Genomic DNA, 72089 nt, shown 5'->3' with positions numbered 1-72089 from the left:
GATTATAACTTTAATTAAAATATATTTAAAATATTTTTAAGTTCATTGTCATTCATTCACTGAATTAAAACATTATAAAATATTTAATTAAATTTAAGTTAATTTATTAAAATAATAAATAAAATAAAAACTCAAAACTAAATGATATATTATACGTTTATATATATGTCAATATATATAACGTAATATATATATATATATATATATATATATATATATATATAATTTTTAATAATTAAATTTTAATTAATAATATATTTTTTATATAAATATATTTATTTTAAAAATTATATATTTGATATACATATTTTAGCTGTAACGACCCGCTTGACCGTCACACAGCAACAACAAACACAACACCAAATAGACAAGGGTATGCATGTATATATAAGCAGCTAAAATATATACACAAGGTCCAGCCTGGGGCTTAAAAATCAGAGTATACAAAATACATCAAGCAATGCTATATTAAGTAGCTAAAAAAAACAAAAGAATAAACTTCATTTGCCAGCTACAGACCCGCCTCAAGACACCAACCTAACCCTACTCTGCTCCCATACACAGTATGATCATTGCAGTCCAAACCACATAGAAATAACAAAGGATAAGCTAGTGAAAAGAATATCAGCATATATAAATATATAAGTACAACAATTAGGAACAACTACAGCTTATCAGCACATCATCTAGTACAACAATCATTAGCATACAACTCATCATATATATACAGCTCATATCATTCAGCAAAACAGCAGTAAACACACAATGCGTCGTCACGCATATCAGCTTGGATATCTCCTACAACAGCTCAGCCTTACGGCTTACAACAGCTCAGCCTTACGGCTTACAACAGCTCAGCCTTACGGCTTACAACAGCTCAACCTTACGGCCTACAACAGCTCAGCCTTACGGCCTATAATAGCTCAGCCTTACGGCCTACAACAGTTTATATCAACTTGCAGCACAACACAACAATAACAACAATTATAGCATACTACAAAAAATATGCAATTTAGCGACCACCAAAATCGGTCGCTAAACTACAAAAATCGATCGCTATTTACCTTAGCGACCGAATTAGCGACCGAATTTAATCAGTCATTAAAACCCTGGTCGCTAAGCTATTTAGCGACTGAAAAATAAATTTCGGTCGCTAAATGGTTGAAATGATTGAAATTGTATGAGACCAAATTAGTGACCGAATAAATCGGTCGCTAAATATTTATTTTTTATTTTATTAAATTTTATAGACGTCGCAAATTTGATCGCTGTGAACCACTCATATTTGGCCTGTTAAGGATTTTATTTCACAATACTTAAGTTTTTAGCATGTTTTGTCCTTAATTACACAATTTTTGGAAACTTCCCAGAAGGTCACCCATTCCATTACTCCAAGTCAAACACGCTTAACTGTGAAGTTCTTATGAGATAAGCTACCGAAAAGCAAATGCATGTTGTTAGTATAAGTAGTACAAATTAATTCATTTAAGTCATCCTCAACTATCCAATCTCATACTTATATTATTTTTGGATCCTTATCATTTTGGTATATTCGGACCGTTATAAATATATAATAATTATATTACTAATAATAATAATTATATTATATTTAATTAATCTTTATTTATATATATACTTACTTTTATAATTAACAATCTACTTATTTCTATTTAAAATTAATTTTATGATACAATTTAAATTATTTATTATAAATTTAAAAGTTTAAGTAATAATTTATATATTTTAAAATGAGAATGGTTATAATAACACTAGTATAACTTTTATACTAAGTATTACACCGCTCAATAAATTTATATTAAATGCGAATTTTGTAAATCCAACCGATAGATTGAAAGTTCATATCACTTTATATGTTTATATCAATTTTTGTTAAAATTAAACAACAACTTAAAAGTAATCAAAGTGCTCATATTTTATTTGAAATGAATATATTACGTCAATTTTGTTTTACAAGAATGAAGTATCAAATCATCTTGAATTCATATAAGATTTTGTATATATGGTCTAAGAGAAAAACTTTCAATCTAATGGTTGAATTTATAAAATTCACATTTAATATAAAGTTATTGAACGATGTAATACTTAGTAAAAGTTACACCGATGTTATTATAACCCTTCTCTTTTAAAATATCATTTTTATAAATTAAATTTTAACATTTTAAATAAATTATTAATTAACTTAATATATTTATTCATCTTAAATCTAAGATATAAAATTCAAAAAATGTATTTATCCTTGTTTTATTTTCTAATTATCAACCATTAATAAAATACTAATTTAAAATTTAAATATAAAAATTCATTTAAAAATAAAGTTATCATAAGTTAGAAATATATATTATAAATATGGATCAAAATAAATAAGAAATTTTAAAATTCATAATACTCTAATTAAAAAACTGCCTAAAAATTCAATCGTAAAAAAAACCTCTAAATATTTTTTCACATAAATAACTATTGGTATTAATTATGTAGGAGTGCATATAAATATTTTTTTTAATATAAATTAATTTCTTGCTCTTACAAAAAAAAAGAAAATGGGATTGATACTCAACAAAAATATTATAATCACTTTTAAGCAATTTATAAATTTTTTTAAGTTTTACTTAGTGACCGAATAGAATTTCGTGGCTAACTTTAACTAATATTTAGCTACCGAATAAAATTTCGTTGCTAATTTTAACTAATATTTAGCAACTGAATAGAATTACATCGCTAATTGTAACTAATATTTAGCGATTGAATTTAATTATGTCGCTAAAAAAATCAAAATTTCTGATTTAGAGACCGAATTCAATTCCGTCACTAATTTTAACTAATATTTAGCGACTGAATTTAATTCTGTCGCTAAAAAAAATCAAAATTTCTGATTTAGCGACCGAATTAAATTTCGTCGCTAAAAAATCAAAATTTCTAATTGAGCGACCGAATTCAATTCCGTCGCTAAAAAATCAAAATTTCTAATTTAGCGACCGAAATAGCTACCGAATTCAATTCGGTCGCTAATTTTAACTAATACTTAGAGACCGAATTCAATTCTATCGCTAAATTTAACTACTATTTAGCGACCAAATTCAATTCCATCGCTAATTTTAACTATTATTTAGCGACCGAATTCAATTCTGTCGCTTAAAAAAATCAAAATTTATAATTTAGCGACCGAAATAACGACCAAATTTAATTCCATCGCTAAATTTAACTACTTTTTAGCGACCGAATGCAATTCCGTCGCTAATTTTAACTATTATTTAGTAACCAAATTAAATTCCGTCGCTAAAAAAAATCAAAATTTCTAATTTAGCGACCGAAATAGCGACAGAATTAAATTTTGTCGCTAAATTTAACTACTATTTAGCGACCGAATTCAATTCCGTCGCTAATTTTAACTAATATTTAGCGACCGAATTAAATTCCGTCGCCAAAAAAATCAAAATTTATAATTTAGCGACTGAAATAGAGACCGAATTTAATTCTGTCGCTAAAAAAATCAAAATTTATAATTTAGCGACCGAAATAGCGACCGAATTTAATTCCGTCGCTAAAAAATCAAATATTTTTATTTAGCGACCGATTTTCTAGCGACAACTTATTTTGGTCGCTAAATCGGTCGCTATTTTGGTTTTTCATAATCGGTCGCTAAATCAATCGCTAAATAGAGACTGATAAATTTTGGTCGCTATTTTGCAATTTTCTAGTAGTGATACAACACAACTTAACATTATACAACACAGCTTAAACATCATAATTCAGCATTAAGAACTCACAGCACAACAATATTATTATTCAGCTTAACAACATTCATCAAAAGCAGCTCAGCTCAGCATATATCAACATTTATCAGCATTTCGCAACATATAGCAGCATATAAGTGAATGTCACACTCACGCTCGGCGCACTCATGGTCACGCCCGGTGTGGCCCAACCAGAGAGCACCAGGGCACAAACGCGCCCGGCACAATTTCAATTGCGCCCAGCGTGCTAGGAGGCAGAGACTCTAAAGAGTCTCATGCCCCCGACGTGCCAAACCCGCGCTCGGCGCAAGGAAGGCAGAGACCTCCCCAAGGTCTCACGCTCGGCGCAATTACAATTGCGCCCGGCGCCACCTCTGGCAGAGACTCCCAAGGAGTCTCCACGCCCAGCAAGACAAAGTCACGCCTGGCGCAGCACTAGAAACCCAAAAGTTAGGTTACTTCCTGATATCGCGCCCAGCGCTGTCTAACCACGCCCGGTGTGGGCCATCCAGAGGCTCCCATTCTCAAGCTCGCCCGGCGCACACAACTTTACCCCCGGTGGGCTTGCCCTCTGATGGTCACGCGCCGGCGTCAAGAACTGCCCGGCGCGATACCAAACAACAACTCCCCAAGTTCACAAATTTTCTTCAAAACATGCATAATCAAGTCATCCAAACACATGCAATCGGTCCAAAACTCCACATTTTCATCACACAACACGAAATCAGCTCATTTTCAGCATGCCACCACCAATCATCAAAAACCCTAAATTTCATCAAAACCCTGAAACCCCGAAAAATGGATTTTTACCAAAACAACTCATCAATCATCAGAAAATCAACCACACAATGAGTTTATGAACTCATTTCCACCACAATCAGCCAAAGACCTAGCTTCCCTTACCTCGGTGAGACGATTCCGAGCTCCGGGAAGAAAACGAGAGAGGAAGCTTGATTGGAGAAGGAAACAAGCTTGGGGAGATAAGAACGGAGAAGAGAAACCTCAGCTAGCTCTCGACACCTAGGATCACCAAGAAGAATCAGCAAGTGATGGGGGAGAAGAGTGTATCAGAGAGTGAGAAAGGAAAAGTGAGTGAAGACAAGGAGAAAATGAGAGGGAGAGGTTGTGGATCTTACATTAGCATTACATTAATTAAATATAATTTATTATAAAACACTAGTTTATTTAAATATTAATAAAATATTATAGGAAAAATTGTAATTTTGGTCTTGTTATTTTTGTCAATTTATAATTTTAGTCCCTCTATTTTAAATTAAAGACATTTAGTCCCCCTATTTTTAAAATATAAAATTTTGATGCTACCATTAGGGGTGTTCAAATTGCTAAATTGAACTAAACTAGAAGAAAACTAAACTAAACTATAATAAATAGTTCATCAAACTAAATTGAACTAAAATAAATATTGACTAAACTATTATTTACTTTAGTGCACTATAGTTCTAGGAGTTTGAACTAAACTATAATATCAATTAAATAAAACTATTATTAACTATAAACTAAATTGAACTACATTAAAAAAAAATTTAAATTCAACATTTTTAAATTGAGCTACCAAATCATTGATATTAATTATGAATTAACACTACTATAATTTTTTTTATTACATGCGATTTTTCCTGCGAATTTTTCATAAAAATTTGCAGGAAACGTTGTTCCTACAAATTTTTTTTCTGAAATTTTATCTATAGGTAATAACTTCGTGGATAATATGTTTTTGCGAATTTTAAAATTTGTAAGAAATTTTCCAGCGAAATTTCTTGCAAAAAAAATCGCAGGAAGGTTTCCTGCAAAAAAAAATCGCAGAAAAGTTTCCTGCAAAAAAAATTCGCAAGAAAGTTTCGTGCGAATTTTTTTGCAACAAAATTCTGCAAGAATATTTTTTACGAAAAAAATTAAAGAAATCACTAATGATCACAATGAATTTATCTGAAGCATTTGTTTTCACGCCCCAACATGTGATATATAATCTTTTAAATTCTAAGATTGTAGATTATAAGCCTAACACTTAACCATACAAATCAACTTATAAGATAAGTGTTGCCCCAATTTATATATTCTTTAATTGTTTTATTTTCAATTGATGTGAGACTTGAAGTTTTTTTAAAATATTAAACTTATAAATTTAAATTTTTTTTTATTTTTTCTTGCAGATTAAAATTGATAGGAAAATCCGCAGGAAAAGTTATCTGCAAAATTTTTCTACCATTTAGTAAACATTACTTGCAAATTTATTTTTGCAAGAAAATTTGCAAGAAACAAAATAAAATTCTTACAATATTTTCTGTAAATTTTGACCATGGAAAATTTTTTCTATGATCATTAAAATTGTAGCAAAATTTACAAAAATTTCTTATAGATTATTTTTCATAAAAAGATTTATAGGAAATATCTATAAATTATTTTTATTAAAATAATAATATTTTTTAGCATCAAAAATAAAATTATTTGGATAATAAAGAGATAAATTTGTATTATATATATATATATATATAATACATTTTTTAATTTTTATAATATTTATATTAAAAATATTGAAAGAGTAATAATTACAAAAGGTATATAAATTTTTATTCAATTAATAAATAAAAATTATTTTTAATCCTATAAATTAATTATTTATTTAGAACTATAGTGCACTAAACTACTTTTTATAATAGTTTAGTATTTAAAACTAAAACTTAAAATATAGTTTAGTTTTAGTTTTTATAAAAATTAGTTTAGTTTTTTATAGTCTAGTTTAGTTTAGTTTTCCTAATAGTTTAGTTTAATATAGTTCTTTGAACACCCTAGCTACCATCAATTTGATGTTCAATGATTGTAAAATTTTAACATTTTTCGATAACTTATCTCCACTTAAGTAACTTGATATTTAGTGACGTAATATGTAAGAATAAGATTTTAAAAACCAATATACAAAATATCTTCATTTGTATATATTTGAACAAGTGATTGATATATATTTTATTAATTAATAAATTTTATGTGTATATTTTTTTAGTTTTTTTTTATTTCTAAATGTCATGTTATTAAAAGTCATTTTAATTAAGTGTGTAAATTTTAAAACTTAATAATTAATAAATGTCAATTTGAAGGAAAAACCAAAATTTCATATTTTTTAAGAGATTAAATCTCTATTTTAAAATACAGAGACTAAAATATAAATTGATGAAAATATGGAGACCAAAAGTATAATTTAGCCAATTATATTAGTAACATAAATTAAATAATATCCTAATAGTTATATAATACCTTTAATATATATAATTAATACTATATATTGCAAATACTATTTTATTTAAATGTTTATAAAAGTATTACATTAACTACATTGATTAAGTAATATCTTAACATTTGTATTTTATTTTATTATATATATTATTTTTATTTTGAATGTAACTTTTAAAATACTTTGTAAATATAACAATGAAAGTGTTTTCTTTAAGATATAAATAAATAATTTTTGAAAAATTCATATATATTTTAAAATAATAATTAAATATGTAAATTAAGAGATAAATTGTTAAACTGTAATTTGTTTGAATTTTTTTAAAAATAACATTTTTATACTTTAAATTTAATTATTTATAAAAATTAATTTTAATTAAAATATATTTTAAAATAGTTTTGATTCATTGTTATTTATTCATTGGATTAAAAATAGAATATATTTTGTTCTTACCGGGAATTTGTCGTAGAGATGATTCTCCGAGTAAGATTGGTGAGCCTCCTTCGCTGGTACGCTTGATGCTCCAAGATGGAGGTGGTACCTGCAAAAGAGACTCCGATGCCAAAGTTAGTGTTTGTGGGTGTATGAGTCTCGTATAAGTAATGCACGTACCTTTGTGTGTATTAGGGTTTTGTTACGCTTGGGCCCGAGATCAGTTTATGACCTAATTGGATAGCGAGCCAATGTCGCCTAGCGCGTGTCCGAGGTCACTCCGCGCTGTGATTTCGAGCTCGAGCTCGGCATAGCGGTACGGATAGTACACTAGCCCCCCGAGCTCTGAAGACCGTAGGTCGAGGAGTTAAGACCGAGCTCGACAAGGGGTCGTGACTTTTCGCGTACGCCTATTTGTCATGACGCCATGTGTCATAACCGTCACCTCGTTCCCATAATGCGTGGGCGGCGCGGTGACAAGATTGTATTTTCATTTGTTTGATGACGTGGCCTTTTTGGGTCGATGTGGTGTTTCGATGTCCATGTTTCATGGTCGGATTGAGGAGCTCGGCAATAATGAGCTTACTGCTTGGTTAGGCTGGTAAACGTTTGACCGAGTCAGCAGATTGGTTAGGGACAAGTTGGCAACTCGGCTGGCCAGTACACTTGCCCCCCAAGCACTGAGTGATGTAAGAGCAAAGGGGCTTCTGAGGAGTTCCCAAATTTGTTGTTTGAAGGTTCAAATTTGACCTTGTTAAGTAGATGTGATCTCAAGGTTTGGACTCGACCTTGGCATATCAAGGTTCGAACTCGACCTTGGTTAAGAAAATGTGATCTCAAGGTTCGAACTCGACCTTGGCATATCAAGGTTCGAACTCGACCTTGGTTAAGAAAATGTGATCTCAAGGTTCAGACTCGACATTGGCATATCAAGATTCGAACTCGACCTTGGTTAAGAAAATGTGATCTCAAGGTTCGGACTCGACCTTGGCATATCAAGGTTCGAACTCGACCTTGGTTAAGAAAATGTGATCTCAAGGTTCGGACTCGACCTTGACATATCAAGGTTCGAACTCGACCTTGGTTAAGAAAATGTAATCTCAAGGTTCGGACTCGACCTTGGCAAGTCGTCATGGTTAATGTGCCAATACCGAAAATGTATGAGAATGAAGTTGCTTTGTTGATTTATTTCTGAGGTGTGCCTCGTTAAAACCTTCCTTGGCCAAAAACCCTTTTCTTTAGTGTGAAAAAAGGCTGAGGAGGAAAAAGAGTACATCACCTGAATTTACAAGTTAAGAGAAATAAAATTTGAGGTGGGTGGAATTCCAAGTTCCAAATTTTCCTTTGGAGGGGTCTGTTCTTGCTTCTCCCCGTAATCGCCAAACAAGGTCGCCAACTTTAAATGTTCGTGGCCTGACCTTGGTCTTGCTTTCCTTGTGGTTTGTCGCGAATTTCCTTGCGAAACTCGGCATGTTCCTCCATCTGGATGTACCCAGCAGCGCGAGCTCGGAGCTCGTTCATGTCGGGAGGAGGTCGTCGGCAAAGGTTGTCGACGAAAGGTCCTAGCTTCAACGCCATGAGCATGGAGTGCAGTGCGACCTTGGGGTTTAAGTTGCAGATTTTGACGGAGACGCCAGCGAAGCGCTCCATGAATGTCCTTAATGGTTCATCGTCGCCCTGTCTGAGGCTGGCCAAGGCGGTAGATTTGATGTGATGAGGTCGGCTCGTTGTGTATTGCGCCGTGAATCGCCTGACCAGAGTGCTGAAATTGTCGATCGACTCAGCGGGGAGTTGAGTGTACCAATTGAGTGCAGCCCCCTTGAGCGAGGTCGGAAAAACCTACACAGTATAGCATCCTCATTAGTATAGAGGTTTACCTGTGTCGTATACAGGTCGATGTGCTCATCGGGGTCCGTCGTGCCATCATAGCGATCGAGGTGGAGAGGCTTCCACCCCTGGGGGAGTGGTGTCTGCATGATGTCGTCCACAAAGGGATGACGGCGGAAGGTTGCTTGACCCCCTGTGACATGAGTTGGGGCCTTGCTGACTTCATGGGCCGACTTGTTCGTCGGAACATGAGACAATGCGTGGCAGGTCGTGGAGTCGGTGCCTTAGTCGCAGTTCGGGGCTGAGAGATCGAGTGCCCTTCTTCCTCGTGGAGGTTGCTCGCCTCAAGAGGATGATCAGAGGGGCGTCGAGGGAGCTGGGCGCGAATCCGCACGTTCTCAGCGCGTAGCGCCACTAGGTCAGCTTCATTGGCGGTCTGCATCGCCGCTAGGTCAGTTTTGTGCTGGGCACGCATATTTCGCAGATCGACGTCGTGTTGCTGCAGCATCTGTTCGACCTGGTCGATCAGTCTCCTCAATGTGGCTTCGTTGTCCATGGTAGTTGAGTGATCTGCGTCGTTTGTTGCGCGTCTGCTATGGCTTCTGGTGAATACCATAAGCGTGGCCGATAAGAGCTGTCTTGATCAGCCCCATGGTGGGCGCCAAATGTTCTTACTGGGAATTTGTCGTAGAGATGATCCTCCGAGTAAGATTGGTGAGCCTCCTTCACTGGTACGCTTGATGCTCCAAGATGGGGGTGGTACCTGCAAAAGAGACTCAGATGCCAAAGTTAGTGTTTGTGGGTGTATGAGTCTCGTATAAGTAATGCACGTACCTTTGTGTGTATTAGGATTTTGTTGGGCCTTGGACCCGAGATCAGTTTATGACCTAATTAGATAGCGAGCCGATGTCGCCTAGCGCGTGTCCGATGTCACTCTGCGCTGTGATTCCGAGCTCGAGCTCGGCATAGCGGTACGGATAGTACATATTTAATTAAATTTTAATTAATTTTATTAAAGTAATAAATAAAATAAAAATTATAAAATAAATTATATATGTATACTTTGATACATGTAGATATATATAATATCAATTAATATATATATATACATATTAAATTTTATAAAAAATTATATTTTATTTAATAATAGATTTTTAATATAAACATATTTAATATACATATTTTAGTATTATATTAATTGAATATATTAAATAATACTTTATCTTAAAATACTAGTTTATTTAGATATTCTTAAAATATTATATTGATAACATCAATTAAATAATACCTTAATTTAATATATATATATATATATAATAAAATCAAATACAGGTCTTAAAATATCATTTAATCAATATAGTTAATATAATTAAAATTTTAAATAAAATAATATTTTTATTATATAGTAAAAATCTATTATTAAACCCTAAACCTTAGCCATGACGGATGTGAATTGTGTAGCGCCATGGATGAGGTAGAGAGTTCCCTATCTAAATATTGTTGGAAGCAAGGTGTGTAGTGTTGGGCACTAGTTGTTGAAGAAAATATGATATTATAATTGATGAAGTGTTGAATACTTGTTGATTTTAGTTGTTAAGTGAATAAATGATGAATGAGTTAGAGAGATGAAGTAGTATGTGATGATTGTTTTGTGAGTCATCAATTGAGAAGTAGATATGAGTTGTGAGTTGTGTGTTGATAGAATTGTATGTTGACTATGTAGTTGTGTTGAATACATTAAGTGTTGTTGAGATGTATATTGATTTCATTGTTGTGTTGAATATATAAAGAGTTTTCATTGAGTTGTGTTGACAACTTAGGATTAGAGGAGAGGTTTTCAAAAGTTGCATATTTTATTGTGTGGATATTGTCTTATGGTGTCCCGATAGTCCAATTTGTTGAAAAATCCTTTTTGGAAAGTTGACCCTTGAAGTAGATAGCTATATTATTTTTCCTGTAAGACTTTGTTGGTATCGTGTGTAGACAAGGTTAAGACACATGTGTATGAAGCGACCACAGTATAAGGGCTAGATCGAGCTATATTGGTTACAAGTGGTCAACCGAGTAAAGTACGAAATTGTAAACTTAGTTTCTAATCAAGTATCAGAAGGGCATAGTATTTGGAGAGTATCCAATGGGCTAATTCCATTGGAGGCTTGGTTAAGCTACCTAATGTCATGGTAGATTCATATCCAGATGTTTTACCCCGACAGTAGTACTAGACTTCCTTGTTTAAGTGATGACATATGAGAAATCGAGTTGTTGTGTTGTGGATTTATATCCAATTTGTTGTTGATTTAGCAGACCTAAAAAGATCATCTTGTGTTTTCGGTATAGTAGGATCAAACCACTTAAACTGCTCACTTTATATTATAAGAGATTTCTTAGTTGAAATGCGTGACAACACATATAGTCACTATGTTGAGCGTATGATGTGTGAAGTTAATTGTGTTGTTCATATGATGTGTTGATCTGTAATGAAATGTGTTGTTGTGTTGAAATCTAAGTTGTCGTGCCAATCTGTAATGTATAATGAGATGTCTTATGCTGTATTGTTGGAGATGAGATGATGATGTGATATGATCTTATGTTGAATATAAGGTTTTTATTTTTTACTCTAACTTACCCTTGCGTGTTTCTATATGATTTAAACTCTAATGATCATATGTGATATGAAGTAGGATTAGAGTGTTGGAGTGGAGGTCATGCAATGACATTAGAGCCGGATGTTTTGTTGACTACTTGATGATGATAGATTTGTGTAGATAATTAATAGTAGGTTCTTGATTGACAACTTAGATTGTATATTTTACAGTTACCGAATTATTGTATTTATATTATGCATATTTATGTAGTTGTTTCTCTTTATATGCATGCAATATAGTATATGTTTCTCGTATTTGTAAATCTATAATCTTAATGTTAAATATTTTTTACTGTTAATAACTGCACCGTACAGTGTAAGGACCACGACAAGTTATTATAAAGAGTCTCATTGATCTTATGTTTAAGGCTGACTATGTAATGTAAATACACACAAATAGTAATACAAGAAAATAAAATAAAACATTGTATAATTATTAAATTATTATAAAATTCTTCTTATATATTATAAGTATATGTCTAGAAAGGGACATATCTATGTAGAAGAGAGTGGGGACACATGCCCCCACTATCATTTTACACACATATTTTTTTTAGTCAAAAAAATAATATATTTTTAAAAATAAAAGTTATATTTTAATAAATTAAACATATATATTTAAATCATCTTATTATAAAATATAAATTTTAAAAAATTATCCATCTATTTGATATTTATCATATTTTTGAAGGAGATTAATTGTCATATGTGATAAAAAAAATGTCTTAATAACGAATTAATTTTTTTAAAAAGTTTAACTTTTGATAAAATAAAATTTGCACCATATATTTATCTTTTGTGCTTTTTATTTATGTATACGTAGATTATAAAAATTAAAATAGTAAAAATTATAAGATTGTATACGTTAATTAATTAAAAAAATCAAAATGGAAAAGATTGGAAGATTTGTATTCTATTTAAAAAATTTATTATAAAATATATTTTGAAATAAATTATCATCTAAAATATTATATTAGATATTAAAAACATGTTTATATTATAAATAAATTAAGCTTGGTTTTTATATAATTTAATATATTTATTTTTATATTTTTATTAGTATTAAATTATTATAAAGTATATTTTTAGAATTGTAGTTCTAACCAAACATTTAAATTTTTTTATAATATATAAATAAGTTATATTTAGGACATGTATTTTAAAAAATAGTTAGATTTAAACTACTAAATTATAATATAACATAGTCTAACCTAACTTATTTTTATCTTTAATTGTAAGCATAAATATAAAAATTTATAAAAAATAATTATGATATATATTTATACTTTTAAAAATTATATATAAAATTTTTAATATTATAAATATATAAATAATTATTGCCTCCACTATCTAAAATTTCTGGATCCGTCACTGTGTCTAGATTATATTATTTTTCACAGATAACTAGACTTTTTAAACAACGTTATGTTAAAAATTATTCTGAATGTACGTCCTTTTATATACAAGTAATAAATATCTGAGAATCTATGTATATAAAACAGCATCTATATATTCTGAATTTATATATATGGTAGCTAATAAGTCACATTCCCACGCCTACAAAATGGACAAAATCATTTTGAGCCATTAATAGAAGTCGTCTTTTGTTGAATATAGTTACGTTCCTCATGGACCCTTCTTAATAGAATTGACAAGCAACAATAACAAAGCTTAAAGGCTTAACTGCATGGATTATAATATATCAACTAAACAAAATTGAAAAGCCATTTGGATATGCATAACGACCTGTAAACAGTTACATTCACTTTTTTGCTTCGTCCATGGAGTATCCACCGTTGATAACAATGACTAATCTCCGATTCGAACCCCTGATCTTGCTTAAGCGTGGATCAACCCTTACCGCTGAACCACACGCTTGGAATTAAACAGTTACATTCACTTGCGTGCTCATATAAACTACTCGCAAATAGTAGTAGATATATTAATCCACTCTTTTTTCATACATTTTTATTATCGACGAGTATTATAGAATTGTACACCTATATCCATTATATAAAATTACAGGGTCGAGATATTTAGTATTCTAACGGTTACACAAATAAAATATTAGATTATTATAAATGACTATTTAGAGAAACCCTTTTTTATATTTGAAGAGTATAATGATCTACTAAAAAATGGAGATAAAAAATTATTATATATTCTAGTATCCTCTTTATAATAAACTAGCAGGAAAAAAACATTTTGTGTCTGTATTATATTAAAAAAAAATAAGAAATTACTCATAAAAAATGTAGTTATTGAAAAATAAATAAAGGATAAAATAGTTCATGTAAAAATAAAAATCAAAAGTAGTTATTGAAAATGGTATCTCTTTATATATTAATATTAATATAAATTCATTAGTTTCAAATTTTTAAATTTGATTAAAAAATATTTTTCTAATTTTTTAAAATAAAAGGATATAATGTTTAAAAAAATAGAGACCAAAAGGTGGTTACCGAAAATGGTATCCCTTTTATATATTAGTATAGATTATATATAAATAAATATTATATTCAAATATATAAGTTATATTTAAAATCAATATACTTATATATTTTAAACATATAAATTATATTTTATATTTATGATAAATAATTTTTATTGTAATAAATTTTATTTTATTTATTGATAAAATATTATAAAATATTAATATTTAATTAATAAATAATTATAATAAATAAAAATTAAATTAAATAAAAAATAAAAATTATTATAAATTCTCTTGTTAAAAAATTAAAAGTATTCTCATGTAAGATATAAATTCGTATTTAATATATATGAGTTAATTAAAATTTATTATAAATCATTTAATAAATTTTATTTATAATTTTTAATAAATTTAGTTAATAAAAATATATTAAAAATGTATTTCTATCCCTTCTCAATTATTATAATACATTATCTTTTGAGTGATATATTAATATTAAGATTAATTATATTTTTAGTCTCTCATATTTTATTATTTATTATTTTTTATTCTTCAAAAAGTATTTGACCGGGTTTTAGTCTCCTGAGAATCGTTCTACTTTATTTTTAGTCCCTTATTTTTAAGTTAATTATGTTTTTACTCCCTTAAAAAATATTTGACTGATTTTAATCCTGTATAAATTGCTCCATTCTGTTTTTGGTCTCTTATTTTTTTGTTAATTTTTTATTTTTAGTTCCTTAAAAAGATGTTATAATATTTTTAAATAAATTAATTATGAGTAAAACATGGTATTATAATTTAATTTTTTAACAAATAAGTAGTTAAAAATAATTACATAAAATAAAAACAAAATAATATTTATAAATTTTAAAAAATGAAAAAAAAATACAAAGAGGCAATTCTTTTGAAGGACTAAAATTAAAAATTAAAAAAAAATCAAAGACTAAAAACAATACAGAATAATTTTTAAGGAATATTCAAATATATTTTGAAAAGTTAAAAACAAAAATTGAAAAAAAAATGAAAGACTAAAAACATAACAATAAGTGTTTAGAGACTAAAATAAATAAAATATTTTTTAAAATTGACTAAACACGCAACTAACCCTTAATATTATATCCATCTGAAGGTGAAGGATGACCCAATCAATACCTTGACGGGACAGAAAGGTGACAACGACACCGCCGAGAGGGGAAAAATGTATATATTTTTTTTATTTAGTTATAATATTATTTTCTTTTTTATAAATCAACAATATATTCTAATTCGCAGTTAAAAAATATTTTTTTTTCTCGACTTAATAATTATTAAAACGAAGACATGGTGTTATTAAAGTAAATTTTACTTCCTAATAACAAAGTCTCATTCCTACACACGAATAGTTAAATATTTTAAGGAATTCAAAATATTTAGTTATGGAAGAACCATAAAACCACCAGCCTCTCTTTCACTACACCAAAATGGGTCTTTAGTGGTGGTTTTTATATGGTTTACTGGTTTTAACCACCATTGAAAGTACCTTTGACAGTTACAAAACCCACGTTATTCTTTCCGCCATAGATTCATATCACGTCAATTTTCCATAACCGCCGAAATAACCACCATGAAGTAAAAAATCACATACCGGTGATTATGAACTGCCATCAATTATTATTATTATTATTATTATTTTTTTTATAAAAAAAATAGAAAAGATTACAAAAATAATCGTAATAAAGATTAAACTTAGATCTTCATGCTTCTAACTATCTCAATCCCTTCTCACTCAACTACTAGGCTAACTCTAGTAATTTTTTCAAACATTATTATCTATTAACAATAAATAAAGAAGATACAATTTTTTTTTACTGTTTTTAGTCTCCATAATTTACTAGACAGTAGACACATTTACCCTTAAAATATTGGTTTGAATGTATACTCCTTCTCTCAAAATTTGTACATAATTGGAAATGAAAATTTTTCAATATTTGGCAATACATATTGAGTAATCATATATAATAACCGTAAACTCTATTATTGGTTTCAAAATCCTTCATCTTTCGCTATCCATCTCTCATTTTGAGATAGGATCTTGACCCTTAAACATTATAGGGTTTCATCTGTCAACGTGTCCCAATTGAATCTATGTTTTATCGAAACATATTCTTAATGTTATTTTTGCGCATATTCGTTCCTGGATCATGAAATTCATATTATTTTTTTAACAATGGATGTTAAATAGAAAATCTGTATTAGACTTCTTGTATTGAGAGATATTAAGTAGGTGTGCTTTCAGCCCCCCAATTGTTACTTTTATGTGTGTGCATGTGGAACTTTGTTACTATTTGTGTTGCGAAACTTATTATTCTCAACCTTTATTTAGTTCTCTTTCACTTCAAATTATTTTTTAACAAAGTTTATGTTTATGCTTTTTTTTTTATATATATAACTATTTTAGTGATTCTATTTTTTATTCAAATTTCATTTGATGGTGGTTGCTCATTTGTGTTTTTGCTTAATGGTCTTCAAATTTGAGAAAAGATGGTGGATTAACAGTTAAACGTGAAATCGTTTCAAAAACGTTTTTTTTTTTTTGCCTCACTCCCTCCCTCTCTGTGTCTCTCTCTCTACATGGCCAACCCATGCATTGCCTCATCCCTTCTTAATTATCAAATCATAATCAGTCATCACGTGTTTTTTCTTTTTCAAAGTATAATTATCAAATCATAATCAATACTATATAATTAGACAAAATATGATACACCAAGTCAGCAATGAAATAAAATAGTTTTATAGTAATTAAATAAGAAAATTAAAATGATAAAATAAAATAAAATAAATTTAGTTTATAATTATTTTATACTATTAGTGTATAATTATAATTATTAAACTCAAATAATTAGATATATTAATTGTCTTCAAAATATAGAAATATTATCAAAATAAATTTTATTTTTATTGAACTTAAGAAGTTAAATTTATTTATAACAATTAAAATCTTCATCTAATTAATTGCAAACTGTGTTAAACTTTGAAAAAAATAATTATCAAGTAGGATGGTGTTAGAAGTATTATATGATTCAAATATATGGTAAATATTTTTTTTTTGCTTCGTTCCTAGAGTATCCACCGCCGATAGCAGTGACTAATCTCCTCGCTACGAGGGAGGCACCTCAAAGGGTGGAATAACTGGCCCCAAGATTTAACGCGGCTGCATACACAAGGCAGGATTCGAACCCCTGACCTTGCTTAAGCGTGGATCAACCCTAGTGTGGGCACATAATGTCATGAAGTTATTGAAATATATGGTAAATATTTAGGTAAAGTAATCTAATTTTTTCTATCTTATATTTTGATCTTCCAATAGAAGTGATTCACTAGTTTCTTTCTTGAACTAATATTTAGTAATCTATGGACAATCTTTTGTTCTACCAAAATGACATTGTTTATATTTATGTTGTCTTAATTGTTATTATTTTGTCAAAATTATTTTAAAATTTATCTACAGTTGATCAAAATAATAACGTCTTTATGGGTGTAATGTAATGCAGGTTTATATTTAAGGAAGCAAAAGATAAAGATTCTTGATCAAACACACTGACGGGTTATACTAAATTGTCGAGGTGAGTAAAGAATACTATCTAATCCCACTATAGAAATTGTGTGTAGTGAAGTTCCTACACCCATGGTTTTCATCACCATTGATTATTCTTTCATTTTATGTTTATTCAATTTTTTAAAAATTTAAATTTATAATATGTTTGTTTGTTATTTTAAATTTTATTTTCTTTTTAATAGATTTAAATATTATAACAATTATTATTTATATATATATATATTTAAAATTTTAAATATATCTATAAATAAAAAAAATATTTCAATTCAACCATGTGAAACATGAACTTGATTTATGTTACCCAAATAATATAATTACCATTTAGAGTGAAATTAAATGTGTATCTTAAATTTACTCTATTTTTTTCAATGAATTTAGGTTTACTAAATTATTTAAAATCATATAAGTTTATGTCCATTAATTATTTTGAAAATTTATCTTTTTAATTTTCTTTTAAATGTTTATTAAGAAAACAATAGAGACATAATTAAAATAAAGTGACAAATATTTATAGTTTTACAATATTATAATACAATTAATATGTGGTTCATCAATGAATAGAGACAAATAATTATATAAATAATGTAAAATTATTTATGTCAATAGAAATTTATATCAATATATATATGAATTAATTTTCATCTTAAGATAAATACATATAGAGGTACGAAGTGTCTCGACGCTGCTAATAATAATAATAATAAATTACAAAGTGTGTAATATTTAATTGTATATGCATAAGAGACATAATACATTCACATATTCTTTGTATAAGGGTTAATGTTTTATGGGTTATTTGATGGAAGTACTTGGAGAAGTGGTTGATGTTCTTCTTCAAGCTCCAACTATTTGTCCAATCTAGCTCTTTGAGGTTTTGCAATGGTGAAATCCAGAAGCAATACAAGCTTCAAAATCTTGTTAGAAGCCACTCTTGTGGTTCAGTTTCTTCTTGAAGAAGAAGAAGAAAAACGGAACCAAGACACAAAGGAGAAAGTCTTTTGTGAAAGATTCCTAGGGGAGAGAGTTTCTCCACGGTTATGACTCTTGAAAATGAGAGAATTTTGAGAGAAAATTCTTATTCATAAATGTCAAAAGTGATTACAAATGAAGGTTTTAGACTTATATAGAAGTAGGTAGCTTGTGGAGCAAGCTAAGCTTAACCATGATTCAAGAGAATCATGGTTGGCTTAGCTTGACCGTCCACCTTAGTTTAGGAGGCTTGTGGAGCAAGCTTCTATCTTAGCTTGCTTGGAAAGCAAGCTAAGTTAGAAGCTTGCAACACAAGCTTCCCAAGGCACCAAAGCTAAGAAAGCTAATTTAGCCAAAGGAAGGAGTGAGCGGCCTTGGGCTTGTTTCCTCCATTTGTCCAATCCAAATAATTTGGAATTGGTTTAGTTAGGTTCACCCAATGATGGTGAGACCTAGCTAAATCAATTCCTTGAAAAATATGGAGCAAAACAAATCTAATATGTAAAATTTGGCCTAGGCCTAACTTTGACACAGGCCCAACTCTGGCCCAATTACTAGTCACACCCTCATGCCTTGCTATTTGCCACCCTACTACTACTGAAAAATATAAAAAGAGTGACCTTTAATACAAGGTAAAATGGAGCAAAAGTCTCCAAAGAACCTACTCTAAATACACAATAGAATGGTCTATAAAAAGAAAACAAAGTGTCTCACAAATACAAAGACAAAAAGAGACATATACAAGGAAAACTATGTACAAAAGAACTATGTCTTCTCTTTAAGATATGGTGGTCCACATGAAGATTACCTTGGGCTTAGAAAGCCCATTAACCTTCAAGATATCCAATCCATCCTATATGCTCTTGGCCATAGTTCTAGTAATTGGATCCTTGGCCCATGGTCCATCATTATTTAACACCTTTGTCAATAGTTGAATGACTTATTTAAAATTGATGTTTATGTTCTACCCTCATTTAATTTTGGGGATAATATATGACATATTGAGTATTTATATCTTATGACTTATTTAAAGTTGAACTTGTGACTCAGTGTTTGATAAAAAAACTTATTCGCTAATCAATATTTATAAACCTACATGTAATGCTTTGAATTGGCAAGTTGTTGCATGATATGCAATTTTATATGGATCTAGTGAATGACATCTTTGCCTTAAAAGGGATTTTTTTTTGTATGATTTACAAATCAAATATTCTGAATAATGACATTGATATTATGTGATTTCTTCCAATTGCATTATGAAGGGATTTATGTCTTGCATTTTTGGAATTTTGTTATGATTCAACCAAATATTAAATTAGTGAATCATTGGATTTTGTGAATTGCGAATGATTGCACTATATTTGAAATTAATTATACGTGAATATTGATAAAAATGACTTACATTGATAAAGAAATTGATGTTGTATTTATAAAAAAATTATTATATGAATTATTGTGTTTTCTAAATTTTATAGTGTATTAATATATTATTGATGAGTTTGAGAAATTTATACGTAAATGAGAAATTAACATCAATACTAAAAAGTTTATTTTTATAAATTTGGGATCTTCCCATTTTTTTATTAAATTGTTTGGAATTTTTTATGGATTAATTGAAACATGTTGTCAAAATCTATGTTGTTTAAGTTAATTTTATTTAATTTGCATAGATGTTTGGTATAATTATTCATGTGAAATGTGCTCAATCCGAAGGAAAGCGCAATTTAGTTGATTAATTATATTTTTGCAATGATAAATGTGTGGTGATTATGAGAATTAATTTTCCATGTGTGAATAATGGAGTGTCTAAAGACAACCATTATTTGACTGGACATAATTAACAATGTTGGATCATTGCATTGATAGTGTCTCTTGCAGTTAATTAATTCAATCCAAAGACTAGAGATTATTGGTGCACTAGGTATCTTTTTTAGGCCTCTAATTTATCAATTTAGATTTCAAGTGAGTTAATCAAAGCATGAAGTCACCTATGTGTTTTCTCTGATAATAAAAAAAAAAAACACTTATAAGAGAAACTAAATATTGTGTGGGTCATCAATTAAAAGGAAGGTTAATGTTTGAAAAGGTCATATTCACACATGTGATGATAAACATGTGACAATTGTAGGTTTATTGAGAATGAAAAATTCAATCTAAAGAGAGGCTATGGAGAAAAGATAAACATTAGAAAAGGGTTGAATAATGTATATCAAAAACTCCCATGAATTTCTATAATATAAAACACTAGGAATTTTTATAATGGTTTGTCTCAATCGATCATTAAGACTACATCCAGTTCTTAATTCATTCAAATTGAGCTCCACTATCTTTAAACAAAGATACAAATATTCTTTCAACAAGTCACTTCTAGCTCAACTCTTGGTATTCTTTGACTTGTCTTTTCAAGTAAATACCTAAGTATTTTTTTTAACAACAACACTCCAAACTTTATAATCAAGTATTTTTTTAGTCAAGCCTCTCTAGACTCAAAACAAGTATTCTTTACAAACAAGTTTCTTCAAGCTCAACCTTATAATAATGGTTATGAAGGTTAAACAAGTGTTGTGATGGAAACATACTTCCTAAGAATCCCTTTGAAAGAGATAACTCCAAGAAGGGTAAATGTTGATAAAGTTGGTTTGAAGAATTGTAGGACACTTACCCTTATTTTGTAAGGTACCTACCTTTGGAAGCCTATCCTACCTTAAAGGACTCTTATTGTTGTTATACATTTTTTCTTACTTGTAATTCATTTTAGTAGTGATTGTATTAGGATATTTTTGGCCTTGTACTTTGGGTCAAGTAGTGTAGGTATTTTTTTCTTATACTACTTGAGGGTGTAATTAGTAGATTAGGAGAGGTGTAACTAGCTAAGTATTATTAGACTTACATAGGATTGGATGGCCCAAATATTTTTATGGTCCATAGGTTTGGACTTTCACTTGTTCATGCAAGTGGTTTGGTTGTAAAAACGTATTTCTACATCTGGTAATCGACATAGGTGTGACCTAGTGATCACGATCATGATCTTCATTACCTAAGATGAAAATTAGTGCATATGACAAGATTGTGCTTATCATAGGCTTCATAATTTTGTCATAGTCGTGACAACCTCTAGAGTGCATCTTACAATTTGAATTAGTTTTTTTCTTATGCATAAGAATTATAGTCCTGGATGTTAGCTAACCAATATCTTTGGAATACTAAAAATGAAGTTTATAACTCTATGATCAAATTAATGAGTAAATGTTAAGTTATGAAAATTAGATAAAAATTTTACTTTTCTTTTTTGCAATTTCATGTACAATAGGTGGTTAAACCAAAACATCAGGTCAACATAGAAAATGTAGATAATTTCTTATATTTTCAATGAGATACATATCAATTTGACAACATAGGTATAACTCTATATTAGAGGTAGAAAAATGAGGGCTAACTCAATGCCAAAGGCTATAATGGGATGTGCCAAAAAGGTCTAGATTTAATTTGGTCTTCTAAATTGATGTCCAAGCCTAGACTAATGTGAGTTGCAAGCTTTTCGAGCCAATCTGGCATTCTTTTTTTTGAAATTCAAGCTTCATAATTATTGTTTTAATTATATATTAATATATTTATTTTAATGTAATAAATATGATATAAATAATTAATTTATTCTATTAGTATATTTAAAATATGAAAAATTGATAATGTGACTATTATTCTACAAAAAAAAGTCACAAGAAATTGACATACTCTTGAAGGTTTGAGTGAAATTGTTAGTTGAGTAAAATATTCATACATTCTATCACGAAGTCCCATAAAATTCATCTTAAAAATATATAATTTATTGATATTTGTATGTTTTTGAATATTAGAAAACTTTTGAAAGTTAAAAAAAGCCACAATTAAATACAACTCGATTTTGACACACTCCTTAAAAAGTCCAAATAGTCTTGATTAAATATGTTCCTGCAATAGATAGGGATTTATTGTTGGAGCATTTAAAGTTAAAAATTCTCACTTCCTAAACATAAAAATCTCCATCTCTTTGACATGTTTCTTCCGTATTTTCTTGGGGGAATTTCATTACCACTTAAACCCACATTCATTTGATCTATCTGCATCATGCAAGACATTGGAAGTTGTGTTGACATTTGCCAAAATCCAAACACACCCCTTGAAGCTTGATAATTGCAACAAGTTAACAATCAACCATTATTCCATGGTTTTATGCCAACAACCTTCTCAACATGGAGAAGTCAGCCTAAGGCCAATCTTTGTCGGTCTTGAGTCAAATATTGAGTCTGAGGTCATTTTTGGACCCTAGAAGGTACATAACTCCACAAGCTTCATGCCCAAAGTTGAAATCATTGCCCAAATCAATCATTGCTAGAGCTCATCAAATTATTCTAGTGGAAGTGTGCATACTTGCCTTTTATGTATTGGTCAGTCTAAACCTAAGTACTTTCATTTGCCAATACAAATACCAAGTCTGAGGTTGGTTTTGGACCTTTGACAATTCACATCCCCACAAGCTTCAAGCCAAAAAGGAGAAATGCAATGATGTGGCACCTTTGAAAGTTCATGTATTTATCATTTCAAAAGAGCCTCGAAACACGCAATGATGTAACAACTTAAGACGCGAAAAGTGGTTGGACCTAGGAAAGCCATGTGGCTGAACATCAATGGGCCATCATAGGGAATCATAAAAGGGCATGCTAGTAAAAAATGCTCATGAGAAAACCTAATGTCTCTTGGAAACCTCAGACGTGTGGATCTCCATGGCACATATTTATAACGTTGAGGGGAGTAAGGTAAGAAGCCTTTTATTTCTTCCTCTCAAAAGTTACCATACTTCCTCCCCCACCAACAAAGAGTGACGAGAAAGATCAACCTTGTGCGGTAAAAACAATGTTAGATGGCGGGTGACGACGAGAAAAAACTTTATAGAGAAAATAATGACATCTAAAGTATGTAACATCTCCTCGCTTTTAAAACATTTTAAGCTTGATTCATGGGGAGGGGTGTTAGGAAGAGAAAGTTGAAGCTATTAAAATAGATTATCCCCAATAGTACAAATGGATGAAAGTTGATATGTTGAAACTTTCTTCAACTTTTACTTAATCCACTGAAATTAATGAATTTCATGAAGAATAAGTTTCACCACTAAAGGTGAAGAATGGGATTTGTTGTGCAAGCCGTGTAGACTAGGGGAATCATTGTGCATAGGTCAAACTATGAGAGAAAAGGAATTATAATGTGATACAAAAATTAATGTCAAAGTTAAGCATTTGGTGGTCACTTACAGAGTTCAAAAGAGGGGTTTTAAATGTGTTGACACGGTATTAGAGAGAAAATGACAGAGAGTGGAATTGTATTTCATCTATGAATATTAATCTGTTATTAGAAGCACAAGGAAAGTATATTTATACACAACAAGAGGACTAACCAGAGTTAGTAGTTAACCAAACCTAAACTAACCCAATATCCTCTTTACCCCCCCTCAAACTTAGTGTGGATTGTCTATCTACAACAAGTTTGTCTCTAAGATCTAGAAAGATAGTTGTACTGGGGGCCTTTGTCAGCAGATCAGCAACTTGAAGCCTTGCTGGAATGTGTTTGACTACAATCTTCCCTTGAGCTACTCTTTCTCTAATAAACCAGAGATCTAGTTCAAAATGCTTGGTTCTGGTATGTAAAACTGGATTGAGGGATAGAAGCACTGCCCCTTGATTATCACACCAAATCAGAGGTTGATTTTTGTTGATGTGTCCAAGTTCTGAAAGAAGATTCTGAACATATTGTATTTCTGCTACAAGACTTGCCATACTACGAAATTCTGCCTCTGTGCTTGACCGAGACACTACCTTTTGCTTCTTTGCCATCCAAGAGACAATGTTGGAACCTAAATACACACAATTTCCTGACGTAGATCTTAAATCCTCTTGATCACTTGCCCAGTCCGAATCACAGTAAGCATATATTTCAGTATCAGTGAATTTCTTGTAATGCAAACCATGATGTAGAGTCCCTTTGAGATACCGGAGAAGTCTTTTTGTTGCTTTCCAGTGAACATCTAGAGGGTTATGCATAAATTGACACAACTTATTGACTGTGTAGGCAATATCCGGTCTGGTAATGGTCAAGTATTGCAGAGCTCCCACTATTGACCTGTACTGACTCGGATCCTGACATGCTTCTGTGCCATCGTTGGTCAATTTTGTAGCAGGTGCCATTGGTGTTTTGACTGGTCTGGCATTGGACATGTTGAGTCTGTCCAAAATATCTGTAACATATCTTGTTTGAGAAAGGTGCACACCTCCAACATTGTCTGAGTGAACTTCAATCCCAAGAAAGTGATGAAGTCTGCCAAGATCTTTGAGAGGAAAATATTGATGAAGAGCCTGGATGAGACCTCGTATGGCTGTGGCTGAATTGCTGGTGATAATGACATCATCAACATAAACTAAAATGTATATGGATGTGGTTCTAGATGTTGAAATGAAAAGGGAATTATCTGATTTTGCTTGTATAAATCCCAGTCGAAATAGAGTGAGAGTAAGTTTCTGAAACCAGGCCCGTGGAGCTTGCTTGAGACCATAAATGGCTTTCCTCAGCTTGCAAACAGTATTTGGACTCCCTTGATGAAACCCCTGTGGTTGAAGCATGTAGATTTCCTCCTTGAGATCTCCGTTTAGAAACGCATTGTCAACATCAATCTGATGAATTGGCCAACCCTTTGAGACTGCTATAGCAAGAACTACCCGGATGCTGACAGGTCTAACAACTGGACTGAAGGTGTCTGTGTAATCTAACCCCGGCTGCTGATTGAACCCTCTAGCCACGAGACGAGCCTTGTGCCTAAGGATTGAGCCATCTTGGCTATACTTGTTCTTGAATATCCATTTACATGTGATAGCTTTTCTGTCTGGTGGTAAAGAAACTAAATCCCAAGTACAATTCTTCAGCAATGCATCATATTCAGCTTGCATAGCTTGTTTCCATTGTTTGTGCTCCAAAGCTTGAGCAACATTTGTTGGTTCAGTCGTAGCAAGATAAACTTTAGGCTTGAAAATACCAGCTTTTGCTCGGGTTACCATTGAATGTTGGTTTTCCAAAGTGTGAGTGGTTGAGGGCATGGCAATCTGTGTGTTGTCTGGAGATCCTGCCAGGTCAGATGATGCATGAGGGAGAGTTGTGCCAGATTCTGCATTCAGGTGTTCAATGTTGGATGTAGGTGGAGCAGGTAAGGAGGTTGTGCTGGAAGTAGTGACTGGAACCAGTGATGAGGGCTGCAAAACTGGAATACTTGGTACCGTATGTGATGATGTGGGTTTGGACATTCCTGCAGATTTGTTAGTGGAGAAAACCAAAGCACCAGGGAATGTGTCTTCATCAAAGATCACATTCCTGGATATGATAATTTTTCCATCACTGGTAAAACATTTATATCCCTTATAGTGCATGCTGTATCCAATAAAAAGGCATTGAGAAGATCGAAAATCCATCTTATGATTGTTAAAGGGTCTTAAATGAGGATAGCAAGCGCATCCAAAAGGTTTTAAAAGAAAGTAGTTTGGCATTTTATTGAATAGCATTTCATATGGGGACTTTTGTCCAAGAGTAGGTGTAGGAAGTCTGTTTATTACATGCAAAGCTGTGCTAAAAGCATCAGCCCAAAATATTTGCAGCAAACCAGATGAAGCTAAAAGTGTTAAGCCAATCTCAGTAATGTGTCTATGTTTCCTCTCAGCTAAACCATTTTGTTGATGAGTGTGAGGGCAGCTTAGTCTATGAAGAATACCACTTTCATTGAAAACCTTATTAAGACACATAAATTCTTTGCCCCCATCTGATTGAAACATTTTAATGTGAGTACCAAATTGATTTTCAACCATGGTTTTAAAGTGATTAAAATGATGCGCAGTCTCAGATTTATTATGCATGAAGTATATCCATGTGTATTTTGAATAAGCATCAGTAAAGTAAACATAGTATCTAAAACCTTCTCTAGAAGCATAATGTGAGGGACCCCAAACATCACTATAGACAAGCTCAAATGGGAAACTATATTCAGTGGAAGAATCAGGAAAGGGGAGGACATGAGACTTTCCAATACAACAGTGCTTACAAACAGAGATATCTTTATTGCTAACAGATATAGGAACATTACAAGTGTTCATTACAGCTTTTACAACTTTCTTAGAGGCATGAGCAAGCCTATTGTGCCATGTATCATAAGAGGTCTTAGACCTTTGAACATTCAGAACAGTAGGATCATGAACAGCAGTATGCTTATGAGTATCAGATTTCATGATTTGCACTTCATCAAAAACATATAAGCCATTTTTAAGGTTCCCTCGTAGAAGAATTTCCTTCGAATCCTGAGATTTAACAAGGCAATGATGGGTGTGAAATTCAATATAAACCTTGTTATCTCTACAAAACTTAGATACACTTAGTAGATTTTTGGTTATTTGAGGGACATGTAAAAGATCCTTTAAAGTGAAGATTTTGGAGGACCTAGGAGTAAGAAAATATGATGTACCTGTATGATTAATTCCAAGTGCTTGTCCATTGCCCATAGTAATCTTGTCTGGACCCGGATAATCAGATTTTGAGCTAAGATTACTCAAATCTGGTGTAAGATGATTAGTGGCTCCGGAATCTGGATACCATTGATCATCATATGCTGTATTCTGGGAACCCGCATACATGGCTTGTAATTGTTGTGAGTTCCCTGAACTGTAAGAATTAGTAGTATTATTGAAATTTGGTTCAGTGAATTGCTGATCATACCTGTGCCAACAGTGAAAGGCTGTATGACCTATCTTTCCACAGACTTGACACTGTTGCCTATTACCTCTTCCATAATTCTGATTCATTCTTCCCCGGCCTCTGCCTCTATGGGGGTTCCTTCCATTGCTGTTATTGTTATTAAAGCCTCTACCTTGATTGGTGTACTGTTTTCTTACAGGCAGATTTCCTTGGGCGAGGTTGGCTTGAGGAGGAGCACTTTCACTGCGTTTGTGCTTTTCCAGTCTTTCTTCGTGAGCCATCAGAAGTGCTTCAATTTGCTCAACTGTGTAGTCTTCAGTTCTTGTAAGAACAGAGGTTACGAATGGGTCATATTCTTCAGGCAGTCCATCGAAGATCGCATCAATGTGCTCGGTTGTATCGAGAGGTGACCCAATTGCTGCCAAGGTGTCTACAATCTTCTTGATTTCAAGAAGATAATGATTGATGGCCGTGGATTTCTTGATTCCTCTTAGCTGAATCTTGAGTTGCTTGACACGAGCCTTGGTTTGAGAAGCAAAGTAGGTTTCCAAATTTCTCCACATTTGATGGCACCACTCGTATCCAACCATTCTTACCTTGAATTGAGGTTCCATGCTTTCCAATAACCAAGATTTGAGCAAATTGTCTTGTTGATCAAAGTTTTCATATTCTGCACTGAGAACCCCTTTTTCTTCATCTTCATCTATCTTGTACCGAGAGGGGACGTGAGTATTACCAAGAATGTGTTTCTGTAGGCGATACCCTCTGATTGTAGATTCGGCTTGTTGCCTCCACGTGAGGAAGTTGTCATCGCTGAGCTTGGATGAGATTGGGGTTGAGAAGGTTTGCGGAATGAACAATTTTGTGGGTGCGGAAGCCATGACGTTTCCTGAGAAATTAACCTTCAGCTCTTGATACCATATTAGAGAGAAAATGACAGAGAGTGGAATTGTATTTCATCTATGAATATTAATCTGTTATTAGAAGCACAAGGAAAGTATATTTATACACAACAAGAGGACTAACCAGAGTTAGTAGTTAACCAAACCTAAACTAACCCAATATCCTCTTTACACGGCTACACCTAACAACTAGACATTTATTTGTGGTTTTGAAATATTATGTTCAAGTTTGAATGTGAATCCAACTCTAGAAAAATTATTCCATTTTTTTAAATGAAGGTTTTGAAGAAGATTCATTTGGTGTCAATACATAGTGTTGTTAATCACAAGTTATTGAATTTGCTTGTCTTCATATAAGGGTTTTAAAAAAGAAATTAATTATTTATACTAGGGTTTAAGCTACTTTTGCCCCTTAATCTTTATTGATGTTTGTTTTAATATACCAAAAAATTCTCACGTTAGTTAGGAGTTAAGACTAGGAGTTATTTATGAATATTTTTCTTTCTTAATTTACTAAAGTATTTTTTCGAGGATACAATAGTAACAATTCAATAAAGATTAAAGTGAACAATATATTAAATGTGGTGTTCTTAATGATACTCGCAAACTTAAGATTGAAATATAATATCATAAGACATTTATATTAGTAAAATATCCTTATTTTTTTAACTATTCATTAATTGAATACCATAAAAAAGAATTATGACCAAAAAGTCTTTTTAATTTTTTTAAAATTCTATTCTATTGTAACACCCCTTAATTTTTTAAAAATAATTTAAGGATCAAAAAAATAATTTAATCAAATTAAACAGAAGTGTTTATCTATTAAAAAAATAATAAAAAAGATCAAGAAATATGTATCGAGGAATCTCAACAAGTACCCTTGCTTCATCATCTTAATCTATATGACGATCCTGGAATGCTAAACTTCACTGTTACACTTTTGCGTTTGCGGGAATATAATTAAGCGATAACTTTGAGTGTATTTGGAATAGCTATAAAAAATTAATTATTTTCATAATTAATTGTTATTATAATTAACCATAATAATCGATTTAAGTTATAATTATATTATTAAAAGAGAAAATATCTATTGAAGAATAATCTAATAGTTCAAAGTTACAGATGTTCAAAAACAGCTTTCTCTTTTTAATAAAAAATGCATTTCCAAACATATAGTTTGTTTCATAAGGAACTTTTTTCTTATGAAAACAGGTGAAATCTAGGGGGGAAAAAACTTTCCCAAAATATTCTAATTCAATGCCACTGAAAACTTACTTCCTACTTGATTACTTAAGCTTCCATCTGCATGAGCCCCGGTTTCATATTGAACTTTTTTCTTGTGAAAACAGTTGAAATCTGAACGGAAAAATCTTCCCAAAATACTCTAATGGTGTGTTTGGATGAGAAATTTATATAGGGTAATTCATTTATTTGAAGAATTTCAAATTTCTTGAGGTGAAATGCTTTGTTTAGATGAGGAATTTACAAAGAATTTAAAATCCAAGCAAAATTCCTTAAAATAGTAGAATTTCAAATTCTCTCAATAACGGGAGAATTTGAAATTCCTCATATTTATTTTTCTTATTTCACCTATATATTTTATCTTATCTCTTCATTCTTTTAATTATTGGATATTCAAAAATATTTTTAAAATTACTAAATATTATCTTATATTAAAATTTCAAATTATTAAATATTATCTAATATTAATTCTTAAAATTATTAAATATTTAAAAATGGATTAATATTTATTTTTATAAAATTTAATTTAAAAATCTCAACATATAAATTAATTTTAAAATCAATTTTACTATGATGGAATCAAATTATCATATTCAACCTAATAATTTAAAATTTAAGAAATTTGAATTGACTCATCCAAACAAAATATTTTAAGAATGATAGAAATTAAAATCAAAGTAATTCAAATACCAAAAATTTAAAATTTTTTGAATTTATAAAATTCCTCATCCAAACACACTATAATTCATTGCTATTGGAAATTTATTCTCTACTTGGGCATGCATCTAATCGAGCCCCGGTTTCTATGTGAAGAAAAACAAAATTGCATAGAAGTGTTTTTTTTCGAAGCCTAAAATGCAATAATTTATTTATGAATAAAATATATTTTGGTCTTCAAAATATACTAAATTCTATTTTACGTCTTACGTACAAAAAATAATATATTTTTAATCCTTACATTTTTAACACTTTTTTTTATAAAACATTTTTAATAGACAAAGATTGAAAACATTAATTTTATAAATTTTAAAACTAAATTTTAAAATAGTTTGAGAAACCCAACATGTTTTATGCTTTCTTTATAATTCACTAACAAACTTGAATACTATATATAACTAAAAACATCTATAACGAATATTTCTTATACGTGTATCTTATTTTATTAGATTTTACTGTCAGATCACATATAAATAACTCACTACATTTTCACTCCAATGATAAAGTTTTAAACAACTCATAAGATAATTACATTTTTAAAACTTAATACATAACTGCTCAAGTTTAAGATGCTATTATAAGATGGTGAATTTACTGAATTTTAGGTAACCGGATTTCACGTGACTAAGAATTTTATAAATAGGTATCTTAAACCAGACGTACGCAGCGCATATGATCCTATACACACATTTATTTATGTACAATAAATGCATATATTAACAACTTGATAATGAAGAACATTAGAACACATCATGATCATCATATAATTGAAGAAACAAAGCAGAAAGCAAACAGCCCAAGACTCTAATGCTTCGAAACAAACTTATATACTTGGAATCAGTCTTCTTTTTGCCCAAATAAATGCAGGAGAAGGTCACATGGCGCAGCAAAATACCAGAGAGATGCCATCATTTATTAACCTGAAAATTTCCATGCTAAGCCAACTTATATCTATTCAATCTACCAACGAATTTCACTTTCTGAAATAATTCTAATCATGACATGATAGAAAGAGTAGATGCCTAGATGGTAATATGGCATGGAAAAATGTCATCAAATATTTCCAAATATTTCACTTTCACTAAAGGATTTTTACACGTTTCATAAAAATTTTGTTGAGCGACATCATTAAAAAGGAAGAAAGAGAATGCTAGTCTATATCCTTATAATATTAGTTAAAGAATCTTTTTTTTTAAAAAAAAATAAGATATTTAATACGGTCTCTGTTTTTATATATAAAAAATAATAATTTTAATTGAGAATTTCTTTTATATCATTAATTTATTATGAGTCTATTAATGAGTTATCTACTCATTTTTTATAAAAGTAAATACATTTATTGAGCCATTAACACTAAGTACCTTTTAGAATAAATTTCAAAGTATGACATTATTAATTACAAATAATTAATTTAACTACTTGCATAATTGCATTAGTCTTGATGAATTAAGTATTTATTTCTTATATTCCCTTTGGACCATATTTTTTATATTTAAGGTTTTTGTACACCCTTAAAAAATATTTAATATTAGTATATTAAGTTTAAAATATTCTTATTTAATATCTTGAAATATATGGACTAAGAGTAACTATAGAGTAGAATAATTGTCAAATAGGTGTATATATAGAAGAAAAGAATCGGACTTTTACCATGAAGAAAAAGAAAACGTTCTAGTTGTTGTTGAAAATTACCTTCTGCTTTTTATTATAAGCTGAGAAAAATGATTTCACACATATTAAGAAAATTAGTCATTTGTATTAATTTTTATAATATTTTTTAAAATTATTTTTGTTATAAATGTCAAAAAAGACAATACAATTGAAAAATCATTCATTTGGAGGATATTTTAAGGAAAGTAACATTAAATAAGACAATAATAATTAAAATTAATCTATATTTAAGAAGAAAAAAAAATATATTTTTTCTCTTATGATTGAGAACAGAATCTAATTAACTATCTTATAAAGGCTTAAGATGTCAGGCAGAGGCATAAGATACAGTAAGAGTAGGGAAGTGGCTTAAGTAAATCATAAAAGGATATCCCACATTTACAAGATGAACAACTGTCTCCAACTGTTTATGTTTTCTAAAAATTTCCTTCAACAATTGTGATTATTTGTTATGTGGCTCCTAATTTTAGTGAAAATGTCTTAAATATTCATTTAGACGAAATAAAAATACCATGTGTCTAGATTTGGATCTGGTGAACAGATAACATTTTCCAATATTATGTTAAGCTATTCATATTTTTGTCAATGTACAAGTCTGAAATCTAAATGCATCTAAAATCTTACATTGTTCTCCAAATCTGATTCTGTAAGTGGGTTGTGATCCTTGAAATCAGACACTTGTTCAAGTTCCCTGCTGGAGAGATGTAGCCATCATAAAATCAGATATACCAAAAACATATTACGCAAAATTTAATCTAATATTATTGATCAAAAAGACAATCAAAACAGACATGTGATAACAGGGCCGTGGAACATACAAGACAGTTAAAAATACTTAATTATAATATCTATACCTATATATAAAATAGATTCTTTATTTTAATATACACATTGTTCCTTTTAATCTCTTAATAACCGTCCATTATATCGACTAATGTGAGTGTATTTAGAGAAAAACATGAAATATCTTTTATTCACTAATATTAATAAATGATTTAACAAGTCAAAAAAGTAAAAAAATTAATATAAAAGTTAATTACTAATAAGTTTAAATTTCTCTTAAACTTCAAATTTTCTACACACACCTCGCGTATGAATAACAATAATGAGTATAAAAATGGACTATCAATTACCTTTCAGTTATGATCATTTGTTGATGAGACAAAGTTGTGCTTATATCAGAAGCAGCAGAGTCGGAAACTTCAGGTCTTGTGGGTTCATGTTCACTCATTCCCTGCAAAAGGGTTTGCTTCAATTCCATTGCTCTTGTAAGGTAAGATATTAAAACACGATATGCTTCAACAACACAAACTCACAGCAGAAGGATCTTTCATCCATCCCGGAAATTTATCTGAAAGAAGGCTGATATACTGCTCCATTGCAACCTCTGGACTCATGTTCCCCAGCTTTTGCCAAGCATTCCTTGCATAACGGAATCAGTACTGTGGATCACTCATATAAAGCAGCTCTCAACCCTGTTATTATAACTAGCAATCAAGCTATACCGTGTAACTTGTACAACACGGCCGCATGAGTTGTTTACATTTATTTATCTAGTTTTAGAGTGTTTGACATATTTTTTCTTCCCCTCTTGAATAATAATCCTTGTGTCATAAAGGCTATATTAGAATTGATGGAAGAAGATGGAATGAAAGGAAATTAAATATAATGGTTTCATTGTTTGGATTGGTAAAATGAAGATGAAATTGAAATATATTGAAAACATGTGGAATCTATTCCATTTTTTACCTTCATTTTTCTTATCCCCAGCTTGGGAGGAATAAAATGGAATGAGAACTTTGTTCCGTTTCAGTATAATTAACATATGTATTGAGTAAATAAATAATGAAATGGAAATTTTATGCTATTATATTTCATTCCATTTTATTCCATCTCTTTCCATCGGTCCAAATATAAGATTAGACAAAGTCAGTCTTACCATTCATTTTGATTTTGATGATTGGTTTATTATCTGTCCAATTTTCTTGTATATTACGTCTTGAGGGAATACCCAATCAAATGCATGAGAATTACCACGGGACTACACTTCGGCTGACGACATCACAACCCAAGTAGTACTATTTATGAACTTACGTACAAAAATTGGTTTTGGTTCTTGTTCTTTAAGAGAGAAACGATTCAAACTTATCCCTCATCATTAATAAAATGAGTAAATTACGTTAGTGTTCCGTGAAATTACACATAATTTCCCTCTTGAGATTTAAGGTTTATAGCAACTTTCCTTATAATATAGTATTTTTTAAACGCTTAAAGGTTAATGTGTTCTAATAAATAATGGGTGTAATTTCAAAAAAAAAATTTAAGAGTAGAACAAATAAAGAATGTGTAATTTCATGAAATTTTGTTTATGTAATTTATTTTAATAAAATTCTATCTTTCTGAACCTAAACAAATTTTGGCAGTGATCGGAATAATTTCCACATGTACAGCTTATTAATAAGGGGAATTGGATGAGCTCCAATACTTAAAAATCATTGTAGTAGAGATTAAAATAACACTTTTTATTTTATTTTATTTTATTAAAATTTAATATCATTTAATTTATAAACTTTTTGAAATGCTTTAATTAAGTTCTAAATTAAATATATATATATATAATTAAATCTTTCATCTTTTTTATGTAATTTAATCTATATGGTTAAAAAAAAATTACAATTCGTGAAATTTCATAAAATATTTTTAATGTCCCAGAACCTAAACAACTATATTAGATTATTTTTTTAGTAATGGGTGTGCATAAAAATATTTTGTACAACTTTATGAATTGTATACAAATTTCTAAGTCCAAATATTAAATTAAAAAAATAAAAAGATGAAAAACTTAATTATAATTTTTTAATTTAGAGATAGAATAAATTTTTTAAAAAAATATTCAGGACTATAATATAAGATGTATTAAATCTTTTATTAATTAATGTAAAAAAGACAATTCTACATCCAAATAGGTAATTTCTAAGCACCGGAAAGAATTATTAAATCATCCTATTGATTCAAAAATATATTGTGGACAAAAAGGAAAAAGAAAACACTCTTTTAAGCATGAACACGGCAAGTCTAAAATCTGAATCTCAATCGAACAATGCATTGTCATGTCATTCAAAATCTTGATAAAATTCCAAATCCAAAAAAAAAAAGTTGCATCAAAACAAAAGAGATAACAAACAAGGCAAAGCAACTAAGCAAGTAAGGTAATTGAACGAGGCATAACACGAAGCATTAATAGGCATCACAGGAAAGAAAAGAAAAAAGAAAACGGAGTTAGGTAAGTTGAAAATTGATACCACTTGGCACGTGCAGAGAGCTTGAGAGGCATTGGCGGAGGTTCACAGCAAGGTCCTTCGATGGCAACCTTGTGAAGCCCATACAGCTCCATTTGCACGTTGCTTCCAACACTTTCCAATCTATTACCCTCTCCACTAACGAATTCCGTAGCCGCCATAAACTCTTTCTCCACCTCACTCTTCTCAATCCCTTCCCAATCATCATCATCATCAGCAGCAGCACTTTCCATGTTCTTCTCGTCAGGCTCGACGATTTCATCTTTAACGGCAATGTCAGGGTCTGAGTCCACAGTAACATTGGAATCGGATTCGACCGTGGGAACAGAACTAACCGCCTCGTGTATATCGCGTTTCGTTTGGAGGCACGTGGCAGCTTGAACCGGATTAACAGAACCGACCTTGCTCTTGCTTTGAGCGGGCTGAACCGTCAACCGTTCGGCATGAGAAAGCGGTTCGCGGTGGACGCAAACTTTTGGCGTGCGGCGAGTGTCGCTGGTGACCTTACTGAGGTATAAGGGCAAGATAATGACAAAAAGCACCAGGCACGCCATGCCATAAAATTCTACCATGGAGGTTAGGAGCTCCATAACAACACTTTCTTAATTTCTTCTTTAGTGAAAATATCGCTAATTGGTTGCTGAGGAAGGGTTTAAGTACAGGATTAAATGGTGGTTGTTTTGGAGAGAGGAAAATTAATGAGAGAATTTAGGAAGAGAATCATAAGAAGGAAGGAACTGAACGAAAAGATGAGCGAGTAAAGAGGAAAGGATAATCTGCGCAACAGAGCAAAGCATATTCTGCGGTTATTTTACTTTATGCTTTGCCTATCTAAATTCCAATTCTAAAATCTCTATTTTTATTTTTTATTTTTTTTAACTTTTTGGGCTTGGGAAGGGTAGTGTGGGCCCCGTTGTTGCGGAGACAACGGTGAGAGGGTCACCACCCACCAACGTGTGCAACTTAAAAGCGCAAAAAGGCGTATATCCCTGACCACGTCGATTATGCTGACTCATCATCGCTGCCATTATCATTATCCGCCGGGAACACCCCGCGCATTTATCTTATTCATCACAACCATCACGTGTAAGCCTTCAATCTTTCATGAATATAAACCATTTTAAAAAGATAAAACTCATTTTATTATTAACATTTTCTTCCCATTTATTAGTTAATTAATATTGTAACATGTACAATATATATATATATATAATTAAAATTTATAATAAATTATTCATAAAAAATACTATATATTTGAATATATAAATTATAATTATAATAAATGTACATAAATATTTTTAAATATATAAATTATATTTTAAATTTATGATAAATAATTATATACTATAAAAAATTGTATTTATTGATAACTTAAATTAAAATTTAATTAATAAATAATTATAATAAAAAAAACTGAAATAGATAACAAATTAAAAAAATTCCTATAAAAAATTAAAAACATTGTATGGTAGTGTATTGTTATGCAGTTACCATACATTATAATCTCAATATTAAGCCACTCGATCTAAATTGCCGCTAAATGAATAAGCTAATGCTATAATTTGAACTACAGCCAATAATTCCGGCACAACGGTTACAGGATATAGTTCATTGAACAAATCCGCGATCCTCCTTCCTTTGAACATACTTTTCAAAATTTGATAAAGCTCAAACCTAAAATACAACCATCCTATCCACAAAACAAAAACTAAGCTCAAACCTCCAATGCAACAACTCTATCCACAACAAAAGCTAAGTTCAAACCTCCAATGCAACAACCCTATCCACAACTAGAGCTTGGACTATTTAAACATTGACTTAATCAAATTTGAGATGTTGAAGTAGCATTTTGATTCCCCATATAGTTCGATTGATCTGCAGCAGATAAATTGTGAGTATACAAGTTCGATTCTCCCCGATGTCTGTCCCTATCCTATTCCCTTATTTCCTCACCTTGGACCAAAAAAAAAACAGAAAAAGCATTTTGAACGTTTAAAAAGTTATGGTCGCTGTAAGTAAACTGTAAAAGCTTCCTCATGGAATGAAGTTGGAACTTGAAAGACCTAACTAAAGAATAGTGCTACTTTCGATTGCCTGCACTTACATATATGTACAGCTACAACTGGGCTTAATGTTAGCTATAGTTTAAACAACAATGGAGCAAGGTAGGGGTGTACTTGTGATAGTAGCGTCACTGTAGCTAAAAAGCCTGCCAAGTGGAAGGTTTCTGTTTAATTGCACTATTTCCAAATTTACCAAGTGATTATACAAGAATATACACAACGGAACCAAAAACTAGGCAAACATCTCACAAGGCGATCATGGACACAGGAGAAAAATCAAATTCAGCAGGAAAGCTATCTCCGTTAAATGTAGTGCAAGTCAAAAACAGCCGATTTAAACTTAAGGAAACCTTTCTTTTTCTTCGGAAAGCATAATATATTAAGAAGCTCAGCAACAAAATAATAAAAACCCAGATCACCTAGGTACTTTCTTTAACCTTGTTCAGCTGGGGCATCAGAATGAATTTTCTCGTACAAGCGATGTATGAGTGGAGATTTAGACATCTGGGGTTCCCTCTCCAGGACTGCAATCACATCCTTGACAGAGATGTTTCGAGCTACCCTAGTTTGAGATGCAATGGCATGACTCCTCCCAAGTTTTCTAGCAGCCACTGTCGGATGAATCAAAAAGGTGAAACGGCAATGAAAAGTAGCACAACCAATAAAAAAAAACAATTAACTTAATGGAAACCAATAACCAACATAGCATCTCTGCAACATAAGGTTGTTTGAAGCCCGATTTACACTATACTACGACAGGACAATGGCAAGGCAGGCAATCCAATGCATGATACAGTCCCTTCAGCCTCAAGAAGTGGAAAGAGTAGGGATACTCTACATTACCATATTTATCAAAACATTTTCAAGAATAGAATATTAGGCAAAACATATGCATTAGGTTTTACGTTCTGAGTTCTTCTGACAATAATGTCAGAGTCCACTTCCTTCTATTCTTAGATATTTTTTTAATCCATATATTAAGTTACAGCATTTGGATCAGTTCAGTGAATAACTATAATTGATTGCTATCTTGCAATTGAATTATTTTACAATGGAAATAAAAGGGATAAAAAAATAGCTTAAAACAAACCCACCTGAAGTTGAAAGACTTTTTTTCTCCCCTTCTTGGCTATCCTTCATACTTCTTCCAGATGTTGATGAAGATTTGCGGTTCACATCTTTAGCTGGTTGAGAACTAGATGACATGTCCGTCCCCCCTTCACGTTTCTGCTTGGCTTGCTCAGCCATAAGTTGCCACTTTGACAGCATGTCATCTCCCCCATAAGCAGCACGAGCAGCAACATTTGCAGCATTTGTCCTCATCTTGTCATCCTCTTCCTTGTTCACCTGCAGCATATTATAAATCAAAGAACAGATTTACAATGTTGATAAAGATGAAGTATAAGAACGAGATATAAATACCTTAGTTGATTTAGAACGACCATCATCCTTCTCCTTGTCACCATCAATTCCAGTATTGCTCTCAGCCTATACTTAAAAATAGAAATTTAAATGATAAGCACACAAGTTACAAATGCAAATATACAAAAGACATGCATGATGGGAAATGTGCATGGGCAAGGCTCGTCGATAACTAAACAAAATTTCAATATTTGGAACTCACATCATTTAGTTTCCGAAGCTTATCTGCTTCTGCCTGTTTTTTCTCCCACTCTTCCCTTACTTTCCTATTTATCATCATGATTTGCTGCCGAACATCTGAAGTGACAACAGTCCGATGTCTTGTTTTCTCAAAATCAACTCTCTAGTTGGAATATTCTTGTAAGTACAAAATTTTATACAATTGTAAAAGACTAATTGTGCAAGCAGCTAGAGAAAACAACTCACCTGTTTTGATATTCTAATCAGATTACTTATCAGTCCACGCATCCTTTCCTCCACGCACTGAACATTTTACTCAGCCATAAGATTACATGTAAACCTACTGCAATGAAAACTTAAGTGAAAATTTGCTTGAATCTCACCAGTGACAAGCATTTCTCCACATCATTGCTCATACCCTTCAAGCCACACTTGGCCACTGCAGAACATGAAACAGCCATAAGGTTTTGAATGCCAAGCACATCCAGATCAGCTCAAAAGGAAAGAACTAAAACAGATGAACAGTGGTATGAAACAAAGAGATCACTAACTGATGTCAATTAATTTTTTTTGCAATGGAGCTTTTTGCAAAATCAGCCTTTCCTCTTCTTCTTGCACAGCCTTTCGAGAAGCTTCTGAAACTCGACTATCCTCTTTGGGCCCTGAAAATAACTGCTCTTCCTCTTCCTGTAAGAAAGAAAGAAACATTAGAAATGGCTCCAGATTTTGAAGTAGAGGAGTAAACATTCCCTACTTATTGAGTTATTTGACTTAGTTGAACATTGACACTGTATCATACCCTGAGGTCAACTCCACTAACAGCAGTGACGTCATTCAGTTGTTCAATGCTTTGTTCTACAGATCCTCCAGAAGCTTTTTGTTTTTTACTGTAGGATAAAGGAACATGTGTACATTGAAATGAGTTGGAGATTAAGAAATTAATCCAAAAAATAAGTTATTAATGATCCAATAGAGTAAGACATGTCTCACCTTGGAGGAGGAGGTGAGGAACCAAGTGCTTCAAGTGGTTTCTTTTGGGCAACAGCAGGCTTTTTAGGAGGTGTCCTTGCAACAATTCCAGAAGCATTTGATGGAATCTGAGAGCATAGCTGGTCAGTTTCAGAAGTGGAACTAAGGAAATTAGGAATCAAGAAATTTGAAGATATATTTATAAACATGGGGCTTGCTCTGTGCAAATAATATCTTGGTATTTTAAGAAAAAAATGCATAGAAAATGCAAGATGAAGTATTATTTCCCAATAGTAGATTCATTTTAAAAACTAAAGTTGGAGCCCAAGGAATGAAATAAAAGACAAGCACAACATTATATTCTTGTCATTACTTATTGCAATTTGCAATACATCTTTGATGCACCATAAACTTGCGTAAGAAAACTGGTGAATCAAAGGTTTCTTACACATCTTATATGTCGAGGCAAGCAATTTTGCATACAAGAGGTTAAAGAGTCAAATATTAATACTAGTAAAATTGGAAATTCAAGGTTGATGGGTCTAATAGTGCAAATTAAAGGAAGGAAGAAAATGAGCCAAGCCACTTACATGCAGCTTGTGATTCAACTCATGAACAAATGAATTGAACAGAGTTAGAATATATGGCTTGTTTAAAATATGAGCTCAGCATAAGTCACTTAGTGCTACATTCAATTGCTCATGAACTGGCATAATACAGACACCTTCAGATCGTATACATTATCACATAGAATTATTTGTCATTAACCGACTATCCCAAAAGCTTAAGTTGCTGGGTAAAAGTAAAAGTACATCTGTACATGAATGATTTTATATCTAACATGTCGCCTCACTTAAGGGCTTTGTGTTTGATTTGTCGTGAATAATGCTCAGGCACACTGAACCTTGTGCTAAAATTTAACTTTTTTATTTTAAAGAGTACAGACACCAAGGATCAAACTCATAATGACTTGATCATACAGGATGACACCATGACATAAATCCTGTATTCCAAAATCTCAAACCATTGGATGAAAATACATAAATGATTTTCTATATTAAATAATATTTTTTGATCCATGAATGTTGGTTGGTAATATATAACATATATTGAGTGAGTTTTATGCAATCTGGAACTCCTTCTAAGCCTGTTTGGCTCATTAAATGCTTTGAGTTCACTAGGCTTTCACCCAATTGACCTCATTATGTGGACTCAAGTAGCTCATGACTCTAACTTGAGCCAAACATGAGCTTGGAAAATTGACTTGCAGAATGAGTAAACTAAAACTGAGATAAAAATGAACGAGTAGAGCATGGGTTGTCTTTAGCCCAGCTTGAATTATTTAGTCATTTTTCAATCCTATGTGCACACAGACAAAGGAGCTTCCAAAAACATCATTTTTTAGTCCTGTCATCAAAATAAGGAAAATGGCAAGAAAATAAAAACCATTAGCACCTAAGTAACATAAACCTCAGCCCCGATAAACACCATTGCCTGTAAATGGAAAATTACAAAAACACCCTTAGGATGGAACTAATGAAATTAACTAAGTAACAGCTTACTAATTCTAAAAAATATAAAAATTAAGATCTAGTAATGATCAAAAGGATATAAATCAGCTGGGCAATTATAGTTAATTAAAACAGAAAATAAAAACTAGAACAAAATTTTGTCTATAAAATTGGCTTGCTTGACAGTTGACACTAGTACATCCTGAGTTCAACTGTCACTTTATGGATGCCATTTATAGAGTCAAAAAAGCAGTTTGAACTTCGTAAGAGAAACTAGGGCTTCACCATTTATAGAGGCACTATATATTGATAGGCTCATAAGAAACTCATACCCAAGGAGAGGTAAAGAGAGGGATATGTGTGGGTTGTGAAGGAAATGGGCCTAAACCAAGTTTAAGAGGGTGTGAAAGAAGGGGACAAATGGAAAGCAAGGAGGGAGAGCTGAATTGGAATTACAGCAATTGGGTCAATCATGTCACCCAAAAAGACAAGCCCAATTTAGCATCGAAAGTTGTAAAGGTGGAGGCAAAAGTACTTTCTGGATTTAATTAGCCAAGCCCAACTTACTAAGGGTACTCAACTTCAAGAAAATAGCACTACGTTATAACCCAAGAGGTATTTTGTCAATTTCAAGTAATTCAAAGTTTGCTGTTTGTGGAGACTATATTTGGCGTCATATGGGAATTCAATTTACTGAACAAAAGAACAAGGGAACAAAGGAACAAGGGACTCGTAGGAGGAAGCAATGTTGGCCATTCAGGGACCGTTTTCCATCCAAGGTGTGTGAATTGGGAACCTTGGGATAGGTCAAATGATACCAAAATCTCACGTGGGTCCGTTTTCTTCCTGTTTGATAGTTGCAGTAGTTTCAGGCCATGAAAAATGGGACCAAGGAAGGGGTAAGTTAGGAACATTGTTTCAATCTTCAGGGCACATTTGTTGCACATGAAGTTCACAAGAAAGGAATCATTGAAGTTCCTAAGGAGCTACAAAATGTTTCAAGTTGTTAAGGGAAACGGGGGGGAACCAATTGATACAAATTATGCAGCTGCTGCAACAGTGAGAAAGGTGACCCTTGATGTTATGTTTGAAAGTATTGATGTTGCAGCCGGATTGGTAGCAGTTTTGAACTTATTAATGACTGCCAATATGTAGATCGCTAGAAACACCCCACAAGCTTTGCAGGTTGTTGGTGAAGCAATTTAGTTAGTGTTCCAAAGAGTTGCTAGAGTATTTTGTGTGCTGCATCAACTCTCCATGCAGCAACCAATTTTGGGCAGTATTCACTAGATAATTGTAGTATTTTACAGCCAAAAAATTGGAACCCTGGTGGAAGTTATAGCTGCCAGTGGAAGGAAATTATCCAACTCATCAAGCTATTGCAGCCAGTGGAAGAAGATAATCCAACACATCAACTTGAGGACAAAGTGCAACTGATAGGAGGGGAAGGGGGGTATTGATAGGCTCATAAGAAATATATACCCAAGGAGAGGTAAAGAGAGGGATATGGATGTTTTAGTCAGTTTTTGCATACTTTGTTCTACCTTAAAGTACAGTAAATAAGCTATCCCAAATAAATGACAGTGAGTATATCTATTCTTACTCTACTTAATTACAAAATATTTTTCAGAACTATTATTGAAAAGGTTGTTTGTTAAAAACAATTCAACAAAAATGAAATTTCCTGAAAACATATCACGGGACACTTGAGAGAACTAATGTTTCATAAATTTACATTTAATATATATTTAATAAAACAAGTACTAAAGGATGCGTTATGCCCATGAGAACAAAAAAAAACATTTGGGACTACTTGATCTGCAAAATTTGACTAGTGTATCATATAGACAAGATCACATACAACAGTCTCAAACTTACCGAGACACTAGGGTCTAGTTGGGTCATTGCAGAAGGGGAGGCAGAACTGTGTGGCAACAACCCAGAAGATGTTGTAGGTGGCATAGTTGTGGATGCTGGAAGACCTCTTGAAAACTCATCCTTTACAATTCCTTGACTAGCACCACCCTGTTCAATCTGAGCAGAATTAACAGAAGAATACCCATGCAATTTAGTCAAATTATGCCTATTTTGCTGCTCTGTAGACAAGTCACTAGGTTCCTTTTTGACATAAGAAACAGATGACATTAAGCCCAGATTTTGTTCTTTGTTTATTGATGGTTGCCAAGCATTTGAAGTTTGTTGAGATGCTGTATGGTTTACAGCAGAAGACACAGATCCACCTGGCAGCCTCTTGGGATCATGGAAAGAATTATGCTGTTCAAGTTTTGGCATACCAATTACATTCATACCATGTGTTGACCCACCTAAGTGATTTGAACCAATACTGTGATGTGAAATTTGACTAATGTGTGAATCATGCGGTTGTGGTTTGATAGATGAAGTGGAACTACTGGTTGTCATGGAAAAAGGGCTATAGTTACCACCACTATTTCCATATGCTGATGGGAAATGTAGATGTTGTTGCTGCTGCTTATTAAGCCCTTGTATGTGAACTGATGATCTTTCTGCTTCTTGACCAACTGTGGTTGAAGTGGAAGATGGCAATTGGCTTGGTTGCAATCCTTGAGATTCTATTTTAACATCCAATTCCTGAGATTTTCTAGCATTGCTCTCCATAGTTTGGCCAGCTGAAGAAGTCATGCGAGATTGGTCAACAGAAGCATTCATACTTCTCTGATGCATCTGTGCTAAAGCATGGGGATCATTCAATTGCCTTGCACCTGAACTACCATTTGGCATCCTCACAGGGTGCTGCTGCCCTACAGATGCTTGATTGGGCCTTGTCTATAATAATAGCATGAAAAGAAGAAACTTAGCATGACCATGACATCAATATTTAACTGGATTAATAAAAATCATTTACAATACAAACTATGTTCTCTTACTACCTGTGGTTGCATTTGGACCGTTGCTATTGCTAATCTAAGCATCTTGTCCCCTACAATGCCTTTCATAAGCCGCACAAAACTGTCTTTCGGTATTTTATCTTTCTACAACAAAAAGGCAAGAAAATTGATGAAACACAAAATTCATAGCATGGGATATCTGTCCATAAATTGGTCCTAGACTATCATTATAAACACTAAAACTGAGCCAGAAGGGGAAAGGGGGCTAAAGGACTTGATAGCAAGATTGGTCTGGAAAACCCACCTTCAACTTGGCAAATAAGGTTTGAAGTTGCATGGCTCTGTCTTTGGGAAGTTGAGGAATCAAGATGGGTAGCAACAGAGCAAATGGTACTTGTTTACTATGATTCCCTGGGGTACTTGGCTGCTCAGGGACTGTAGCCTGTTGATTACTCATCTGCTGCAATTTGGCATACTGAGATTCACTGTTGGGGTTATGATTCTTTCCTACTTCATTATTAAGGACAGGATCTTTTCCTGAATTCTGAATTCTGATAGCTTGAGAATTTTGAAGAGAAACTTGTACAGCCGGCGCTTGGTGACATTCATCTTGAGATTGTTTCTGTGACAAAAGAGGATTATTTACGTCCTGAGAAGCAACATGCTGTAGTTGTTCCACACGACATCCATGTTGCTTTAGCTCCATCTCTGATGAAGGTTGCTCTTGCTGTTGTGCAGTTTTAGGTTCTTGATTTTGAGAGTCAGTTTGGCTGTCATGGTTAGAAGTAGGCCACTGGGGTAAAGATTTACTAGATGTATTATTGCTTCCTTGAGACAAAACTGCAGCAATCATAGCAGCATAAAGCATGAGTACTTGTCACTTGAGAAATCACAAAGCAAATATAAAAAATCACATGACCCAATACTCAATTAAATTTATAACTAAAACGAATAGTTTTCTTCTTAAGGTTCAACTACTATATGGTATATACAAACTGGACCCATACATGTTTTAGTTCCAATGAATCAGAAGCAAACTTCTACTTTCACTCAAAAACAAGAGTTAGATGGAGAAAATGGGATAAACAAGTATTATATAGGCCATGATACTAAAACATATGCTCCAACAAAGGAGAAGTGATGTAGATGATCATAACACGTGGGTAAAGGTGGGTAGCTGTAAAATATAGGAATATTCATGCTGATATAGTTTGGACCATAACTGAATGCGGACCTGACATTCTGGCAAGGAGTTATGAAAGAATGAGGAAACTCAATCTTGGTAAATGAGAATATAAGGACATGGAGTGGAAAACAGGAGGGATTTGCAAGAATGTAGATCCTTGAAGTTCTGTAGTCTATATTTTGTTTTTTCTGCTTCTGTTAGTGTAAGAGAGATAATGAGAATATAAGAACATGGATTGGACAATGAGAGGGATTTGCAAGAAAGCAGATCCTTGAGGTTCTGTAGTCCCTATTTTTTTTTTTCTACTTCCATTAGTGTAAAGTGATAATAAGAATATAAGGGCATGGAATGCATAAGATGGATTTGCAAGAAAGCAGATCCTTGAAGTTCTGTAGTCTCTATTTTATTTTTCTTTCGCTTCCATTAGTGTAAGAGGTTTTCCACTATGATTCTATTCTTGAATGTTAGGCACTCCAATATGCTGGACAAAAATGAGAAATAAGAGTAAGTGGGGACTTATCTACACAACAAAAAACTTGCTTGTGTGGCAACAAACATGGGAAGCTGAGAAGACATGGGAAATGAGAATGGTAGGTGATTATTCAATGAGAAACTGAGAATTTTGAGGGAGTTTTCAGGTCTCTTGAATGTTTCTTTCTCTGTTTTGTGGAACTCTAGATGTACGTCTCTACTGTAAAGAGCTAGTTTCCATAATTTCTTTGAGAAATTCAAGATCAGGGAGCTGTGGATACTGAGTTTGAAGGACAAGATGCTTACTGGTGGCTGAGCATATTTCAGCGCAGCAGGAACAAAGAATCAGAGAGACCAAGGATGCCATGAAGGCGTTACTGAGAGACTGCTTTCATTTGGTACCAATGTTGGGGTTGGCTCTACTCAAATCTGATTCGGTGGGCCTTCATGAAGGCCTTGATCAAATGTTTCCAACTTGAATATGATATGGATCAACCTGTTATGGATATGGATCAAATGTGGGAACCAAAACTGTCAACATCAAAGTTGGAAAGCAAAGACTGGCACTCTGAACTGGATTCAGAATCCCAGAACCCTGACCCAAGGGCAGAGAAGGAAGTGATTAAGCAACCAGAAACAAAGGATGAAGATGTGAAATACCAGTCACAAACTAAGGTTGCTCCATTCAAGGAGTTTGCTCTCTGCATCTGTAAAGAAGATCAAAATGAAGAAGGAACTATTCTGTGCATTGGGTTGTACCATTCATCATTTCATCTCCTGGCCTATTAAACAGGCTGCGAAAAGATTCTGCCATCAGAACTGCTGAACCAAGATTTGCTCCTCGAAATGGATAAATCATCAGCAGGTGACAGAGCTGTGGATTTCTGGACATGTGGCAACCAAGTCTCCATGGTCAAATTCACCAGATCACATTCCTTATAGGCAGCCAATGGAAAAACACAAGCAAAGGTGGCTGCAGTAATCAGGTGTGTGTGAAGGGGAAGGAAGGATGATGAACTGGAACTTTGTCAAGTGAACTCATTCTCTAGGGGAGTATTATTGTTAAGCATTTGTATGCTTGACCACAAGAGAATCATGAGAAAGGACAGAATAGGGATTTATTTAGGCTACTACAAACACATGACATGCTTATAAGGAAGCACGCATGGGGCGATGAGGTGAACTTAGAGGATGTGTGGGATAAAAGGGAACAGGGAGGAATGAGAGAGGTGAGCTATTATTCAGTGAGAATTTGGAGGAGGTTTCAGGTCTCTCGTATGACCAGTGATATCCTCCTTTTTCTCTTTTGTGGAATTCTACAGTCTCTACTGAAAGGAGTTAGTCTCCATATCTTCTTAAAGAAATTCAAGATTCTACCAGTGTAATTGGGGAATTATTCCTGTTCTCTGTAATCCAGCACTTGGTCTCCTATCAATTGGTATTAGAGCTTCAGATCTGGAGAAGCAGTGGTAACTGGTAATAAGGAATTTAAGCTCTGACAATGAGGAGAATAAGAGAAAAGGACAGAATGCATATTTGATAAGCTTATGTGGTAAAGTGATAAAAAGCAAGGGAGAGAATGGGGAGAAGAGGTATATTAAGAAATTGAGCAATGCATTGGTAGGGAGGCCAAAGGGGGTAGCCAAGTAAGCACCTCAACTAGCCTACAGCTCTATTTTTCTTTTCAAGTTTGGGAAAAATCTATACACTATATTCCCTCTATGAAGTCATTTATAGTCTAAACTCTAGCTCCATTTTCCTTTTCCTGATTGAGAACTATGTTTCAGATTCACCTTGTGTTTGTGAAGTCCTTTAGTTTCAGTAACAGAGAGTGAATTTCGTTTCTGAATATCATCAATCAATTGGCAAGAAAAATTAACAGTCCACAAAAGCAACAGAAATGTAACCACACAGATACTTTGTTGTAGTACATCATGATAATTTGATATTGAAATAAAAATTCATTTAGTGCATATATTGAATAGTAAAATATTTCTTGGACCTTTGTAACTACTACAGGTCAAATTCCAATCAAAGAAACACAAATGATAAAAGGAGATATCAACTTGGGGCATAGTTAATTAATTTTCATCAACAAACAAATACTTCAGAGTTAAGAGTTCCAATATCACGACCACAAATAAAGTTTTTTTTTATTTTTTCATTTTTTAATGTATAAACAACAAACTCAAACATGGGCTTCAGAAGCAATAGAATAAGAGATAGTAACAGAGAAATCAAATATTATCAGAATAAGGGAGAGGTCAGTATTGAACAAAAATAGTGAATAAAATTGATGGATACCTGAATCTGAACCAGAAAACTGAGAAGTAGACACATCTCCTCCTATATCTCTATTTAGGGCAGCCTGGAAGGCTTCCACATCCACCCCTGAATGCATTGTTTCATCCTGTGAACATTCACACACAGTGGTAGGATTAGCCAAACCCCAAGTCAGTAAGATACGGCCGATTTTTTTCCTTGAAAGAAAATGATGAAAGAAGAGCCGAGTAAACCTCGTCATCTTCTAGAAGCTTCACAATAGACGGGTCCATAGCGATTCCACAGCACTTGTTATCTTTGGTGATCTATTTAACAAAAAATGAGATCAGAATTTTTCTTTGCACCATATTTAAGCTCATAAATTGAAGCAGACAAACTGAAATAGCGTCATCACCATATGTATTAGGCAATAAGCATCTTGACCACATGTTCAACTTCTACCTAAACACTTACAATCACGTAATAGAATTCAGTTAATTTCAACGAGGGGTTCCATGATGTCATGTTAGGGTTTAGGGCTATTCACGAGCTTGTAAGCATGCTAAACATCTAAAATAAAAACACGTTAATTCATCAAACACACGGGGTGCGAGTACGAGACCTAGAAATTATTGGTACATTACTGAGCAAAAAGCGCAATGATAATTGTTTCAGGTTAAACATTAATGAAGAAACATCGACGCTATACAGTTTGATTGGTTCCTGAGCGTGTTTCGGAAAATTAAGAATGAGGTTCCAAGAGTAATTGCAACTGACCCAACGAAGAGAAAGCAAAAGGTGTTGTTGAGGTTCCAAGAGCGAGCATGTAGGAACCAAAACAATAGTGCAATCTCGATTTCTTTTAGAACACGATTCGAGAACAGAGCACAAGGTAAGATGGTTAAGATTCAAGAGGGTTTTTGTAGTTTCGCGTTTGGACAGAGAAAATTCTTTTAAATAGTTATTTATTAATTATTATAATTGTAATGTTAATGTAATTCGAAGTTTCTATTTATTATTAAATTTTCGGTTTATTTTTTTATTACTTTTACAAGAATAAAAATATATACTAGTGTAATTAATCTAAATATCATCAAATATTAATTATTAAATAATTTATTTGATATTATATTTAGTCAATATTATGATATTAATGATTAATAGTTAAACTAAAATTATAATTTTTATAAAATTGGAGGATATAAGACCAAAATCATTGATTGAATAAAAACTTACAATTTAATCTTTAATTTTCTAATATATTAAATGCTAAAATTTAATTTCACAATACACTAGTACAAAAATGGCTTTTAAAATCGGAGTTTTAAAATCGGTCATCTGGTAGCCGATTTTAAAAGTAATGCGGTGATAATTTTGTAAATAATGGCATTACTTTTAAAATCGGCTACATTATGACCGATTTTAAAAGTCTCTGACGCTACTTTTAAAATCAGCTCTTGAACAGCCGATTTTAAAAGTGAGACTTTTAAAATCGGCTCATGAACAGCCGATTTTAAAAGTCTACTTTTAGAATCAGTTTTAAAAATATCACTTTTAAAATCGGTTATTGAACAGCCGATTTTAAAAGTAGTATCAGAGAATTAATTACACTATCTCTGCTCCTAGTGCTCCATTCTCTACTATTTTGCTTCACTATCATATATTCTTCCTCTTTACTCTCTGGGACTCTCATCTGAAGTGTGGAGCTTCTCATTTTCTAGGACGAATACAACATTGAGGTAACATTTTCGTTTCATGCGTCTTATTTTGTTGGTTTTGGGCGAACTTTGAGTCTGGAACAGCCCTGGAACGGCCCTAGAACGGCCCGTTCTGCAAGCAAAACGGCCTGTACTGCTTGCAGAACGGGCCGTTCTGCTTGCAGTACGGGCCGTTCTAATTGCAGTACAGGCCGTTCTGCTTGCAATACGGGTCGTTCTGCAAGCAGTACGGGTCGTTCTACAAGCAGTACAGGCTGTTACAGGGCTGTTACCAGACACTGTTTTAGGCATTTTTCTAAATTGGACCCCTTGTATGTATGTGTTATATATTTGTATTTTATTAATAATTTGTGATATAACACATTGAAAAATATTGACAAACCTTTTTTAGAATTTATTTTTTTTCATAAACATAGTTCACGTAATACTTGTAAGATGATAATTAAAGACTAATTTTTACATTATAAAAGTAAAATTTTGGAAGTGTTTTTAAATATCTTGGAATTAATTGAAATTCAAAAAGAAAATATTTTTTTAGAATTAAACTTCTTAAAGTAATATAAGAAAACAACAAATAAAGCGAAGTAAAGAGCAAATATTTTTCTAAATTTTTATTTTTGTGCAATGTCCAAACTCGTTGAATTCTTTTTTATTATTATTCTAGGTATCAATGGTGTATTAGGACTCTCATTAGAGATCCACTTTAGGATTACTGAAGAGATATAAATCAAAGACAATTTTATCCAATTATAATTACTCAACTAACTTCATCATGGAATTTTCTTAAAGAAGATTGTCTATCAAACAAGAAAGGTGAAATTTGGTCATTTGAACTCACACCCATGTTTCTACGAAGGAGAAAAAAGTTAAGAAAATTTTTATAACAATATTTTTTGACAAAATAAAAGAATGATTTTTTTTATAAAATAAATATAGTTGTTTTTTTTATTCCTATGTGATTTTCTTTAAAAAAAAATCTTCCATATTATACATATTTTAATATTATTTAAGCTTAGTTATTTTCAACCAAATCCTAATAGTATGTTCTCTTAATGATAGTGCACAAGAGTGTGATTTGGCATGTACTCCTAGACTATTCTGTGTGTATTGTTAATGGTAATGCACAAGTGTGATATATAATATTTTTACAGACATCATATGTATAGTAATATGTAGTGCATTTCCATTGCATAAGGCATTATAATGTTAGTTGTTATTATTTATTATGCTATGAATGAACCAAATGTGATAATGATATTATATGTTGTGTATGCTACCTTATGTTGTATGTCTTGTTTGTGTTTGGTTATTTAGTTCACATTCCTGCATCGTGAGTCATTGTCGCAACCCGAAAATTTCCGATCTCGCGACTAATGGTTTAGACATCGTTTTGAAAATCTCATCAATTAAGGAATGCCCAGACACTAGACTAATCCTTAATCAATGGTTTTTGAAAATGAGTTCATGGAGTCGCCACCAATGTTTTACTTAAAACATTGGAAAAAGAAAAGGTTTTTTTTAAAAATTCAATAATGGTCTTGATAACCAGAATTGGGTTCGGGAGTCGGTTACGTGTAAGGAAGGTTTTAAGCACCCCTACAACGCCCTCAATCGGTACCCTATGATGAAGTTAATGTGATAAGAAATAATAAATTAAATATTAAATCCCTTTATTAATAACTATTTACATACTTGAAATTTAAATAATATAACTAACCCTAAAATGTCTATATGATTATTTTTATTATAACAATAATTATTATAGATAAGAAATAAAAAAGAGAGAAAGAAATTAACTGAAATACCTCTTGAATGAGCTCTATTGGATCTTCAAAATAGGGAGATTTGAGATGCTTTCTGGCAACCTTTCGCACTACAATTGCCTCACAACACTAAAAAAATACAATAGGAGAGAGAGAATATAGAGATGCGACACAAATCTCAAGAAATATAATAAAAGGGAGAGAGATCAAGAATTTTCGTGCTCAAAGGAGTCTTATTCGAAAATTCTCTGGCCGCCTGGAGAACTGTGCCCGAGGCTTCAATTTATAGGCATCAGATGTGGGCCAGAACGGTCCGTTCTGAATTCGGAACGGCCCGTTCCGGATCCGAACGTTATGTTCAAATTACGCACACTGGAACGGCCCGTTCTGAAAATGGAACGGCCCGTTCTGAAAATGGAACGGCCCGTTCCAGAGTAGAAATTAACACATATTTTTCCTTTCCAGAACGGCCCGTTCCAAATTTGACTTGTTTGGAACGGCCCGTTCTGGTATTGGAACGGCCCGTTCCGGTATTGGATTTTTAGGTGTTTTAGTCATGTTGGAACGGTCCGTTCCGAGGTTCGGAACGGCCCGTTCTGATTCTGGAACAGCTCGTTCCGGGCTACTAAAACAACCTTATTTGATCTTTAGGCCTTCTGACATCCTGTCTTGTTTGCCTGCTTCGGGAGCTCCTTTCCTTCATGATGTAGGTCCATTTTCTTGTTTGTGTGCCCCCCGGACGAAATTGGGTGTCTACAGCTACCCCTTTTTACTTGTCCTTTGGAATAGTAATGTGTTGTTTTTTCAAAGGCAAGAAAAGACGTAGACATTTCGTTCGGGTCTTCTCTTCGTTTCTTTGGTGCTTCTACGTTGCTTCCCTTGGATAGGTGTAGTTGCTTGTATCATTACCTTTTAGAGCAGCTGAGTGTTGGGTTGCATACTCTATGGGGTAACAAGTGTGACAAACTATACACCTGATCTTTACTCTTCGAGTAGATGCTCCATTATTTTTCTTGTGATGGTGTGTCCCTTTATTTGTAGTTTGTTTAAGAGGGGGTATTTTCATAGCCTCTCCAGGTCGTAGTATTTTCATAGCCTCTACAGGCCGTAGTATTTTCATAACCTCTACAGGCCGTAGTATTTTCATAGCCTCTACAGGCCGTAGTATTTTCATAGCCTCTACAGGCCGTAGTATTTTCATAGCCTCTTCAGGCCTCTGCTGGTGATGATGATGTGATTGTCCCTTGACGAGGATTGCTAGTAGGTGATGCCCTTGTGCTGGCGGGCAAAGGAGTAGATGGTTGATAGAGATTCTGGTGTTGCCCCTGCCATGTGAGTATTGTGATGCCTCTACAGGCGCCTGCTTGTGGTAGGTCTTACTGAATTTTATTTTTGTTTAGCTTCGGCTCTTTCATGTTTGAAGCTTACCTTTTTCTGTTATTTTTTTTAAAATACTTCAGCTTTTTCAACATTTACGAAGCTTGCCTTTTTCTCATGTCGTTGTTTTGCTCTTTTGTCAGGATACAAAAATGCTGGATGCTTATTCATGCAAGATTTTTATTTATTTATTTTTGAATAATCCCCCTTGGATAAAGAAAGTTTTCTAAGTGTGTGAAATGCTTTTGGATGCATGCAATGCATGTTGATTTTAGCTTCTTTTTTTTTTTAGAAGGTGGCTTCCCTTTTCTCCTTCTCACGAATAAATTACTTTGTTTGATGCACGACATTTAGTTGTATTGGCCGTTTGATGTATTGAACTGTCTTGGGGCTTTCTCTTTTCTTCTCTCTTTTTTTTTTTTTTTTGCTTAGAAACCCTAACTTTTGTCTAGGATGCATCCTAGCGGGTATTTTTGCTCTCTCTTCTTTGCTCTTTTCTTTTGCCCTAATTTTTGCCTAAGATGCCCTTTGCCGGTTTTCATCCTAGCGGGTCATTTTTATTTTTTTGGACATGTTCAAATTTTGACAACCATCAACAATATACGTCATTAAGATTGGACAAGATAGAAAGGAAAGAAAAAGATGATTTAGAATGAATGGTTAATGGAGGTAGGATGATTTAGAATGAATGGGTAGTTGAGGTGGATGAGTGTTTAAGTTTTTTTTTCTAAACAAATATTTCCTTAGATAATTATTATAATCATTCTCCTAATTATCTTGAACTACATATCCGAGTCTCAGGCAGAGTCTTCGCAGAATTTGGTCCCTTGTAGAAGTGTTCAAGCCGCCTTTTAGCTTTCAACTATGAGAATCATCACTTGCTATTTTTATTCTTTTTAGATCCCTATTTTTTGCCTAGGACGTCCTAGCGGGAACTTTTTTTTTTTTTTTTTGTTCTTTTTTTTTTTTTGCCTAAGATGCCTTTTGCGGGTTTTCATCCTAGCAGTATTTTGCAAGTGATATTATTTTTTTGGAATAACAATTCTTTTCTTTGGCAAAATCTCATGCCATCCGCGTTTGGGAGGACCAGCATCTTTGATGATTAACACTGCCCCCCCATTCCCGTATACCAAGGAGAAAGATGTTGCCCCAACCTACGAGTGTTGAGAGAGTTCTTTCATGAGCCGAGATTTGTGCTTCCTTTGTCGGCCAAATTGAGCAAAAGTTATTTTTCAAGACTCTTCTTGTGCAATGAGAATCTTGTGTAAGACTCTTCTGATCACTGTCTTATTTTTGCGTGTTTCGAGGAGGTGATCTTCCTATCTACCTTAGACTCATATAATGCGTTGTAGATGTTCGAAGCTTTGATTAATTTTATTATCTTCGTTCATGTTTGTTTGTTTTTTTTTATTGTAATTGATTTTAGAATTTAATATGTGGGAAGAGGGGGAAAAGAATAAACACAAGAGATTTATGAAAATGACGCATATTATTGATGAATGTAAAACTTATACAAACCCTTATTTTGTTTAAACTCATGATCGTGGGTGAATGTCATGAGTTGAGCATGAATTTAAAGCAATTTTTTTTTGAAAAAGAAAGAAAGCCCCCTAGTATAGTAATTTCTCAATTTTATACTCCAAGGTCATTCCTCGTCATGCTTGTGCAGTGGGTGCTTGTCAATGCTAGGTGTGTCGGTGTCAAATTTCAACCATCCAGCGTCTATAAGTCCTTGCACACGGAATTGTAGGGTCTTGCATCGTTCCACGGAGTGCCCCGGAGAGTTAGAGTGATAGTCACACCTTTCCTCAGGTTTGTACCACGGCGGGTAAGGAGGGTTCATCTTCTTTGTTGGAGGAAGTTGGACTAACATCGAAGCCTCTAGGAGTTGAGGTAGTAGCTTTGTGTATGTGATGGGGATTTTGTCTACTACTTTGTCGTCTCTAGGCTTTGCTTGTGGTGTGGCTTGACCTTTTGGAGTAGAGATGACGGCGTGGACCCCTTCTTCCCTCTCCTTTTCATAGACTTTCCTAGGGTCATAACTTGTCGGAGCCTTCCCTATCTTCCCGCTTTTTAAGCCTTGCTCAACCCTTTCACCTATGGTGACTATGTCGGCAAAAAGGGTTGACGTGTTCCCTATCATCTTGTCATAATAGGGTCCACTTAGAGAGTCAATGAACATTGTCACCATCTCTTTGTCAGATAATGAAGGCTCTATTTGCGCAGCCAATTCTCTCCATCTTTGTGCACAGGTTTTGAAGGACTCATCGCCCCTCTTGCTTAAGCTTTGTAAATCAGACCTATCAGGAATTAGGTCGATGTTATACTTGTATCGACGGAGAAAAGCATCAGCTAGCTGTTTCCATGTCTGGATCTTCCCTCCATCCAGCTGCATGTACCGATTGAGAGCAACATCTGAAAGGTTTTCCTGAAAATAGTGTATCAAGAGCTTTTCATTGCCCACGTAGGCTGCCATCTTCCTACAGTACATTGTCAGATGTCCTTTTGGACAACTAGCCCCGGTGTACTTTTGAAAGTCAGGGATTTTAAACTTGGCGGGGAATTGGATGTCCTGCACTAGGCACATATCTGCAGCCTCTCGAATGTCAAAACTGTGGCCTTTCACAACTCTCAGTCTTTCTTCCAAGGCATTCAGATGACCTTTGGAAATGTCACCAACGTTCCTAGTACTATTGTCGTGCTGTAATTTGTTCATGGCCTCAAGCATTCTAGCCATTTGTTCCTTGAGCTGTCCGAGCTCCTCATTGAGGACACGATTTCTTTCCTCTAGGTCTTCCATAGTTTTTATCTTTTGAGCTCGTGTGAGTACGGAATGTTGAAAAGCCACCTTTAAGGGACAAGATAATTTCTTATCAAGCTTATTTAAATGGTAATGCATGAAGGGAGTTTCTATCAAAGATTTGATGGCTCATCCTTGTCGAGAGGTGAGTTATCGGTGTTCCTCTTCATAATATTTTATGATGTGACAGAGGTCATACTGATTTCTCGTCTTTGATACAAATCCCCTTGTGATCCTAAATAAATGATATGCATGTTCCTCTTTTTTTTATTATCCTTTTATTTATTATATTTTTTATTTTGTAGAAAATGCATGATGCCCCTGTATGCTTCTCACAAATCTTATTTTCACACTAGGTTTTCTCTCACATGATAATGCATTTTTAATTTTTGTGTTTTTCCTTTACCTTAGGGGAATTATAAAAAATAAATGAATGATTTGAATAGACAAAATGCAACAACTATATGCTCATACAATCCACAAACAGTCGCGTATACATCCATGGTCTGTGGTCCCTGTTAAGAAAAGTGCATTGTATAGGACGGTTCTAATTATCCTCACTTTGGTCTTAAGGCCCCCAAGGTGCCCCCATTATAGGGACCCAGTATCTCTGTCGCCGTCACCTGGCAAACTCTAAGGTCTGTCGCAGTATTTCGGGCTAGAGTAACCGGTTATCACCTTGAGTGTGATTTTCGAAAAGGCTCGCAGGCTCCAAGGCCAAACTTGGGTCGGTCGTACGTCAACCACTTCCTATGTTTAATACTCTCATGCCCCCGGGTTTAGGGGGACTGTTGTGTGCTATGGTTTGTGTGCAATTTGTTAATTCAAACATGTGCAGAATTTAAACAAGCACATAGATAATAAAGCCAAACAAATAAAGCAAACAAAGTGAAGGGGAAAAATATTTAAATTATTTATTCTTATTTTATTAACTTCATCATTTATTTGGGTCTGACCCTCTTAAAACGTCCCCAGTGGAGTCGCCATCTGTCGCAACCCGAAAATTTCCGATCTCGCGACTAATGGTTTAGACATCCTTTTGAAAATCTCATCAATTAAGGAATGTCCGAACACCAGACTAATCCTTAATCAATGGTTTTTGAAAATGAGTTCATGGAGTCGCCACCAATGTTTTACTCAAAACATTGGAAAAAGAAAAGGTTTTTTTTAAAAATTCAATAATGGCCTTGATAACCAGAATTGGGTTCGGGAGTCGGTTACGTGTAAGGAAGGTTTTAAGCACCCCTACAACACCCTCAATCGGTACCTTATGATGAAGTTAATGTGATAAGAAATAATAAATTAAATATTAAATCCCCGTTATTAATAACTATTTACATACTTGAAATTTAAATAATATAACTAACCCTAAAATGTCTACATGATTATTTTTATTATAACAATAATTATTATAGATAAGAAATAAAAAAGAGAGAAAGAAATTAACTGAAATACCTCTTGAATGAGCTCTATTGGATCTTCAAAATAGGGAGATTTGAGGTGCTTTCTGGCAATCTTTCGCACTACAATTGCCTCACAACACTCAAAAAATACAATAGGAGAGAGAGAGAATATAAAGATGCGACACAAATCTCAAGAAATATAATAAAAGGGAGAGAGATCGAGAATTTTCATGCTCAAAGGAGTCTTATTCGAAATTTCTCTAGCCGCCTGGAGAACTGTGCCCGAGGCTTCAATTTATAGGCATAAGATGTGGGCCGGAACGGTCCGTTTTGGATTCGAAACGGCCCGTTCCGGATCCGAACGTTATGTTCAAATTACGCACACTGGAACGGCCCGTTCTGAAAACGGAACGGCCCGTTCCAGAGTAGAAATTAACACATATTTTTCCTTTCCAGAACGGCCCGTTCCAAATTTGACTTGTTTGGAACGGCCCGTTCTGGTATTGGAACAGCCCGTTCCGGTATTGGATTTTAGGTGTTTTAGTCACGTTGGAACGGTCCGTTCCGAGGTTCGGAACGGCCCGTTCCGATTCTGGAACAGCCCGTTCCGGGCTACTAAAACAACCTTATTTGATCTTTAGGCCTTCTGACATCCTTTCTTATTGTTTGCCTGCTTCGGGAGCTCCTTTCCTTCATGATGTAGGTCCATTTTCTTGTTTGTGTGCCCCCCGAACGAAATTGGGTGTCTACAGTCATCTTGGTAGTTTTCCTTTGGTTATTATGCAAATAGTCATTAACATGATGTTGAAGATATTGGTGGTGAGACTTAGGCTTTGTGTTGGGTTGCTCTAATAGACTTTGTGTTGGGTTGCTCTAATAAGATTTGTGTATGCTATCTTATGTTGTATGTCTTATTTGTGTTTAGTGTGACACCCTCTACCCCGCATATCATAATACATAGGTAACAAAATTCAAATAACATAATTTTTCATAATTAAAATACCAAACATGTTTAGATAAAGAGTACCACATCAATAACTTAAACAAATAACTCAATCAACGGAAATAACAAAGAAATGATGCTAAGGTTTCCAAAACAATTTAATAAAAAAAACATTTTAATCTAATCCTATCTACACCCTGATATCACATGTCATATCAGAGTAAAGCCCAACATAGAAGCCTAAGCTTCATCACCAACATTCTCAGCCTCACGTTGATGATCACATGTATAATAGTCAAAGGAAAGCAACACAAAAGAAAAGGGAGTGAGAAACATCTCACTCTGGCTCATAGTATAGGAATATACACCAAACAAGATATGTATAGCATAGATAGATTAATAATAATATCACGTCTCACTCATCCAAGACATAAAAACATCAATTTATCCTATAACATTAAGAATACATATGTATGGACACGAATTACATATTATCATGCATGTGGCGCCAGTAACATATCACATGGCATATTGCCGCTAGCAATACACGAATAGTAGTCTAGGAGTACATGTCGGGTAGGGGTGTGCAAAAAATCCAAATTGATCCGAACCGATCCATAACTGATCCGATCCATATTGAAAAATCTGATCCATTTTGAAAAAAAATCCGAACCGAACCACTTTATAAAACCGGTTCAGTTATCCGATCCAATTTTACAAAGTGGATCGGTTCGGTTCGATTTGGTTTTCTAAAAAAACCGATCCATATATGAGTAAAAAAGTGGATAACTGCACCGCACCGAACCGATCCAATTTCAAAAAAACCGATCCATATTTTAAAAAAACCAAACCGATCCACTTTATAAAAAATGGATCAGTTAACCGATCCACTTTTATAAAATGGTTCGGTTCGGTTTGGATCGGTTTTTTGAAAAAACCGATCCATGAACACCCCTAATGTCGGGTCACACCCTCTACGCACTCTCACTAAAGGACATACTACCAGGGTCTCGTCGGGATAGCTAAGCCGCGCAAGATACATCCCATCCACACAATGGGCGAGACTTGGACTTACAAATCGAGTTATCCTCAAGGACTAATCCCCAAGCTTTTATACAAGGGGGTCTTACCTAGCGGTGTATTTCATATCGTACCCTTAAAAACATTTATGCAAATGATGCATGTTAATCAAGACTTTATGCATTCTCATGTCACATTATCATGTCTCATCATCATGTCTCATCATCATGTCACATCATCATATCATATCATATTTACATAGTTTTCACATAGCACATTAATTCATATAAAAACTTATCTATTTGCGAAAGTAAACACATATTCGTACACCTCATTCAACAAGGAATACAAGAGAATAATCAGAAAGCAAAACAGAAAATATTAGAAATTTGTCTATTTTTCATAGGGTTTCCACAAGAACCCACAGAGTACTCTAATTCATACAATAAACATTTAAAATAGTACAATTAACTCGTACAATTACCTCTTCAAACAATCTCCTCTTACAATTATCAATGTATTTCCCTTAGGGTTTTCCATAGGAACCCATAGAGATCTCAAATCATATAGTTAGTTATTTACATATGAGAAGAGAAATTGAAGAAAACATATATAATTGGGAAAAACTCCTCATACATGAGCATACAAAAAACATAGGATTGAGAGTCAATCCCACTACCCAACATATATTCTCACACCTAAAGCGAGGTTTCTCACTCCCCTCTTACCTTGATAAACAGGAGCTGAAACTGAAGCAGGATCTTCCTGGTCTCCTCCTCTAGGTTCTCCTTAGTCTTTAGAGAATGTATAAGAAAAGAATTCAGAAGTGAAAAATGTACTTTTGGGAATGCTAAAGCGTGCTATTTATAGACGTCAGGAGTGGCCAGAACGACCTGTTTCGAATTCGGAATGACTCGTTCTGGACTCGTTCGTCATGCGTAAATTTCACATTCAGAATGGTCTGTTCCAAAACAAGAACAACCCATTCTGAAATCACATTTTACCTACAACGGCCATATCTGAAACGACTTGTTCCCAAATCGGAATGGCCTGTTCCTATTTGAGAACGGCCCATTCTAGACTACTAAAAATCAAAATATTATCCAAAAATAATTTTCATAAATATTTATTATTAAAATACTAATAATTATTAAGAACCTTTGAAACATTCTATAAAACCCATTAAAATAACTATAAGAAAATAATCTCCATAAATATAAAAATAAATAATAATTAACCATTATACTAGTAGAAAATTTGGAATGTTACATTTGGTTATTTAGTTTGCATTTCTGCATCGTGAGTTATTTTGGTAGTTTTCCTTTGGTTATTATGCAAGTAGTCATTAACACGACGTTGAAGATATTGATGGTAAGACTTAGGCTTTGTGTTAGGTTGCTCTGATAGGATATGTAACATCAAAATTTAGTTAAGACTAATTAGGATTTGCTTCATGTTATCTAATTTGAGAACTTGATTTTAATTCCTTTGTAATCTTGTTAATTCTGTTAAGTTTAGTTTTATGTTAGCAATATAATCGTCGCTTCCTATATGGATTTTTGAGTTCATTTATTATATCAAAATTATTATATTTTATATTATTTATAAGTTATAGTATACAGAGTAAAGAGTGTCACATTGTAAAAGATATCCCCTATCATTTGTTATAATTTATTCAAATTTTTTGTGTTCGATTAAATACTTGATAAATTAAATAAGTAATAAAAAAGGGAAAAAAACATTTATAATAAAAATATAATAGAAAATAAAAAAAAAATCAACACAATAATTTACATTATAATATGATTTTTTTTTTTGTAAATTATTCATCTCCTTGAATTTTAAGTGCAAATTTTCCTATTTACTTTTGTAAAATATATTTCACATTTATGAGTTAAATCCAAATTTTTATGTTCATTACAATAAAAATATTTCCGTCGTTTTTTTTTTAATAAAAACAATATTCTCCGTGGTTTCTTAAATTTTATTCATACTTTTGTGTTAGATAAAATAAAATACTCAAAAAATTAAAAATTCATTAAAAAAAGTAGAAAAATATATTTTATATTAAAATGATTATAATAGAGAATTAAAAAAATACCATAATATTTAAATTTTATGTATTTTTAAGTAAATGATTATCCTGTGAATTTTAAGTGTAAATTTCTCTACTTATTTATATATATATAAAAAAAATCTTTCCGATTTATAAATTGGGTCTTAATTTGTATGTTTATTTTCGTGAATAATATTTATCCTTCTTTATTATATTTAATTTATATTTTTGTGTTAGATAAAATAAATCATTCAATAAATTAAACAGGTAAAAAAAATGAAACATAAAAAAGTTATTTATATTAAAAATATTATAATAGAGAATTTAAAAAATCACCATAATAATTTATAATTTAATATGATTTCATGTAAATTGTTCATCCCGTGTGTCTTTAGAGTAAATTTTCCTATTTACTTATAAAAAAAGTTCACCAATTTTTTTGTGTATGAGTTAAATCTAAAATTTTCTGTTTAGTTTCATAAAGATATTCATCATCATTTGTTATGTTTAGTTCGTACTTTGAGTTAATTACTTATACACTGCTAATGTAAAGTTAAAACAACTAATCATATTTTTTAATAATATTATGTCAGTTGCTTATTTAATGAAATAAAAATAAAATAAAATAATTTAAAAGATTTGATTAGTTACCAGTGTAAAAAACTTTAAACTAGCAGTGTATGGATGATTAACTCTCGTACTTTTGTCTTAAATAAAACAAAACTTCCAATAAATGAAATAAGTATAGAAAAAGAAACAGAACACAAACACGTTTGTTTTTTACCAAAAAAAAAATACATTTATATTAAAATTATTATAATACAGAATTAAAAAATCACCATAATAATTTACATTTAATGTAATTTCAACTAAATTATTTGTCCCGAGAAATTCAAGTATATATTTTCCAATTTTCTTTCATTAAAAAAAAGAGTTCATTCTTACTTATTCACTCTAAATTTTTATGTTTACTTTCGTTAATAATAATCATTCTTTTTTATTATGTTTTATTTATATTTTCATATTAATATTAAATATATTGTAATACAGAATTAAAAACAATACTATAATAATTCACATTTTAATATGATTTCATGTAAATTATTTATCCCCCGTGAATTTTCGATGAATGTTTTTCCATTTACTCATAAAAAAAATTATTTTAATATGTGAGTTTAAAGAGTAATTTAACTACAAACTGATTCCAAATCAACATTCTAAAGAAGTATTAGTGTCTCTCCTATGTAATTCTTAAAAGTAATAAAATTATATAACTAATTTTGAAAGTATTATAAAATATGTTATATATTTCTTAAAGTATTTAAAAATCTTTCAAATTAGTTCCTCAAAGTAAAATAAAAGACTAAATTAATAAACTTTTAATATTTTATAAATTATTTATACAATTTCATTACTTTAAGGACTAGAAAAAATTAATATTTAATGGATTAAATCTATGATTTTTTTTCTATGATAATTCATAGTAATTTATACATTTTTTTCTACCTTCCTTCTCTTTATTTAAAATATTTCTTTTTTACTTATGGTGTGTTTGTTAAGAAATAAATAGCAAAGTAATAATGGAGAGAGGGAAAAAATAGATGCGAAAAAATAATTTTGTTAGTTTGTAATAGAAAAATTGTGTTAGGTAAAAAATAAAAATATGTGAGTCCCACATCTTTTTATTTCCACACTGATATGGATGCAAATGTCGTGAGAGCCATGCTGATAGTATTTATCGACAATTTTTAAAATTATAAAAAAAAATATTAATTATTTTTCTTTTTTGTAATTTTGATGGTCAGAAATTACTAAAAGAAAATTTAAAAAATTTAAAACAAATATTAAAGGTTTAAAACCGCAAAAAGAATGTTATTCGAATAAATAAAAATGTTAGTACATTTTAATGTTTATCAATTCAATTTTTATTCAATTACGAAATTTTTATTCCATAAAAATCCATTATAATTCTTACATTTAATGAAAAACAATTAACAATGAAAAAGTAAATAATAAATTAGATTTGTATACATACAGGTACGTAAATATTTATTATATAATATGCATATAAAGGCAAAGAGATTATATAAATATATGCAATCTATATTCAGTAATCTAGCAAAAGAAAACTATATGATCTAGATTATGGGTCAAACAATTCTTATATATAGTATTGTACACAACAATAACACAAAAAAGACATCATCCCACCATTTATTATATGGTCTCCAAAACAGCATCTCATCTCTATTCTATTGTCATACCAAGTATGATTATCATTGTCTAACCACATGAAAACACACAAGGGTAAGTTAGAGTTAAAAAAAAAAAACAACACACACATATATACATATGTATATATATACATATATACATATGTATATATATACATATATATATATGTATATATATACATATATATATATATATATATATATATATATATATATCTCAATATGAACAACTCAATCTACTATAGCACAATATTAACCAAAACATCACTATATCAATAACTCAAATTTTTCATCACAACAACATAATAGTTACATACATAATCATAATTTTAACTAAGAGATTTCTTACAATACTGGATAAACAATTTAAGTGACTTAATCTTACCGAACCAACAACGCAAAGTGATTTTTTGGGCTTGCTAGATCAATAGCAAATTAAATATTAATTGACGCTACAACAATTTGGTTTCTTGAATGTCATCACATAATCAAAAAGTATAATACTATTGTTAGAGTAAAATAGTTTGGGTATGAGCCTACCACGACATTAGCTAGTTTGACTAAGTTTCCTATGTGATTAACCCATTGACTACCATCCAAATACTGTGTCATTCTGATACTCGGTTAGGAATTAAGTTCTTAACTTCCTATTTCACTCAATTGGTCACTTTATACACGTGTCCTTCAACATTGCCCGCAAACGATACCAACTAAGGTCCTATAGAGAGTCTCACTTACCCTCTTCAAGGTCAAGTTCTTAATAAGGGTTTTCAAACAAATTGAGCTCTCGAAGCATTACAACATAATATCCTCACAATAAGATATACAAATTTTAAAACAACTTCTCTCCTAGTCCCAAGTTGATCAACGCAATTTTTGATACCATGCCTGCATGCCTAAAACACTCTCAGCATTCATCAACTTAGCAACATAACAACATTATGCTTAAAGCATATTCAACACAACTACACTACCAATACAACATATAACTCAATTCTCAACCATCAATCATCTCTAATTATCATCATATCAACATATATGTAAAAACCAACATTAAGCAACTTAAAACACACAATAGATTAATCTACTCTATTTATATTAAAAAATTCATCATCTAAAGAAGTTTTCATTTAGCAATCAATGCTTGATGCTGTATACCCAGTGCTCGACACCATCCAAGCAAGGAACTCCTTGTCTCACCCACGTCCAATGCTACACAACTCGTGCCTAGCATGGATAAGATAGAGGCCCTTGGAACCTCACACCTGACATGGCAAAGTTTCATGTCCAACCTCATTTTAGAGAGTTTTTGCCTAACTCATGTCCGGTGTCATCATATTAGCGCTTAACCTTATCTAGTTAAAGAGTTTTAGCTTGGCCACACTGAGCGCCACCCGGGGCTCAACACCACCAAGTTAAAGACCTCCAAATGCTCTCTTGCCCGACACCATTCTGATAAGTGTTTAATTTGTTTGATTAAATACTCACTTGAGACACTTATCTAGCACAAATTGTGTACATATTGATATTATTTTGATCTATATATGCTTAGAATCAAAGAGGTACTTTTGATTAATGTTAGTACAGGGAATAGGAAGCCTTTGATCCATTTTGGTGCTTATTTTGTAGGTTTTGAAACCTGGAGAAGAATGGCTCAGCCATTCTAAAGCGCTCAGCGGAATCAGGCCAGAGAGCTTCCCAAACTGAAGGTGCTCAGCCACTTCAAAGCGCCCAGCGGATTGGCCCCTGGAAGAGAAGGAGTGCTCTCTGCCTCCAAGGCGCTCAGCCACTCCCATCCGCTCAGCGGATTTGACCCAGGAAAAAGGGGTGCTTTCTGCCTCTAAAGCGCTCAGCAGATCTGAGGCGCTCAGCCCTTTTGAATGCTTAGCAGTGAAGGATCTCCAAGGCGCTCAACGGATCCAAGGGGCTCAGCCCTTTGGGTTACTTCATGGTGAAGGAGTCTTCAAACCGCTCAGCCGTTTCAAGGCGCTGAGCGGATTCGTCTCTCTCCTGTTCACTCTGTTTTAATTTTATCACATATATAAGGGCAGAAGAGATAGAAAAAGGATTTTCTTGAGCTGTACAAGGAGAAAACAGAGGAGGGAAGAAACAGAACACTTTTGGAGCTCGTGGGGACGCAATTCTTCAAAGGATTTCTTTCTTCTTCCACCTTTCATCTTGTTATTGGGTGATTTCTTGTATTATGGAGAGCTAAGCTCTAGGGTTGGGATTGATGTAATCGTCAAACTCCTTTGTATTCCTCTTTGATTCATATATATATATCATCTATTACTCTATGTCAGTGATTTGTTTCTGTTCTTAATGCTTGATAAACTGATCACTTATCTCTGATTTTGAGTTTAGAATTTGGTTGGGAAACGTTTTCTAACTCTAGACTTGGAACGAATCACCTATTAGTTTTGAGAGCCAGGGATGGTCTTGAAATTAATAGTTGCAACAAGTTCTGATTCTTAATGCGGGATATTGAACTGAATGAAGTGAGGAATCATTCATTGAGTTAAATATCTCAGAATTTCTTATGCCAAGGGATTGGGTTTGAATGAAAATAGAGAACTCAATGGCAATGAGTAATGGAATCTTTAGAAAGAATCAATAGGAATACATAGGAGGGAGATTGATGAAGTCAAATCCCAACTGTTTCTCATATTTGTTTTTCCACAAATTAAATTATCGTTTGGTTACTTAAGTTGATCAATCATCCATATCAAAATTGAATATGTGTAATTATCCAAATTTTACATTCATAAGCATCAATTAGTATAATAGAAATCATAGCCTATTACACAAGTCCCTGAGGTTCGACAACCTTTAAATTATACTACAGAGACTTGGGTGCGCTTGCCTATAAAAAAATCCAACACATTCTTACCACACTTGGCGCCATTCAACCTGAGACAAGTCTTTCTTCTCACACCTGACACCACCAATCCTACGTTTAGTGTGGCAAGATAGAGAACCTCATGTTGAAACCATGTATGACAAACGTAAGTTATGCACTTATGCAAATCACAAATTTTGCTTAATCCACCTAAAACTCAGCCAAAATCACGTGTAAGATAAGATATTGTTCTTACTCAACACAAGCAACTCAAGAATCTAATTTTCCTTACCTCGAAAGTGAAGTGAAATTAAATAAGAGGGGGGAGAATAAAAGAACTCTGAACAATCCACAACAAAACTTCAAACAAATTAACAACTTGATTCAAGGTTCCTAATGACCTAAATTACAAACAAAACAACTTAGATGAGATTTCGAGAAGAAAATTACCTCATTAGAGAAGGTTTTGCAAAGAAGGAGACTCATGGACTAAAGCACTTATCTCTAAAAACTTTTTCTCTCTAGATTTTTTATGAACAAAACTTATGAAACTCAATTAAAAATAGAAACGTTATATTCCTCCTTTCACGGGGTCAAACTAGACCTCTATCAAAAGAGACTCTCAATACTACCTGAACTCAAAAGAAATCCTCAAATTCTTGATCTTTCAACACAAATTAATCTACACAACAACATATGATTAATTAAAATCAACAACACTCTAAGACCCATAATATTACATATTCAAATAAGAAACTTCTATTCAAATACAAATTCTTTTTATTTGATTGTAAAACTTTTTATATTATATTTGAATATGTTTATATACTTTAAATTTATTTAATTAATTTAAAATTATTATTTTCATTAGTTTTTAATCTAAATAATTACTTTAGATATCTACTCACTTTTAATTGATTATTTATTTTATTTAAAAAGATTATTTATTTAGTTATATTATTTTTATTTAATTGATTAAAATAAAAAATTAATAAAAACTCATTTTTTTAAATATTTGTTTTCTATTTTTTTCTTTTTTACTCTATTTTATTTATTTTTATTCATTTATTTCTATCTTCTCTTTTTAATAAATACTTTATTTCTTACATATTTTCACTTTTTTTTCTTTTTACCTATTTTAACTAACTTACTTCTCTCTTCTTTATTTCTCTTCCCTCTATTTTTTACCTATTTCTTTTCTCTTTACCAAACACATCATCATTAAGTAAGAGGAAACATGTATTAAAGAATGTATTGCAATTAGAGATGTAAATAGGACAAAACGAGACATGTATAGATAGTAGTCTTTCGCTACCCGTCTTGTGGATAAATATCCATCTTATACTTGTTCTCATATTTGTGTGGATATCCATTAAATAGATATTCATATATTTTTTTAGATATGTGCAGATGTTTAGAGATATCTATGTATATTTATTTAATTTTTTTTTATATTTTAATAATATTTTCTATTTATTATAATATTTTTTTTTATTTTGTATAAAATGATTTTTATGTTTTCTATTATACCCTCTTTCATGTTTACTTCATAATAAATGCATAATTGTTATCACGAGTAAATTAATTAAAATCTAGGTGAGATGCAAGAGTATAATTGGTAACATAACATACATGCACGTGACTTTTAAGACAAGCATATCATCATCACTGCTAACATATGCAATGAACATAATCATAAGACATATAGCATCTATATGAACGTCGATAAAGCCACATTAAGAATATCAGCATCTAAGTCTGCTTTGAAATCTATATATATCTAGCTATGTATCCAGAAAAATTGTATCTCTTTGCATTTGCCCGGTAAGGTTTTTAAAGAATCATCAAATTAAAACGAAGCAAGACATTAAAACCAAATATTCATTAAATATAAGAATACTACCACACTACTAAAAGAAATTTACAAGAGAAATAAGAAAGAATTTCCAAGGACAATTAATGTGTTAGACTAAACGGTTTAAACTTTGATTGTTCCCACTAGACTATTACAAAAGATTATTAAGAACTTACATACATACATTTGGTCAAAAGAGATGACACCGAGGTAGTTACTTCAACGTGAAAATACTATATCACAACTATACAACCTTCCAAGACAAAAATGTTTCAAACTGCTATATATAGTTTTTTTTACTTCTCTACGCTTAATCCAACTCATCAGAGTCATCATCAGATTTAGCCTCCACTAGCAGTTCAAATTCGTCAATCTCTTTAAAGTATGCTTTCTGTTTTTCAATAAAATCTTGCACCTGAGGATCCTTGAACATATCTTTTTCAGATGACAAAGCACACTGTTTCTGAAAATGTAGCAGATATGCATCAGACACTGGCAAAATAACTATTTTAACATGATTGGATATGTAACTGAAAAAAAAGAAATATGCACAATCTATGGTCTATAAGAAAGATTAGCACATTTCTCCTGCCAAAAGAAAATGTCGTGTAGGGGGAAAACAGAAGTGCATGAAGATAGAAAGTACTGGAAAATCAAGTAGGTTAATAGGATGATATTCTAATATTATATATAGTTTATATTTTTAATTCCCTAAATACTAGATAATGCCATTTGTAAGGACATCCTTATTTTAATCTTCTCTATAGTTTTTTGGCTCTTTAATGGTAGAAATCTCTCACTGAAAGCACAAATGATAGGTAACAAAATACTACTCTATCACTATTCTTATATTTCTACCATTAAAGAGCTAAAAAACTATAGAGAAGATAAAGATAAACTGAAATATTTTCATTCCTCCTCCAAAGTTACATTATTTATTACTCAATAACTATAAGGATGACCCAACAAGTGTCATCATTTAGTATAAAAATATAAACTATATACAATATTAGAATATCATCCTATTAGCCCACTTGATTTAATTCCCTTCTTTTGGGTCTTGTAAGGCTCATCCTATCATCAACCCGACAACTATTTCAATGATTTTAATAGGACAGTGAGTAATTTGTAATGACAAAGGAAATCTAAATAGTTAGGAATCACAATAACTATCTGAGATTGAATTTTGATCAACTTCCATTGTACACACTTTTAAACTATTCCAAATGCAATAAAAAAAGGTGGTCCAGAGAACAAGACTCCCACTATATCTTAATGAATGGATAGATTTTATCCTATACAACATGTGACCAGGTGGCAATCTTACCATTGCATAAAGCTCACCCTTCACACAAATTCAAATCCTACAAATAGTGAAAACACCCATTATATTTTAGATGTGACTCATGTGAGTAAATTTTACAGTTCTTCCTTTTTCTACAATTGACTGTGTAGTTTCATAAGATAAGACATCAAGAGAGGTTGGCATAAAACTGTTTGATGATGATTAGACAAAAGACTTGAGATCAATCATGCCATGGAGATTGACATACTCACCAAAAAAGCAGGAATACTCATCTTAAACAGTAAATAAATAATCCTTGGAAAATGCTCATTGCAATATAACTAGAGCCAGAGGGGTTTGAGTTTCCTAATAAATCAAGTTTTGTTGAATAATTGATTCAATATAACTAGAGCCAAAGGGGTTTGAGTTTCCTAATAAAATCACAGAAACTTGGAAATTCAATAGTAAATTAACATACCTTTGTACGAGGAACTGTCAATGCCTTGGCTTTGGGTAGGTTCACACCTTCAAACTCATCATTTTTTTCACTGTTTTTTCATTACAAAATCATACACAACAATAAGTACATGATAAAACATCCTAGAAAGAGACAATAAAAAGAAAAATATCAAACCCAGTTCCCTTTATCAATTCAAGAATAGAGATATAATGAATCTATCCAACTGTAGCAAAGATACCAACAAAGAAAAAAAAAAACAACCGGAAAATTTCAAGCAATGCAATGACAAATCAGGACAGATTACATAGGTGAACAAAAAAGGGTAACTCTGAATCAGGAATCTATTCAGGAAAGCTTGTTACAATTCTACATCTATTGGAAGGTCAATGAAAAATATTTTGAGTCTTTTATTAAAATAAGAAATAGAAAATAAGTTTTAGAGTAAGTTTGTTAGAATACTTTAGAGAGGTCCTTTCACCCGAAGAGTGGTAGTAACCAATTACCGAGTATCGGAGAGCTTGAAATCGGGTGTCCTACTTTCAGGAACAGCCACTGCCTTCCCTTTATCCCTCCTTCGTTTTCTGGAACAAGTCCTTCGGCTGTAGACTACTGAAATAGGCCCAGAAGCTTCAACATCAACAGTCCCTAAACCCAAACAAAAAAAAAAACAGGAATCGCAATGTTTAAGCACAATAGAGAAAGTTCAAACATAATTAGAGACATTATCTACGGATGAGTGATTAAATTACCGTGGAGAGGTGTTGTGGAAGGAGTAGGCGGTGAAGGAGAGGTAGGATTTGTGACAGTATCGAGATTGGTGGTGGTAGAAGAGATGGTTTTAGGTTTATTGAGTGCGGAAGAAGAAGAAGAAGTAGGGTTGGTTTTGTGAGGTTTGAGGGAAGAAGAAGTGTTGGTGCAATCGGAAAGAGGCTTTCTGCGTCTTTGGTTAGCTTCCATTACTACTGCTGCCTGATAGAACTGGTACCAACCGAATATGAAATTCAGATTTAATAAAAATAGAATGCCGGAACTTTATTAATCGTAATATTGCTTCTTGAGACGAATTACAACTGGACACCAATAGCCAGCTACCCCAAAACCTAATTCTTCCCAATTCCCTCCTCCAATAGAGGTACAATATCCTCTATTTAAAATAAATCTCATAACTGAAAATAGATAACTAATCAAAACAAACTATTAAAAGATAAACCTAAAAAATAGATAAATTATTTAAAATAGACAACCAATAATGATAAAACAGATAACTCAATTCTGTTCGGCTAACTATTATCATTATTTTCCCTTTTGTGGCGCCTCCTATATACCTTAGTAATAGGAGGTTTCGGTTGAAGTCTATCAATACCCCCCCCTAAAAGAACCACCTTGTCCTCAAGGGGAAAGTGAGGAAAAGTATCTTGAATATCTGCAGCTAATTCCCAAGTATTGTTGCACGAAGGAAGTTGTTGCCATTTCACTAATACCTCCACCTGCCCGGTGTGTGATTCACGACACTCGACAATTTCCTCAGGTTGCACTTCCAACTCATGATCTTCATTTAGCATAGGAGGCAATGATTGAGGTTGTTGCTGCGGTTGGAGTGCCTTCTTCAGCAAAGACACATGAAAAACTGGATGAATTTTAGAATGAGCTGGTAACTCTAATTTGTAAGCAACCGCACCCACTTTACTAATAATTTGGAAAGGACCATAAAAACGAGAAGCTAATTTCTCATTGGGCCTCTTAGCCAATGAACGAAGACGGTAAGGTTGCAGTTTCAAATAAACCCAATCCCCAACCTCAAACTCCACCAATCGCCGATGTTTGTTAACATAAGAACGCATTTGATCTTGAGCTTTAAGTAAATTCTGCTTCAGTTCCTGTAACATTTGATCGCGTTGCTCATTAAGTTGATTC

The 72089-nt window shown here is 32.5% G+C and overlaps 4 protein-coding genes across 10 annotated transcripts in view; all 4 read right to left on the bottom strand.

Moving 5' to 3' along the window:
• Window positions 1-31091: 31091 nt before the first annotated feature.
• LOC109792951 (uncharacterized) lies at window positions 31092-36336 on the bottom strand. Of its 2 annotated transcripts, none has more exons than XM_020352402.3 (5): window positions 35495-36336; window positions 33509-33614; window positions 33326-33426; window positions 32817-32886; window positions 31092-31441 (listed from the first exon to the last, which is right to left on the bottom strand). In XM_020352402.3, exons 1-5 carry the CDS (start codon window positions 36079-36081, stop codon window positions 31430-31432), a joined length of 876 nt encoding a protein of 291 aa, XP_020207991.1. In that variant the 5' UTR covers window positions 36082-36336; the 3' UTR covers window positions 31092-31429. The 2 variants fall into 2 exon arrangements, with proteins under 2 accessions (XP_020207991.1, XP_020207992.1); XM_020352403.3 differs by having other exon boundaries at window positions 32817-32883; window positions 35495-36334.
• A 1219-nt stretch (window positions 36337-37555) lies between these two features.
• On the bottom strand, window positions 37556-49357 carry LOC109792949 (transcription initiation factor TFIID subunit 4b). Of its 4 annotated transcripts, none has more exons than XM_083063857.1 (16): window positions 49200-49348; window positions 48838-48884; window positions 48677-48748; window positions 48465-48570; window positions 44808-45343; window positions 44546-44647; window positions 43515-44441; window positions 40147-40265; window positions 39956-40043; window positions 39708-39843; window positions 39540-39595; window positions 39403-39459; window positions 39179-39319; window positions 38977-39042; window positions 38649-38901; window positions 37556-38165 (listed from the first exon to the last, which is right to left on the bottom strand). In XM_083063857.1, the coding sequence occupies exons 2-16, from the start codon at window positions 48838-48840 to the stop codon at window positions 37987-37989; spliced, it is 2841 nt and encodes a 946-aa protein (XP_082919983.1). In that variant the 5' UTR covers window positions 48841-48884; window positions 49200-49348; the 3' UTR covers window positions 37556-37986. The 4 variants fall into 4 exon arrangements, with proteins under 4 accessions (XP_082919983.1, XP_082919984.1, XP_082919985.1 ...); XM_083063858.1 differs by having other exon boundaries at window positions 40147-40253; XM_083063859.1 differs by lacking the exon at window positions 48838-48884 and having other exon boundaries at window positions 49200-49357.
• A 5568-nt stretch (window positions 49358-54925) lies between these two features.
• On the bottom strand, window positions 54926-56080 carry LOC145951951 (uncharacterized). Its single transcript, XM_083064151.1, has one exon. The coding sequence runs from the start codon at window positions 56078-56080 to the stop codon at window positions 54926-54928; it is 1155 nt and encodes a 384-aa protein (XP_082920277.1).
• Window positions 56081-68424: 12344 nt separating this feature from the next.
• Window positions 68425-72089, bottom strand: part of LOC145951614 (sororin-like protein) — a 10585-nt gene continuing 6920 nt past the window's right edge. For all 3 annotated transcript variants that reach the window (XM_083062988.1, XM_083062989.1, XM_083062990.1), the window contains 4 exons: window positions 70925-71153; window positions 70679-70820; window positions 70194-70263; window positions 68425-68893 (listed from right to left, as the gene is read on the bottom strand). In XM_083062988.1, the coding sequence (XP_082919114.1) occupies window positions 68741-68893; window positions 70194-70263; window positions 70679-70820; window positions 70925-71153 (594 nt within the window). In that variant the 3' untranslated portion in view covers window positions 68425-68740. The remainder of the gene's footprint in view (window positions 68894-70193; window positions 70264-70678; window positions 70821-70924; window positions 71154-72089) is intronic.

This window comes from Cajanus cajan, chromosome 9 (genome assembly GCF_000230855.2).
Source record: "Cajanus cajan strain Asha chromosome 9, NIPB_CcT2T_4, whole genome shotgun sequence".
In the NCBI taxonomy this organism is placed as follows: domain Eukaryota; kingdom Viridiplantae; phylum Streptophyta; class Magnoliopsida; order Fabales; family Fabaceae; genus Cajanus; species Cajanus cajan.
Note: the sequence above shows the minus strand (reverse complement) of the source record. Positions and strands in the feature narration are given on the sequence as shown.

What these genes read in the sequence shown, in the direction of transcription:
- LOC109792951 (XM_020352402.3), bottom strand. Translation starts at nt 36,081, where the DNA reads ATGGAGCTCCTAACCTCCATGGTAGAATTTTATGGCATGGCGTGCCTG. An exon ending in CTCTCTGCACGTGCCAAGTG is followed by an intron (nt 33,615 to 35,494) that starts GTATCAATTTTC and finishes CCGTTATGCAAG; the next exon opens with GAATGCTTGGCAAAAGCTGG. An exon ending in GGATGAAAGATCCTTCTGCT is followed by an intron (nt 33,427 to 33,508) that starts GTGAGTTTGTGT and finishes ACCCTTTTGCAG; the next exon opens with GGAATGAGTGAACATGAACC.
- LOC109792949 (XM_083063857.1), bottom strand. An exon ending in GTCGTTCTAAATCAACTAAG is followed by an intron (nt 38,902 to 38,976) that starts GTATTTATATCT and finishes AATATGCTGCAG; the next exon opens with GTGAACAAGGAAGAGGATGA. An exon ending in AAAAAGTCTTTCAACTTCAG is followed by an intron (nt 38,166 to 38,648) that starts GTGGGTTTGTTT and finishes TTCATCCGACAG; the next exon opens with TGGCTGCTAGAAAACTTGGG.
- LOC145951951 (XM_083064151.1), bottom strand. Translation starts at nt 56,080, where the DNA reads ATGGAAGACCTAGAGGAAAGAAATCGTGTCCTCAATGAGGAGCTCGGA.